This window comes from the organism of the source record quoted next, unplaced genomic scaffold, assembly GCF_019419815.1.
Source record: "Pyrus x bretschneideri cultivar Hongxiangsu unplaced genomic scaffold, Pyrus_bretschneideri_v1 Contig15, whole genome shotgun sequence".
Classification (NCBI taxonomy): Eukaryota; Viridiplantae; Streptophyta; class Magnoliopsida; order Rosales; family Rosaceae; genus Pyrus; species Pyrus x bretschneideri.
This window is the reverse complement of record NW_025999446.1, coordinates 3587417-3656725: the sequence shown is the minus strand read 5'-3', so window position 1 is coordinate 3656725 and position 69309 is coordinate 3587417. Positions and strand designations below refer to the sequence as shown.

General features: G+C 37.1%; 9 protein-coding genes and 1 non-coding gene across 15 annotated transcripts; 5 read left to right on the top strand and 5 right to left on the bottom strand.

Moving 5' to 3' along the window:
- Positions 1-9568: 9568 nt before the first annotated feature.
- On the bottom strand, positions 9569-13684 carry LOC103964525. Its single transcript, XM_009377461.3, has 3 exons — positions 12631-13684; positions 12039-12474; positions 9569-11770 (listed from the first exon to the last, which is right to left on the bottom strand). The coding sequence occupies exons 1-3, from the start codon at positions 13357-13359 to the stop codon at positions 11634-11636; spliced, it is 1302 nt and encodes a 433-aa protein (XP_009375736.2). The 5' UTR covers positions 13360-13684; the 3' UTR covers positions 9569-11633.
- A 969-nt stretch (positions 13685-14653) lies between these two features.
- LOC103964524 (trihelix transcription factor ASR3) lies at positions 14654-16945 on the bottom strand. Its single transcript, XM_009377460.3, has 2 exons — positions 16282-16945; positions 14654-15242 (listed from the first exon to the last, which is right to left on the bottom strand). Exons 1-2 carry the CDS (start codon positions 16778-16780, stop codon positions 14764-14766), a joined length of 978 nt encoding a protein of 325 aa, XP_009375735.2. The 5' UTR covers positions 16781-16945; the 3' UTR covers positions 14654-14763.
- Positions 16946-31270: 14325 nt separating this feature from the next.
- LOC103964523 (gamma-glutamylcyclotransferase 2-1) lies at positions 31271-33823 on the top strand. Its single transcript, XM_009377458.3, is given in 10 exon segments — positions 31271-31509; positions 31882-32005; positions 32125-32201; positions 32301-32357; positions 32542-32598; positions 32723-32769; positions 32912-32983; positions 33083-33162; positions 33316-33402; positions 33405-33823. Coding segments are annotated over 9 exon segments (675 nt in total). The 5' UTR covers positions 31271-31509; positions 31882-31896; the 3' UTR covers positions 33494-33823.
- Positions 33824-35239: 1416 nt separating this feature from the next.
- Positions 35240-37574, top strand: LOC103964522 (proteasome subunit beta type-6). Its single transcript, XM_009377457.3, has 8 exons — positions 35240-35401; positions 35500-35576; positions 35676-35731; positions 35827-35899; positions 36012-36123; positions 36624-36697; positions 37022-37096; positions 37222-37574. The coding sequence occupies exons 1-8, from the start codon at positions 35290-35292 to the stop codon at positions 37351-37353; spliced, it is 711 nt and encodes a 236-aa protein (XP_009375732.2). The 5' UTR covers positions 35240-35289; the 3' UTR covers positions 37354-37574.
- A 550-nt stretch (positions 37575-38124) lies between these two features.
- LOC103964521 (AIG2-like protein D) lies at positions 38125-39771 on the top strand. The gene is given in 6 exon segments (XM_009377455.3): positions 38125-38194; positions 38197-38296; positions 38409-38481; positions 38595-38687; positions 39115-39198; positions 39434-39771. Coding segments are annotated over 6 exon segments (549 nt in total). The 5' UTR covers positions 38125-38139; the 3' UTR covers positions 39578-39771.
- A 230-nt stretch (positions 39772-40001) lies between these two features.
- On the bottom strand, positions 40002-48165 carry LOC103964520 (L-arabinokinase). 6 transcript variants are annotated; one of them, XM_009377454.3, is made up of 29 exons: positions 48002-48165; positions 47796-47903; positions 47090-47158; positions 46844-46927; positions 46640-46716; positions 46411-46477; positions 46157-46214; positions 45972-46039; positions 45823-45885; positions 45663-45716; positions 45466-45568; positions 45277-45386; positions 44729-44848; positions 44586-44642; positions 44215-44375; positions 43966-44128; positions 43591-43674; positions 43246-43371; positions 42873-43003; positions 42718-42799; positions 42429-42516; positions 42293-42336; positions 42115-42210; positions 41941-42017; positions 41622-41822; positions 41174-41339; positions 40998-41069; positions 40438-40641; positions 40002-40324 (listed from the first exon to the last, which is right to left on the bottom strand). In XM_009377454.3, the coding sequence occupies exons 1-29, from the start codon at positions 48107-48109 to the stop codon at positions 40199-40201; spliced, it is 2967 nt and encodes a 988-aa protein (XP_009375729.2). In that variant the 5' UTR covers positions 48110-48165; the 3' UTR covers positions 40002-40198. The 6 variants fall into 6 exon arrangements, 4 of the variants coding, with proteins under 4 accessions (XP_009375729.2, XP_009375727.2, XP_009375728.2 ...); XM_009377452.3 differs by having other exon boundaries at positions 44209-44375; positions 48002-48164; XM_009377453.3 differs by having other exon boundaries at positions 43252-43371; positions 44209-44375; positions 48002-48164.
- Positions 48166-49897: 1732 nt separating this feature from the next.
- On the top strand, positions 49898-50022 carry LOC125475631. Its single transcript, XR_007256951.1, has one exon. It is a non-coding gene; the product is annotated as a small nucleolar RNA snoR77 (small nucleolar RNA).
- A 167-nt stretch (positions 50023-50189) lies between these two features.
- On the bottom strand, positions 50190-51825 carry LOC103964516. The gene is made up of 3 exons (XM_009377448.3): positions 51616-51825; positions 51156-51399; positions 50190-50756 (listed from the first exon to the last, which is right to left on the bottom strand). The coding sequence occupies exons 1-3, from the start codon at positions 51685-51687 to the stop codon at positions 50407-50409; spliced, it is 666 nt and encodes a 221-aa protein (XP_009375723.2). The 5' UTR covers positions 51688-51825; the 3' UTR covers positions 50190-50406.
- An 830-nt stretch (positions 51826-52655) lies between these two features.
- Positions 52656-53818, top strand: LOC103964517. Its single transcript, XM_009377449.3, has 3 exons — positions 52656-52909; positions 53003-53135; positions 53509-53818. The coding sequence occupies exons 1-3, from the start codon at positions 52769-52771 to the stop codon at positions 53571-53573; spliced, it is 339 nt and encodes a 112-aa protein (XP_009375724.2). The 5' UTR covers positions 52656-52768; the 3' UTR covers positions 53574-53818.
- Positions 53819-56665: 2847 nt separating this feature from the next.
- LOC103964518 (auxin-responsive protein SAUR50-like) lies at positions 56666-57498 on the bottom strand. Its single transcript, XM_009377451.3, has one exon. It carries the CDS (start codon positions 57334-57336, stop codon positions 56827-56829), a length of 510 nt encoding a protein of 169 aa, XP_009375726.2. The 5' UTR covers positions 57337-57498; the 3' UTR covers positions 56666-56826.
- Between the last annotated feature and the right edge of the window lie 11811 nt (positions 57499-69309).

The window sequence follows — 69309 nt, the reverse complement described above, 5'->3', positions numbered from 1 at the left end:
TGGAATAAAATCTCGACGGGCCGGAGATGATTTCTGGGCAATCTTCAGAGTGTGCATGATAGAGGTGATCGATCACCTCTATTAAAGGAGAGGCGTTCACCGATTCAGAAATGAAGAGACACCACTCTTCAAAACCGGATTTCCCGGCGTAAAGATCGCCAGCTCTTCAGACGCAATCCAGGCTTTTCAGAAAGCGTGTGCCACTTTGTCAAAAGCTCCCGGCTTTTCAGAAGACGCGTGGAAGGCGAGAAATCAGCTGCACACTTTAGCCGACAAACGTGCGTGACAAACCCGAAAGCTCCCGGCTTTCCAGAAAGCGAGTGCAACTTTGTCAAAAGCTCCCGGCTTTTCAGAAGACGCGTGCCACTTTGTCAAAAGCTCCCGGCTTTTCAGAAGACGCGTGGAAGACATTGCCGCATCCGCACTGCCATTTGCCATTACAATTCCTATATACATCAACATTCATGGCAAGGCATACACCCACAAACGCATAACTTTCCTTCTAGGCCGAAAATGTAAGCTGCAACCAACCCGCACAAACATGCTCAGTTTTCTCCTTCTCTTGAGAACACATTTTCAACCATGGATGTATCCCCCAAAAAAGATACCAAATGCCTGGAATACAAAGGAGGCAAGAGGAAACGGTGGATCGAAGCATGTAGATTCATTCGCTGCCTCTTCGAAAGCAAAGGTATCTCATATCATCAAGGGCGAAAGCAAAGGTATCTCATATCATGCTCTTTCCCTGTCTTTTCCTTTGTCCTTGATATTACTTGCATGGCAAAGTGAAAGAAGCAATCAGCCGGCACTTGGAGTCTACCTGGACTCTATTCCCTGGTTGCTTACCTAGCGTTGCTCTTGAGTAGTCATCTTCAACGGTTGATACACTTCCAGAGAAGGGACCACTTCTGCAAAGGGGAGCAAGTAAGGCAAAGGAAAAAGATACATTGAAGCATGAGGAGACAAGCATATGCTGAGCTATCCTCTAACCCTCTTCAATACGAATTGGAGAGATTAAACAAAGAAACAGATAAAAGGAGTAAGCTCAGACCTTCGGGGGAGACCAAAAGAATCCTGCTGCCCAGTTCAAGAGTAGCACAAAGGAAAATCAACGATCGGAGGAAACCAAAAGAATCTCCAGCTCAGTTCAAGAGTAACCTATGGAAAAACTCACGATGAAGCCTCACTGCAATCACCAAGGAGAAGATGGAATTTACACTCCATAACCAGATTTGCATCCCTAAACTCGGAACCTCCTCACTCCCAGAGATAGTCAGCTGCTTTCAGGACGGTCCGATGAGTTGGCCGTTCAAGAGTCCCTGGCTCTTAGTGTTCAGTGCGCAGGCTCTGTGTCCAACATGAACATGCTTTGTTAGATACATTATTTTTTTTTTTCCGCACTTGTAATTCTCGAAAATAAATGAACATGCTTTGTTTTATTCAATGCATTGGGTTGCCTCCCAAGTAGCGCTTTCTTTTACGTCTTACAGCCGGACGAAGAACCCAATCACTCCAGGATATGTTCACGAATCGGATGAGAACTCCGAGTCATAAACTAGTACCTAAAACAAGAAACAAAACAAGATTAAGAATCTGGAATAAAATAAAATCAAACGAAAATAAAACAATCCAAGGAATAAAATAAAATCAAAACTGGTAAAACTTTCCAGCCAGATGGAATTAAATAATTTGCAGAAAGTTGCACAAAACTGGTAAAACTGGTAAAAATGTCACTCTTCTAATGTTCTGATCCTCTACCTGTATATCAAAAAATAAAATATTAAAAAATTAATATCATTTTGTCTTAAGCCAAAAACGAGAAATTAATTATAAATAATTGATATATTAAAGAAAGTTAATCAAATGTAACTTATTAATTAAGCTTTGTATGAAAGAGGAGATAAGTGTTTTTGGGTAATTAATTACCTTTAATCGTTGTAAAGCAGATGGTGATTGGGCTAGAAAATAAACTACCATGGCCATCAAGAGAGAGGTGGTTTCATAGCCACCCAATGGAGAATCCAAGACAAAACTCGCTTTCTCATCTTCAGATATGGTATCAACTTCCAGAAGTATCTCAAGGAAATCACTTCTTTTAGTACAATAATTAGTGCTCCCATCTGCATTTCTTCTTCTTTCCTCTATGATTGCTTTCACAGTTGAAGATATCCTCTTTCTAGCCTGTAAAGAGAAATAATAATTCTCACACTACATGCCTAGCTGCTTTTTTGTAATAAACAAGAAGAGAGCCCATACACGTAGCTGGTTTTGTATTAAAAAGATATAGAGACTTTTATTTTGGAGGAAAATGTTCTCTTGTTAGACTATTTAACAATATATATAAACATACTTACAATCATTAATTATGTTGATTTTTATTTAAATTTATGATTCTGATTCACAGTTTGGCAAAATAAACATTGTTTTGCAAAACAAGTTCGCGTAAAACATTATTCGTATATTAGGTACCTTAACAGCTCTAGCATATGGAGTTCCAGGAATATAGAGAGGAAGAGAATGAGCCCTCTCATGAAAGTCAGGAAATCTTCAAGAATTTGTGTAGTCTGTGGCTCATCTGGGGTTAAACCTAGCACTTGCTTCACTATTACATTAAATGTGAACTGCATGCATGTGGAACCAAAAATAATTAATATTTGTGTAATTAAACCATATGATCAACATAAAAGAAAGAGAGAAAAATATATACCAATCCATGATAATATATAACTCAAAAATACCTTTCTGGCTTCCTCACAGAAGATGACTTGTGATATATTTTTTTTAGATATAAAAATTACTGAAAATGTGACTTTCTTCATTTCAAATTCAATTTTTTTTAGATAAACCCCACAGTAATATATTTTTCTAACAAAAACCCACAATAATATCTTTTACATATATATCATTCAATGAACTAATTCGATCCTGTATGAATACAATGAACTAATTCGATCGTCAATTTAAAATATTTACATAAGTGGATACCACAAAATCTTATGTTATACTTAATGAAAATATAAAAAAACTTCAAGTGTTAGTGAATCTAATGTTTTGGTGGGGAACGCATTGTACGAAATTAGTTTCAACGATCTAACCGTCAAACTTGTTTGTATATACTTCGAGATCGTGTACGCCAAAAATTGTAAAAAACAAAGATGCAGAGATCAAGTAACGGGACAAACCTTTTCGACGGCTATAAACAAAAAAGCACAATTTAACGGTTATTTTAACTCCGATTTTGATGATTTTTTAAAGCTACACTCCTTGATCCTGTATGAATACAATGAACTAATTTGATCGTCAATTTAAAATATTTACATAAGTGGATACCACAAAATCTTATGTTATACTTAATGAAAGTATAAAAAAAACTCCTATTGTTAGTGAATCTAATGTTTTGATGGGAAACGCATTGTACGAAATTAGTTTCAACGATCTAACCGTCAAACTTGTTTGTATATACTTCGAGATCGTGTACGCCAAAAATCGTAAAAAACAAAGATGCAGAGATCAAGTAACGGGAAAAACCTTTTCGACGGCTATAAATGAAAAAGCACAATTTAACGGTTATATTAACTCCGATTTTGATGATTTTTTAAAGCTACACTCCTTGATCCTATATGAATACAATGAACAAAGTCGATCGTCAATTTAAAATATTTACACAAGTGGATACCACAAAATCTTATGTTATACTCAATGAAAGTATAAATAAATTCCAATTGTTAGTGTATCTAATGTTTTGATCAGATACGCATTGTACAGAAATAGTTTCAACAATCTAACCGTCAAACTTGTTTGTATATGCTTCGAGATCGTGTATGCCAAAAATCCCAAAAAACAAAGATGCAGAGGTCAAGCAATGGGACAAACCTTTTCGACGGTTATAAACGAAAAAGCACAATTTAACGGTTATTTTAACTCCGATTTTGATGATTTTTTAAAGCTACACTCCTTGATCCTATATGAATACAATGAACAAAGTCGATCGTCAATTTAAAATATTTACACAAGTGAATACCACAAAATCTTATGTTATACTCAATGAAAGTATAAATAAACTCCAATTGTTAGTGAATCTAATGTTTTGATCAGATATGCATTGTACGAAACTAGTTTCAATAATCCAACCGTCAAACTTGTTTGTATATGCTTCGAGATCGTGTACGCCAAAAATCACAAAAAACAAACATGCAGAAATTAGGTAAGGGGACAAACCTTTTTGATGGCTATAAATGAAAAATCATGATTTAACGGTTATTTTAACTCCGATTTTGATGATTTTTTACAACTACACTCTTTAACCCTATATAAATATAATGAACTAATTCGATCATCAATTTAAAACATTTACACAAGTGGATACCACAAAGAAAAAGGCAATGCAAGAACACCAAAGAAAAAAAAAAAAAAAAAAAAGACTTTGCACGACGTTCATGCCCTGCATCGTGCAAAACGGCTTTGCGCGACGCAGGTGGGCATACGTCGTGCAAAACAGCTTTGCGCGACGCCAGTCTTCGTCACTCAAAGATGTTTTGCGCGACGCATATAATCCTACGTCGCGCAAAGCTGTTTTGCGCGACACATAAGGACCTACGTCGCGCAAAGTCAACGAAAAACGCGGTAAACCTTCTTGGTTTGGCGCCAAAAGTTTGGCGACGAATGACGGCGTCGCGCAAAGCAGTTTTGCGCGACATATGCCCACCTGCGTCGCGCAAAGCTGTTTTGCACAACTCTTTATTCGTCGCGCAAAGTACGTTTGCGCGACGTTTTGTGTTATACGTCGCGCAAACGGACTTTGCGCTACAAAATTTTCTTCGTCGCGCAAGATGCCGTCGTGCAAACATGTTTTTCTACTAGTGAATTGTTTCCTGCATAATATATTTTTCAGAAAGTAACTACGCAGTACACATCCAAAAACTAATGAAAATCTCAATTGACAAAGTTTTGATAATTTTTTCAACATTAAAAGGAAAAGTAATAGTAAAACAAGCACTAACTGTAGCAGGTTATTAATCTGCTTACCCACAAAAACGCTTGCATCGAAATTGCTTAGGCTTGCCGGTATAGGACCCTCGAGCCGATTGTATGACACATTCATAGTCTTCCATGCATTTGGATTTTGTGGAAAATTTGGTAGTTTCCCACTGAATTGGTTTCCCCGAATATCCATTTCCACAATCTTTGTCAATGCAGCCAGCGAGTTTGGTATTTTACCCATGAATTCATTCCCAACCAGATAAATTTTCTTCAAGGAATTCAGGCCAACAAAAAAATTATCTGGGATTTCACCATTGAATTGATTGTACGACAAGTAAACTGATGTAAGTGAAATAAGTTTGTTCACACTAGGGATAGGACCTTCAAAGCTATTGTTCATGAAGCTTACGGTTTTCAGGGCAGACAAATCCATAAGTGTGTCTATATCGATTATCCCCCGGAGACCCATGTTTGTTAAAGCCAACCCGAACACATTGCCGTCGCCATCACAAAGCAAACCTGCCCAGAGGTTGTGCGCACCTGCAGGGAGGTGTGGCGTTTGTCCAGTTGTCCAAAGCACTGTCGTTGGATAGAAACGACTTGAACTTGAGGAGGGTGGCTGGCTCGGTCGGATCTGAAGACGAAGCAACGTATGATAGGACTAAGAAAATTAGCATGAAAAGCCAGTGATGGTGATCATATGATGCTTTGTGAATATGTGCCATCATAAAAATTAGGTTTTTTTCGTTTGGAAGCTAGGGTTTGATAAAAGAAGAAGAAGAATGGAGGGATGGAAAATATGGGATTAGGTTAAGTGGATTTGATGACAGTAATAGAGTAGGGGAAGATGTAAAGGTAGAAATTAAAGATTTGGGGGTGCAAGAATGACAAGGTTCATTGTTCCCTATGAGGGATTATGAGCTGGGTTGAAAGCCAGCATTAATATTTTAATTAAAAGATTTGGATTTGATTTTCTTGGCAATACTAAACGGGTTAGTTTATTATTTGTCTTTAGCTTTGTGTGTGCTGTTGTTGAGTTTCTGTTTTGTTCTTGTTAATGGTGTTGGGGAAGTGTTTCATTGTAGGCTCAGCCGATCGGATTAGCAACGAGATCACTTTCACTAATTACTTCATTCCTTTAATTGTAATTTTGACCATTGTATTAGCCATCGACCGGAGTATTTTTTATTGTGTGACCAAATCATCATCCCGATTTAACATGGATTCTCACTAATTATTTGCGAAAATTTTAGTTCTTGTTCCTGGTATTGAACATAATTGATTTAAAGATTTGGATTGAAAGATAAAATATTAAATTTTAATATTAGTTAAAAAAATTTAATCATGATAACTGTTTATCACCAATTCAATGATTGTTTGCGTAACATTTTTCCGTTTCGATAATTATTTGTCATTCCTTTGTCAGTTTAGGACTATTATGGCTGTAATTAGTATAGGGCTGTTATGGTTGTGATATTTGTATAAATGTTGTACTGCTACACGTTTGGTGATTAAGAAACAATCATTTTCTACACGATATCAGAGTTGAGATAAAGATGATCTATATCCCATTCTCCCGTCTTTGTTTCCCTCTTCTGGTTTTAAACAACCTCTAGCCTCCATTGTTGTTCCATCTCTCTCTGGCATCGTCATTTTGGCCATCTATCTGATCACGTTCTACGCAAATTAGTTTCTCAACATGGGGCTCGTCTTTCTTTATCTTCCGATAAATGTAGCCAGTGTGCACTAGCTAAGTCAATTAGTCTTCCTTTTTTTGTCTCATGATCATAGTGCAAGTACTCCATTTGAATTAATACATTCCAATGTTTGGATGTCACCTATTCTGTCTATTTCTGGTTTTGCTATTACGTACGTTTTACTAATGGTTTTAGTGGTTACACTTGGATCTTTCCATTGCGACAAAAATATTAAATTTTCTCTCATTTCTCTCAATTTGTTGCTTATGTGGAAACCCTATTTTCCTTATCTCTTAAACAATTCTAAAGTGACGGGGGCAAAGAATTTGATAATTTGATGTTCAAGCAATTTTGTAACGCTAAGGGCATTTTACATCATTACTCTTGCCTACATACACCTCAACAAAATGACCTTGCTGAACACAAACACCGTCATATAGCTGATATAGGTCGCACTCTCCTCCTCACAGCTCAAGTCCCGCTCAATTTATGGCCTGAAGCCCTTTCTACCGCTGTTCATTTAATCAATCACCTTCCAACTTCTGTCATCCAATGGGTTTCTCCATTATTCAAATTATATGGCAAACATCCTGATTATTCCCTTCTCCGGACCTTTGGCTGTGCTTGATTTCCATACCTTGGATATTGTACAATTAATGAATTACAACCTCGTTCTTTAGCTTGTATTTTTGTAGGGTACAATGATCACTACCGAGGCTACCGGTGTCTCCATAATCCCTTTGGTCGACTCTACGCATCTCGTCATGTTGTGTCTCATAGGTACCATTTGGTACGTGGGACGGGACGGAACGCAGTGGAACGAGGCATTCCGTCCTATGTTTGGTGCGCGAAAAACAGTGGAACGCCCTGTTTCAGGGGACGAAATTTGGCTAAATTTTCGTTCCACCTCCACCCTTGGAACGACTTGTTCCGCATACATGGAACACAAAATTATGAAATTTTAAGACAAAAATGTTCTGAATTTTATGGGATAAACAGTTATCATGGGATTTCATTTTCTTTGTTTAAGTTCTGAATGTTTAAACCCTAAAATGTTTAAGCATATATGTAATATGTGTTCAAATATGAACAACTTTAAAAAAATAATAATAATAAAAAGTAAAATAAAACTGTCCCATTCCGTTCCGCACATAAACATTGTACCAAACAACAGACGAAACAGAGGTAAGTTGGTCATTTAATCGTTTGGTTTCGTGTTGTCATGCACTTACCAAACATAGAACGGAACAACCGTTCTGTTCTGTCCTGCGCATACCAAACATAACACAAAACATTCATCCCGTTCCGTACTGTCCCGTCCCGTATACTAAACGGTACCATAAGGACTCATTTCCGTGTGATGATGCTGCTTTTGCTACGCCCACCAGAATTTGCATTCGTTCTCGTTGGGTTTCCACGCCTTCACTCACACAGTGGACCTGCCCCACCACTTATAGTCACCAGCCCAAGTTTGGATCTCCATCCGAGTACTCCCATGTCCCCCACATCAGTTGTAACCGCTCCTCCCCACACCACTGCTCCTGCAGCCGAGTCCAATCTAGGAGCCGCACAAGCTGTTGCTGCCGAGATTGTTCCAGGCGCTGACCTTGCTGCTGCACCACCCACTCCAGAATCTACTTTTGTTGTCACTTATCCCCTTGTTGTCACCGAATCGGTTTTTGTGGCCGAGCCTACTCCTTCCTCCATCTCTAGTCGCACCAGTCCAATTCGTACGCGTTCTCGGTCTGGCATCTTCAAACCAAACCCCAAATATCAGTTAAACTTATATGTTCGCTATCTGATTCCTCTAGCTCTCATGGCCACAGTTGACACTGAAATGGAACCCATATGTTACACATAGGCGTCTAAATCTCCAAATTGGCAACAGGCCATGCTTGAAGAGTTCAATGCTCTTCTTCAACAGGGCACTTGGTCTCTTGTTCCTCCTTCTCCTCGACATAACACACTGGGATGCAATGGGTTTTCAAGGTAAAAAGGAGGTCTGATGGCTCCGTTAAAAGATACAAAGCACGTTTTGTTGCTAAAGGATTTCATCAACAACCTGGGGTTGATTATTTTGATACGTTCAGTCCTGTCGTCAAGCTGACCACTATTCAAATAGTTTTGAGTATTGTTGTTTCTTGTAGCTGGGTAATTCATCAGCTTGATGTAAAGAACGCAGTCTTGTACAGTTATCCTCAGGAGAAGTCTGTATGTGGCAGCCCCCTGGTTTCGCTGACTCGCTTCGTCCCAATCATGGTCGTTAGCTTCATAAGGCGATTTATGGTCTGAACAAGCCCCCCCCCCCCACCCCAGCGCGCACGCGCGGGGGGGTTCCGGTTCAGTTCCTTTCTTGTTCGTGTAGGTTTCTTACAAAGTCGATTTGATTCGTCAATATTTGTGTATCAGGATGGTGCTAATATAATGATTTTACTACTTTATGTTGATGACATTGTGCTTACGAGTAGTAATCCATCTCATATTTCAGCTTTTATCAACTCTCTTGTGTGGATTTGAAGTTAAAGATTTGGGACCTCTCAATTATTTTCTTGGCATTGAAGTGGCTCAGTTATCTGATTCTGTTTGCCTTACTCAAAATGAATATATTGTTGATCTCCTCAAGAAAAGTAATCATCTGGAATGCAAGCCGGTTTCGACTCCCATGGCCTCACGAACTTCTGCTTCACGCACTGATAAAAACAAAACACTATAAAGAGAATATTCATTGGAGGGAGGTATAAATGGGCCAAACAACAATTTTAGGAAAAAGATCTTTTAGATCTCTTTCCTTTTTTCTTTTTTTTTTTTTTTTCAATTCCCTAATATCGTAATCTTTTTTACTATAGATCGTATATACCTTTATTTATACCTTATTTATCTTCCCTAAGTGGATTACCTTGAGTCGCGCATACATTGCGTCAGGCTAAGACTATGTAACTAGTCAATGATGACCTTCCATGGATTCGCCTATATAAGCCGCAGCTAAGGTTGCAAAAATAAGAGCTTGAATACCGCTTGTAAATAATCCAAGGAACATGACAGGTATAGGAACTACTGAAGGTACTAAAGAAACAAGAACAACCACTACTAATTCATCAGCTAAAATATTTCCGAAAAGTCGAAAACTAAGCGATAAGGGTTTTGTGAAATCTTCTAAGATGTTAATGGGTAAAAGGATTGGAATACATCTCTTGCTGATCCTACGTCGTATCGTCAACTTGTGGGTGCTCTTCAATAACTCACAATTACTCGCCCCGACATAGCCTATGTGAATGTTTCTCAATTTATGAGTTCTCCCAGTGATACACACTTTGAGGTTGTGAAACACATTGTCCATTATCTAAAAGGCACCCTTGGTCAAGGTTTATTAATTACTTCGTCGCTTCACTTAGTCTTCCATTTTCATAGCTTACTCGGATGCTGATTGGGCAGGATGTCCACACACACGTTGATCAACTACCGGATACTGTATTTTTTTTTTTTTTTTTTTTTTTTTTTGCCCAATCTCATCTCCTGGAGTGCTAAGAGTTTCTCGATCCAGTATTGAGACTGAATATCGTGCTCTCACGTATGCTTGTGCTGATACTGTTTGGATTCAAGGTCTTTTACATGAACTTCAGTTCCCTCTCTCTCGGCCAATTGTCCTTAATTGTGACTATCTTACTGCCACTTACATGGCGGTCAATTCCGTTTTCATTCTTGAACCAAACGCATTGGAACCGATTATCATTTTGTTCAAGAACGAGTTGCAAATGGCAGTCATCGAGTCCAATTTATTCCTTTTACCCACCAACTCGCGGATGTTTTTACCAAAGGACTTCCCTCAGATCGATTTCATCGTCTAATTTTCAAACTTGTCTTCTCACCGACGTTAAGTTTGCGGGGGAGCGTTAGAGAGTTACAACCTTTATCACCAATGCAATGACTGTTTGTGTAATGGTTTTCCGTTTCGATTATTATTTGTCATTCCTATGTCATTAGTTCAGGATTATTATGGCTGTAATCAGTATAGGGCTGTTATGGTTGTAATATTTGTATAAATGTTGTACTGCTGCACGTTTGGTGATTAAGAAAGAATCATCTTCTACAATAACTAGTAATTCACCCTAAAGTTGGGCAAAGATTACTATCAAGTAATGATTTTTCACTCATATGCTGTGAAAGTCTGATATGGTACATTTTAAAACTATGATACATTTTATAATAAATATGGGTATATTATAGTTAAAAAAAAAAAAAAAAAGTCAAAAGTTTACATAAAATAGTGCTACTAAACTCAACTTTTCAGAAGGTTTGACTTTCGGGTACAATTTTCTATATATAATGCATCAAATTTGGTATCTATTGTATGCCAATTGTTGCAACTCTAAGGAGCTCTGTCAACTTCTGTTAACAAATTGTCACGTACATGGTACATGAAAGGGTTAGCCTGATGGATTTCGTACAAGAAATCAACCTAAGTGACAGATGTCCTCTACCTGGAACAATTGGCAAATTACATGAAACTACAGGGACGAAGTCCCGTAAGAGAAACTTTGTGTAAACTACATGGAAAAAACGTTTTTTAGTCCTTGTATTATAGCTTTTGCTGTTAGCTAGTTGCTCGTTTATTTTTTGGAGGATGAGTAGTAAGTTCATTGTTGGCTCAGCCGAGTTCATGAACATGTATATATGTACTCGGATACGTTTGGTTGTAGCATTTGATTTTTTGCCTCACCAATGCTTCTCTCTACATCTTCCTCCTGTGTGTTTTCGATATCGACAACCCTCATGTATATATTAATGTTCAATTAACTAGTATTTGTCCCATTTCATGAGGAAAATTTTGAAGATTTCAATATAATCGTCCTGTCTGTCTTTGAGCTCATCTGATTGGCACTGCTCTTCCACCTCCAGCATTGTTAACGTTGACATGTTGGTGTTGGAAGCTTCATTCGGCAAACCTCCAAGTTGTTCTTAAGACAAAACAACCACTTTGCTGAGCACCCACAGCACCAGAGAGAACTCAAATGCAAATAGTGTGTGAAGCAACCCCCGATCAAGCGCAAACCCATACAGCGTGATCCCTCCGTTGTTGTGACTCAAATACGCCACTGCACACACAAACGTACACCAAACTATACATAAGCATCCATATCACCATGTATCAGGTGAACTCGTGTGTTTTCACATGTTAAAGACACACGACTTTGCCTGATACGTGGGGTTAATTAACTTGAAAGTGACCACATATTCGGAGTTCATCATATGCCTTTGTCTTTTATTTAGTAAGTAGGTCTTGAATTTTCCTGGTTATCCTACAAAAATAACTGTACTACTATCAAGTTAAGGAATATAAACTTAGAAAGCAAGCATACTCACCCAGAGCTTGCCTGGTTTGAAATGAGGAAGGCTTCTGCGGAGGAACTGAAGTGGAAATGTCTGATGAATGTTCAGAGTCACTCTCTCCACAGCGTCCATTTGCCTCTGAGCTAATCTGCTGGCTTTTCCACTGCTGGTCTGATCCGGCAGACGGACAAGTCAAGAGCATGTGCCATCTTGTTGCAATTGCTACAACTCCTTGAGCTCTATGAGTAATTCTTGCTGCCTCCATTAGGCAACAAAACAAGCCACTAAGCTCGACTGCAGAACAAACCACAAGATCACCAGAGTTGAGGAAAGTCTTCTCCGTCTTGGATGCCAAAACGAGCAACAAGGCCCCGAATTGACTCACCGTGATGATAAACATGCATCCGATGATAAAGAAGCGGTACCTGTGGCTCGTGACCTTCAATTGCTTTCTTATCCTTACATGTTCCTGAAATTATATGAATTTTTTTATCAAATGTATACACAAAATATTGTGCGTTATTGATATTTAGTAATATTGTGAAAGTATTAATTAAATACCACAATGTGCCAGGTACTGTATAATGGTAAATATAGGGAATTTTATCGAAATTTCAAAGTATACCTGGAATATGATACTGGATTCGTATTCACGCCCCTCAAACAACTTGCAAAGCCTTTTGAATCGAAGTATTTGTAGCTCGCAAGTCAACCGGAACATAACACAAACCAGCAAGAACACCCCAGTCCTATAAACCCAAGAAGCCAAAACCAAAACAAGCATAATTGAGTTGACTGGGACGCTTGAGCTTATATGAGGCAGTGAGATATGGACAGTGGAGAAGAATATGATCTTGTGGGCAAGCTCAATGAAAAAGGACGGCAGTAGTATGCAAGCTAGGTACTTGAAGGCCTTATCGAGCTCACGAGTGTATCCGCGACGAACAAAGCCAGAGTCTTCTGTAAGACCGTCGAGGAAGAGGAGTTGCCTCAGTCCATATTTTCGGAAGAAGCCAGAAAGAGTAATGAACCCAATGGCGGCTAAGCTGGACTCGGGAAGTTGGACTAGCTTGTTGAATGAGATGGGGTCCCCAGATGGGAGTTTGAGAGAGAGGGAGGTGAGGATTGGGACTAGGGCTGTTAAGAAGATGAAGGTGAAGTAAGACAGGAATTTTCCGAAGCATGAGGAGTGGTCAAGTGCCCACCATTTTAGGCTGACTTTGAAGCTGCAGAGTTCATCTGAGGATTGGAGAAGTAAGGGAGCTGTGTTAGGTTCGTTTGAATTGTTGTTCGGGTGGCCGGGAGATGAAATTTGAGGGTGGCTGGTGCAGTGGACATTCATTTGATTGTTCATGGATTGGTTCTGTTAGTGCTGGAGAGTAAATGAATTAATGGAAGCAACAATGTTGGAAGGTTGAGAAAGATTTTGCTTGGCATTTGGGCAAGAGTAAGATGGTGTTTGTAACAAGGAGAGGGCCCTTTGTAATTGCAAGGTAGATGAAGCAATTCACATATACATACATTTCATGCTAATTTCCGCTTTTGGAAGATCAAAATTTTCTATTGCCAACTCACTTGAATGCCACTTGGACCACTCGTTCGCAGACACGCGCGACTGTTTCAAAAGTCTTAGTAGTGAGAGTGAACCTTTCAACATAAGAGTGGACATCAAACCAGACGATTCAATTCAAGATATAATGACCAGTTTAGTTGAGGTTGGACCATCAAAATAGAAACGATCCAAAACCCGAAGAAAACGAAAGTTGGAAAGTTGGAAAAGGAAAGGCAAAAGAGCTTGCCTTTTCTCGTGAGAGTCTCTCTACCACCCTGGCTTTCTTCACCTAGGGGTTTCAAGTGGAGTGAAGAGTACAGATGCTCCAGAGAGATTTTAGTAGCATTTTTATTTTCCATGTCATTTCATATTCATGTGTTGACATGTTATATATATATATATATATATATATTTGGTTCACTGAGAAACAAAACAATGTCATACATACATACTGACATATACATAGGGAGATTGAGCCACGCGCAAGCACTAACCGGATTCAAACTTAAGTGGCAGTTTGATTCGGTTTTGATAACCAAAGAGTTAAGGATCCCAAGAACCGAACCAAACCAAGTCCGAAATCTAGTGAGAGGTGTCCTTGCAACCCGCCACCCTAGCCTTTTTAATTTTCAATGTCATTTCATATTCGTTTCTTCAGTTGGCAATCACGGGTCCAAAGCCAGATACAAGTAATAGTTATTGCTTTCTAATGGTCTCAAACTTCCACACGTGAAGCTCCTGAGGAAGAAGCAAAATGAAGGGCAAGTCCTAAAACATTTGTGATAGCCCATGGTCATACAGCACTACTACAAATTGGTATTGTTGCCTAGAGGATTGTTCTCGACAGTCATCCACACGCGTACAAAGTGTATGATGGCGGTCGTCAACTGTTGATGTATTCAAAGCCTACAATGAGATCTATATGCATCAAAGGCTGACAATAACCGCGGGTAATCACCTGAGATTAATAATGTATCTAGGATGACAACTTGCCCTTGCCCTTTTGAAGAGAAAAAGTGGACTATAATGCGAAAAAGCCCGGGAACTACTCTCATTCATGGCTAAACTGGTGTTCCACACGCAAACAGCACAGTAATGAAGCTAACTCCAACGTTGCATCTACCATTAAAGACAAACTTTAACACCAAACTCTTAACATTTAAATATTCACATTCAGTTCAAAAGAAATTAAAAGTTAGGGAAAAACTATTCACATTCCTGGACAAGATGACGGAGCTGGTCGAGAGTCCTCACAATATCGCCAAGGCATGCAATGACCCGGTCCCCTTGGCACCTAACAAAATCAGTTTGGAGGTCCCCGGTGCTCTTCACGCCAGCAGCCTCATGATCAGGTTTCTCAGTAACGATAGCACGGATTAGTTCTGCACTTTCATGCAATTTCATAGCCGCAATTTTCTCTTGTTCTTCAATGCTGATTGCCTCCTCTTTTCTTTGACTATTTGTAAGTTTTTTCTTCACCCAGCTCTTCTGAGGCTGTTCTTCTGCCAGGCTCTTCGTAGGAATTGCTTTTAAACCGCTTCCCACAGGTTTTTCTTCTGCATGGGTTTCTTGAGGTTTTTCTTGAGCATGAGTTTCGCGAGGCTTTTCTCTCTTGCAGCTTCTCAATGAATTTTCTTTAGGACAGCTTTTCTGAGGTATTGATCGACGCTTTCTCCTCTTGGACTCTTGCATACAAGGCAATTAAAAGAAAAGAGCTGGTGAGAATTACTTACGCAAACAACCTGATTGTTAGCATTTTCACAACTTCAAGCACAAAAACAGTTAAACAATAACTACTTAATCATTTACTCACCCATTACTCAAAAGTTCAAGCGATTTATGCAGTTGTCCTATAAAAACTATCTAAGGAACTTTTCAGATTGCAAATTCAACCACCTTAAACTTTTAACGACATCACCCATTAACGTCTAGAAATAATACCAGGAGCAGCAGACTCAATTAATCAAGAATTTATTGAAACTTGAAATGGTATACACACTGTTATAGAGTAATCAATCTCACAAACAACAGAACTATTAAGTGGGTATGCACATGTCGTATGTCTCAACCAACCCTTGTTAATAAAACATTCATGCACATCAGCATTCCAACCTTATGAATCATGATTTAAGTATCAATTCGATTTTGGTGCGTAAATACACTGTTTAAGGAGTGAACTTACCCCTTCACCTACAAAATCATAGGCAAACAAAAAATAAATAAACTTTCCCGTTTTGTTTACTACTTAGATTTAACATATCTTGCATTTAACAACCAAGATTATGTTCTTCTCCAGATTTCAAAGCCCATAATCTCTTAATCATTTGTACGTTATTTTTTATTTAAGCGATATTGGGGGTGAGGGATTCAAACACAAGACATCGGGTGGAAGAGTAATAGTTCTTAACCACTTGAGCTACAAGCCCCTGCATATTGCATCTATCCGTTAGTAAGCGATTTGTGAGCGGGCAAAATAACACCATTCTATACAAAGGGCGCTCGATTGGACCCTCCCGTCATTAATAATTTTCCAAAGTAATGAGCTGATATAGAAGGCATACTTCACAATGTAAACATTCATTCGCAACCAATGATGCCAACACAAAATCTTCGGCACAAAATTAAACGAAAATGCGAAACCAAACACACAATTGCATTGTAATCATGCAATGCAGTATTACATATCAACACAGATTTCCATTTGGGGCTTGTGAACAAGCATACCTGGCTCGGAATCAAGTTCCTTCTCCGGCTCAGCCCCCGCCTCATCTTCGGGATCACTATCCGGATCTGTATCCGATTGGTTCCCCCTCACCCTTACAAGCTTATCAATCCCACTAAACAGCTCCTGATCAAAATTCTCCGGCAACCCATTCCGCTTCCTCCTCTCAATTCCCAAAACCCAGTACGAATCCGAAGCTCGGCACTTCGCCTCCCACTGCTTGATCCCCTTGTACTCGCCGAACAAAGCGTCCCACTTCCGGCGATACTGGTCCAATGTTCGCGACACGCCCAGGGCAAAGCAGTTCTGAGCTATGATCTTCCATTTCTGAAACGACGACAGCGCTTTCAGGCAGTCGGCCTCGACGGCGGCGACCTCGTTCACGAGGATGAGCTCGTCCGTCGGATTCCAGTCCGGGGCTACTTGGGAACGCGTGCTGCGCCGGTTGCCGGATGAACGGTGAGATCGGTCGAGCTGGGACGGGGTTTGTTCGGGTTTCATTTTCGAATTCTGCCTTCAAAATGTCATTTTTTCGGAAATTGGGCGGCGGTGAGTGTCGAATCGACTTACCCAGGAGTCCTTCCGGAGCGATCGGTGGCTCTGTTTAAAACCCTTAACCACACTGGTGTGGAGTTCATCTAAAGATTTTTCTTTTTTTTTCCAGTTTGGATTACCTTTTTTTTTTTAAAAAAAAAAAAATGGATTAACTTCAGGAGTCTCGTTACATTAGTCAAACGGTTGAGATTAAAATATGAAAAACACATTTATTTACAGAATTGTTATTGACATTCCAAAAATCTTATTTTGTACTTCAAATTTTTTATAATTGGAAAGAAAAATAAACAAGAATGTAGAATGAGATTTTTTAAATGCTAATAATAGATCCCTTTATTTATTCTTTGTGTTTAATATTCAATTTAAAGACGAGTGACCGGATATTTCCCCACCATTCGGTGATGAGTTGAACATTTCTGTTAAGTTCAATACGTGTTGAGTTCGTCTTTCTAATGTAAACCGACCAAGCTGTTGGAGTACGGAGGTATTGTGCAAGGTTTTTTTTTTTTTTTTTGGAAACTAGTATTGTGCAAGGTTTAGCTGTGGAGTAAACTATTATGATTGTTAAATTCATTCGACGAATCAGATTATAGAAAGTGAAAATCTACAAATGGGTTGAAAGTGACGTTGAAAATCCAAACACATTTCTTTTCACCTCTTTTTCTCCACCTGATTGTCTTTTGTTTCAGTACCTAGAGTTCAACACTAGCGTCGTACTTCTCTCCTCTCTCAAAATCCAATTCCTTTTTCTCCCATTTCTATAGATCTCTCTCATCTCCGGCTTCCATGTATCCATCTTGATTATGGCCGGACTTCATCGCAAATTTTGAAATGTTGGTGAAGTTGTTGGAGATCAAGAGCTCGATGCTGGTGAATATGACAAAACAACCGTCAGTTTAACATTAAAAACAGTCATTATGCACTTTTCTTTTTATATTTTTCACTTTGAACGTGCATGATCACATTTGTAAAGTGTTGATATCAATTTTTTTCTCTAAATAAAACGTTTTATACGTGTTTCTAATTGGTAACTTAACTACGACAAATGTAAAACGAGAGAGTCTCAATCAATGGCACTTGAATGTAATTGTAATGCTCTTCAATGATTTAGAATCTCATTTAATTAATTAATTAATTAAACGTGTGAAACGAGATAAAAATGAAACAATCGGCTGATAAAAGTTGACTTCCTGAATGGGTGGCCCTTGTGAGGATGAAAAGGCTGGCCGCCTAAATAGTAAATCCATTGGTCATGGTTAACATTTTAATTTTAATCAATTCATTGCTGTCCTTAGGCTGTCTTCAAGGGACAAGGATTGTCTGTGCTCCTACTTCGGGTGTCCTTTCATGCTTTTTTGTTTTATATGATCACGGTTAAGTCACGTTAATATTTTATATTATTTTTTTATAGAGATAATAAGACAAAAATAAATAGTAATATAAAATGTTAACGTGACTTAACCATAACCATACAAACAGGAGGACACAGAAGGGCAACGGAAGTGGGAAGGCAAACAATCTTTGTCCATCTTCAAGGGGATGGGAAAGGGAACTCAAAATTTGAGGGGTAGATTATCTCCTCTCTTATTCATGTATCCTTCTATCTTTTCATCTCATACTTTTCATTTTGTCTTTTGTTCTCTATAAAAAAAAAAAAAAAAAAATTATAAGATATTGAAGTGACTTAATCGTGATTGTTCAAATAGAAGGAGAGGGGATGGGAGGGAAAAAAGGGGGAGAGAATCCTACACCAAAAATTGAGCCCAAAACATCTCCAAGGAAGTACTTTGGGTTGGAAAAAAATGGAATTTTGTGTTTGTAGGTCGGAATTTGGGTCTGTTATCCCCCCCCTCTCCCTCCCTGATGGATGAGGGAAGGTAGTGACCAGACAAGGTCGGGGCTCGTGCATTGGATGCAATATAGCAGACAGATTGTTTGCAGGTGAGCGAACGACAAACATCTCTTCTGCCACCCAAATAATAGCCACGTTGGCATCAAATGGCTGACACGTGCTCCTGAGTTTTGATCCGATATGGCGTGCCTAGCAACATCAGATTCCAACGGTTATTTAATGTTTTTTACCGTTGCAATCCAACTGTCACTTTTAAATTTTTTTCAACGGTTATAAATACTCATCCATTTGACAATAAAAAAATCTACCAGCTCAAATAAAAATCCAACGGTCAAAATAATATTATTAATCAAGGTTCTAAAAGACGTTAGGTGTTAGTTGGGCAGCGGGCTGGGGCCTAGCGCCTAAGCAGCCAGGCGAGGCCAAGGCGAGCGCCTAGGCGGATTTAATTAAATCTATTATATGTCGTGTAAATAAGTGTCTATTTATATTTAAAATATATATAATTTCATCATAAACTACAAAATAGAATGACATATATTATGAGCTATTGGATGTCACATCCTGACCCGGGCCTCCACCACATCCCGAGCTCGATTCCATCGTAACATGATATTGTCCGCTTTGGGCCCCGACTACTCCCCATGGGAAGTTGCTCGTGAGATCCCAGAAACAAAATCTTGAGGGCGTGGTCGGGGCCCAAAGCGAACAATATCGTGCTACGGTGGAGTCAGGCCCGGGATGTGGTGGGGGCCTGTGGCCAGTCATGCCTCAATCTAGGTTGGGGTGTGTCATTGGAACATAATGAAAACATGGAAAACAAGCATATAATGTGTGTTCATTTAAGTATTTAACAAGTCTCTTACAATTTATTGAAAAAAATAAAATGCAAAATGAAAGTTATCTATTTTTTGTCTAATTGAGTCACAACCTAGGCGGATCTTGGCAGGCTAAGCGGGTGCCTCAGTAGGTCTAGGTGTTCTTTCTTCATTTTCAAATATCTAGGCATTAATTGAGACAGTGACTAGCCACCTAGTGCCCAGGCGGCGCTAGGTGGAGATTTTTAGAACAGTGTTATTAATTAATCCCAATTAGATCTAACACCAAAACTCTATAAATACTCGTCCATTTGTTCATCATATGAATCCCACTCGAAAATACACCAACATTTTTTTTTTCAAAGTTTGAATCTTTTTTATATCAAAATGTTTGTAAAAATAAACAAGAATCATACAAAAACTAATTCCAAAATTATTAGAAAAAAAAAATTCAATGAAATAAAAAAATTTAACAAGTTATAAAGTTGATGGTGAGAATTATAGGTCTCTTACCGTTGGAGAAAAAAAAAACTAATTAACCTCATATATATAGATGACTAGTTGAAAATGCAGAGCTAAATTTTGGGGTTTTCCAACCTTGGGTTGGAGATAGCCTTAGAGCATCTCCAATAACAAATATTAAATTTTTGTTACTTAGCTACCGAGTAGTGTCAAAAAACTAAATTAGCAAGTGAATTTTTTTTTTTTTTTTTTTTTAACAATTTAGCTAGTGAATTTAACTTATCATTCCCAGCGGCTCTCTATATTTTAACAAATACTATAGTATTTTATTATTTAAGAATCCAACACCGTTAATTTTTTATAGCCAAGGGTCTGATGTTTCCATTTTTGTATCTCTATTGTGTATTCTTACTATTATTTTGACATTTGTTCTGTACTTAACTGAGAGATAACTTTTTCATTTGCTATTTAAGAATTTAAAAAAAAAAAAAAAGTCCAGAGTATGATGAAAAATGGTAACAAAGGTATCTTTTAGTTAAGTTATTGGACATTTGAAGCTCTCTTTAAATTTTTAAATTCTCTCGTGAAGTACTCTTTCTCACCTTTCCCTCTCCCTTTTCTCTTCCATAATCAACCCAATAGTTGACAACCATAAACTTCAGAAGCTGACTTGCAGAAATCGAAGAAACCCCATCACTCAATGTCGAAGTATATCATCGCTCCGTCGATCGGTCTGTCACTCCGCTTTGTGTCAATCCATATTTGAGGACCTAGATGCTTTCCCACTCAGAAGTTGAAGAATCTCATCGCTCTGTTGTTGCTCCTCAGATACTAGATCTTGACGCATCCGCCAGCCAACGACCAATCTACAATATTGTTACTTTCGAAGGAGACATATCAATAGGAAGTGCATAGAAGAAAAATAATTTCTCTCTCCTACGTCATTAAATCTAGCGAGAAACTGTTCATTGCGTTATTTGGACTTGGACTTGACACTTCTGAGTTTTGCTTTGTTTCATCTTGAAATAGCCAAAAGGTCCTCTCTTAGTTAGTTTGTTGGAAATGCTCTTATATTATTACAAGATTTTAGTTAAAAATGGTTTGTTAGATTGACCTAACATCTCAGTTTTAGATTGATAATAAAAATAAAAAATGTTGTCTTTGACTTTAAAGACCGCGCATCAATATGATTTTTCCGTCTTGTTGATGATTGATATGGCACCCATGATATCCCACACCTCCAATAATATGTTGCCACATGTAGTTAGGTCAATATCATGATTTGATGATATGTATAGAAAAATAGATATTAATTCTTGAAAAAGATTTAGTTTAGGATAATACCGTATGCAATATTAACAATTCAATTAAGTCTATGGGCAAATAGCCACGTCAGCCCACATTATTCCACATTAGGTTGTCACTTATTTCTTTGTTGGTTTCTGTTTTATTTTTCCAATTATACCCTTTTGTGAATGTTTGTAACTAAGACCCTTTTTTTTACTTTTTTTATTTTTAAAAATCATAGGACGTCATTTATTATAGCTCTTTTTGAGGATGTATAATATATATGATACTATGCAATAGTTTTTTTTTTTTTTTTTTAATTCTCATTCCAATTTCAAACTGATTTTAGTTCATATTCTAGAAATTAGTAATTCATTTTCTAAAATTAAGATGGCTATGTATATAGTATATTGTAATGCCATCACTTGTTTTTTACCATGGAACTTAAGGTACGAATATTTAGGTGCATTCGACTAAATACTATTATTTAGGTGCATTCATATAGGTACTATGATTTAGCTGCATTTGTGTACCGCATTCATGTAGGTACTACAATTTAGGTGCATTCATGTAGGTACTATGATGTAGGTGCATTCAAATAGATACTATGATTACATATTTCAGTGCAGTCGACTAGATACTGTGATTTAGGTTACTACTACGTTTAACATTTAGGCCGACGAACACAAATTGGTCGTGTAAAGCATATTTCCATTGCAAAAACGTCTACGCGATGAAAACTTCATCGTGCAGAATCCATCGCACAAAGATCGTGAAGAAAGACTTTGCATGACGAATAAACACATTAGTCGTGGAGAAGAAGGCGCGACGGTTTCACCTTCGTCACACCAAATTTTTAGGAACAAATATATTCGTCGCACAAAATGCCAGGATACATACATGGGATGACTAATTTTTGTCTCTAAAAACTTTGCACGATGACATGTTATTCTTGCACGACGAAAACGAATTCGTCGCAAAAAATTATGCAAGACAAAGGTATTCGTCGTGCAAAAAAAAAATATTTTTTTTAATTTATTTTTTCTTTATGGTTTTAATTTTGTAATAAAATAATAAAATTAAATTTCTATTAAAAATGTAATGAAGAGAAACATAAATTATTTAAAATAAAAATAAAATGTATGTACAAGGAAAAAGTTTAAAAAGTAAGGGAGTAAAAAACTAAGAAAAAAGTAAGGTGGAATAATTTACGAGGTCATCATTCGCAGGTGGCTAGAAAGCTTGGGGCAAGAAGGCCTCAAGGTTGAGGACAAGCTTAGAGGTCGAAGGGGTAGAGTTCTGGGCATGCTCGAATTGGAGGGGCTCAAACATTGACGGGGTACAAATATCAAAGAGATGAATGCTTGACTTATTAAGGGTTTTTACAATCAGTAACATCTGGCTTTTATACGAGGCGAGCTCGATCCTAAGGCCGGCTACCTCTGCTATCAAAGTTGTCACATCGCCCTTTGACTGCGAGGATGAAGAGGCTCTAGGTTCCCACCATTGAGCATTCCCCATCCCCCTACAATACCTCATTGGCCTCATCCTAAAAGTCTGATCTAAGATGTCTATAAGGATCTGAAACCCTGCATCCTTGGGGGGATCCACGAACTCGATTGAAGTCTTACGAGAAAGCTGGGAGGTTTACTCCTGACGAACCAATCGCCTCTTCTCCATCATCGTCACCTGTGTAATATAGCATGAAATATTAATAATAACATTGAAATAATAATCATGATACTTGAATGTGTAAGATAGTAATTACAATTGAAGAATACTTACATGAAGGGACTCGACCAACTCATCCCTAGGTCGAACATAAATGTCTGCAAAGACATTGATCTTCGAGAATTTTGAACCCCCCTGAATAGAACAAGATAAGAAAAATGTTAGTACAAAAAAAAAATACTACTAACATATTAAAAATTGAATATGAAAATCTTTACTATTACTTGTCGTCGTGCCTTCATCCTATATGAAAAGGGCTTCAAACCCGAATGGTGAAAAATAGTCTTCTTCTCCCGATTGATCTTGTTGGCTCTTGCCTTTTTCTGTTATACACAAAATGAACGTATTAGTTGTAATTTAAATGAAATATAAAAAAAATCGATAAACATTAATAAGAAACATATAATACTTTTAGACCTAATAAAAAATAAAAATAAAAAAAAAAAACATACCACAGCCGGGCTCCTAAAAATGACTGCAGAGTCACATCCAATTTTCTTCCCGGTCCTCAAACTCCTTCGGGTAACTCTCCTCAAGAGCGACCTACGGAAATGTCTAAAAATATTGGTGCAGGTCGCCTTTCCACTGCCTGTACTGTTCAGTGAAAAGCTTGTTGATGTACGCCAACATATTGTCGTTGATGTCGTCGAATTTGTAGTTCATTTGCAATGTAACAAATTAATTACATACATTAATTAATATAAATATATAACATTTAAAGGAAAAAAGTAATAAAAAGTCAGGATACTTGCTGACAAATAATTGCACACCTTCGTCCTCACCTCATCTAGCATCGCCTTCCAAGACTTCCATCTCATAGGGCAATATGTATGAACGACGTGACCAATGTCGTGGGCCAATGCGCTATACTGCTCTACCGTTGGTGCAGCCCGATGCCAATTGTGATACGTCCGTTGGTCACCCGAGTGACCTTCACTGTCTTCAACTGGCGATAAGGTCCCCGAGTAATTTTTTTTTTTTTTAACTGAAAAAAATATAAAAAAAAAAGTTAAACAAACACTACAAATTATACCAAAATTTCAGCATAACCCCCCCTAAAGTTATAACATTTCCCAAACCTTGGACATTGTAATGAATAATAGCATACCTATCAGGAAACTTTACAGACAATCAAAAGTTTAAAAACTCTTTTTTGTCATTCGGTTTCATGGACAAAAAATACAAGATCCCTTATGGCTTTATCACTATCCCTATTCATTCCCATTCGTTCCAAATCAAGACGAGTTTTGATCGTGTCCTTTGTCTTGCCCTCGATATCTAGAATGGTGCCCACCAATTTGTCAAATACATTTTTCTCAACATGCATAACGTCGTGGTTGTGTCTCAATTTTAGTTTCGACTAATACGAGAGCTCAAAAAACATAGACTTGTGCGTCCATTTCATATGTGTAGAAGGTCTTGTCCTAATCACTAGTTTCCCGAATAAAGCAAAATCCAAACTGTTAAGCTGTTCCAAAATCTAATCACCAGACCATTCTTTAGGTCTAAGGCGAGACTCTATTTTCCCACCAAACTCTTTATCATTTTCCCTCCACTCCTAGTCTCATGGCAACCATCTCCAATGACCAAGGTAATAAATTTTTCCGGCGTGTCAACCAGATGTTACATCATCCTTGTATACAGGGCATGCCATATAACCCCTAGTACTCCACCCAGAAACCATTGCATATGCAGGAAAATTATTCACAATCCACATAACTGCTGCTCGCAAAGTGAACATCTTCCCAGTATACTGATCGTATGTGCGCACACCATTTGTCTATAAATCCTTTAGCTCATCAACCAACGACCTTAAGTAAACATCGAGACCTACCAGGATCATCAGTTATCAAAAGAGTCATCATCATGTATTATTTTTTCATGCATTTCCAAGGTGGCAAATTACATGGAAATACGAAAATCGGCCAAATGCTGTGGTGTTGGTTTAGAACCCCGAACAAATTGAATCTGTCAGTGGCAAGTCCCAATCTAACATTACAAGGATCGGCAACAAACTTGGGAAACGTTCGATCGAACTCTTTCCATGCCTCCTCATCTACATGATAACTAATCACATCCAAAATTCCCACAACCAAAACCTAATCCTTCAACCATAAACTACGCGCCATAACTGTGCATTCCCAAACTGTCCAAATAATGGGACGATTCAAGAATCAATTGGACCGTAGTCATGCTTTCGCATCCATGCGCGAAATCCAACTAATCCTTGAACGGGGAAACTAAGTTTTACTAAAAAAAAACAAGTACGAAGTTAATTACAATTAACTCCATACATCACAACACATATTTATATGTCATGTACAAATTTAACAACATAATATAAATATAATTTCACAACATAATTTAATTAATTATATATTTTTTTAAAATAAAATGAAGAAAATACCTTCAAAATCGTTCTCCACCAATCGCTAATCACACACAATATCCCTATAGACAACGAATTTCATGGCATTAATATGAATTTACATTAATATTTTTACCCTAACAAAATAAAAACACTTACCAGACACACCAAGATAGCTCGATCAACCTAGAGAAGAAGATGGAAGGAGAATTAGATGATGAAATTGAGAGAAAATGGAAGTGACAGATGCCAGATTGAAGAAAAACAAATGGGGAGGAGGTGCAGAGGTGGATTCTGCAATTTTACAACAGTTTCTGCCTCTACAGCTGAATCGAGATTATAAAGATTACTTTTGCACTAATGATTTTGTGTGACGAATATGGTGTTCGTCGCGCAAGTCTACATATTTTTTTATTTTTTTCATTTACATTATAATTTATTAATGTAAACAAGTTGCATGACAAATACTCTGTTGGTTGTGCAACATGCATATTTAAAAATAAAAAATTAAATCATTTTATCTGTTTTCTTTTTAACTAATGTAAATTTTTATTTTAATCTAAATAAAAAACTCAAACCTAATTAAACATTACCAAAATAATTAATAAAACTAATTTATTATCCCAAATAAATATTATAACTAATGTAAATATTAATAGTCATCTATATAACATAAATTTATTAATTAAAGTCAAATATAACGTCCAAATAAACCTTATTTCATAAAAAAATTAAAAAAATTAAAAAAAACCAAATAAACTTCAATCCTCCTCCTCCGGGGCATCAAGAACTCCCCCACGCTCCGCATCCCACAACACATCAAACTTCCACTACCAGAAATGCATCTTGAATAGGTCGTCCATATACTTTTGATGCTTCTCATCGGTTTCATCTAGGGGTGGTTCGGTATGGGATCCCATACCGAAACCCTTGTCCCGATTCCCAAACCGAAATTTTCGGGAATCCCAAATTCAATACCAATCCCAAACCAAATTTTCGGGAATCCCAATTTTTGGGAATCCCGAAATAATTTCGGGATTTTGGGACAAATCGGGAATCCCGAAATGCTTTTGAGCTTTTGGACTAAAATTTGACATATTATGCTTTTGGGCCCAAACTGCCAATTTGTTATTTCTACTAATTTGCCCATTGCCCACTGCTCACTGCACAAATTTGACATAGTTTCATAAATTAAGTTTCAATCTACCCACTGCCTATTTGTGCACAAAGTTTCAATAATAACAAAGTTTCAATCTGCCCACTACACATGCATCATGCATGCAATAAAAATAAATTAGGTACCAAACCCAAAAGCAAAAATAATAGTTACAAGCCAATGTTTTAAAATAAATAAAGTAACAAACTCAAAAGCAAAAATAATAGTTATAAGCCAAACTGGGTGGTGATTCTGATGAAGGAAGGCTGGTGTTACAGCGGCTGCGCTTCAAGCTCTTGATGGAACGGAAGTGAAAATTGAAATGGGGGATCTAACCTAAAAACAAATGAAGGGCACAGATTAAATCTAAAACAATGAATGGTTGAAATTCTCTTATAATTAAAAAATAATATATATATATATATAATATTTATTTCGGTTCGGTATGGGAATACCGAAAAAATGGAGATGCAATACCGAATCCCGTACCGAAAATTTCGGTTTGGTTCGGGATGACATACCGAAAATTTCGGGAATTTTGGTTTGGGATCGAAATTTTTTCGGTTTGGTTTGGGATTTTTGGGATTTTTTTCCAGCCCTAGTTTCATCAACATTCCAATAAACATATATTAATGTCAATAACAATAAATTAGTAATTTAAAAAATACTACTTTTTAACAAAAATAATTATATATTCTTTAATACAAACTTACCGATAACGCCCCCACCATGGACTTCTTCAACTCCTCAGGCACCATTTTCCAAGACTCAAACTCAGCAAAACATTGGCTCCACACCAAACCCCTAATAAGAAACCTAAGTTCAGTGTACGCATCAACCTTACTTTTGTCTTCAAAGTAGGGCACTCGTTTACGATGGTACATCTCTATTCGCAACACACCTTTCCTTATATCTTTTTCTACCACAAAATTTTATAAGTATTAAATAATTTCATCCATATCAAATATTAAAACAACTAATTCAACAGTAAATTTCTTTTTTACCTTTCCCTTCACGAGAGCCTTCTTTAACGCAACTTTTCGTTGAATCAGAAACTGAATCGGCCATTGCCTTTGAAACAAAACTTTTGAAAACTAGGGCTCTTAAAGTGTTTATATAGAACCCATAACACTTTGCACGACGAAGTGGTTTGTCACGCAAAATGCATTATAAATGGGAGCGGTTGAAAGGTATCTGACTGTTTCAGTGAAACTTTGCGTTGAAAATTTTCGTCGTGTAAACATTTGGCAGCAAAAAAAATTTTCCCTTTTTTTTCTTGCGCGACAACCACATGTGTTCGTCATGCGAAGTATTCTTATGCGATGAATGTTTTCGTTTCAGAAAGTTTTTTTTTTCTATCCTACCATTTTTGCACGATGAATTTATTTTTTCATCGCGCAAGTGCCACTTAGGCGATGAAATTTTTTTTCATCGCTCAAGCTGCTTTTTCTACTAGTGAGTGCATTGTAGTAGGTACCATAGTTTAGGTGCATTTGACTTGGTACTATGATTTATGTGCATTCGACTATGTACTATGATTTAAGCACATTAATTAGGACATGATTTTAGTGCATTTGATTATGTATAATATATGATTTGGGTATTTTTATTTCCTCTATGCTTTGGATGATGATAATGAATAATTTAAATTAGGTATTTGTTTAATTCTTGCAACGTATCACTAAGAGTTTTTTGGACGTCTAGATGAGGTATGTTAATCAATTGAGAAAGTTAAACAATAATCAATCCCAAACTATATGGGGCAAAATTAAGCCAAATATTTGATATGGGCATTATGGAAACAAAAAAAGGCATTAGATCTTAATGAATATATAATCTAACATAAGGTTTTAATTGAATTTCAATCTTTATCAAGGATTAAAATGGAGAACCCCCTAATATTTAACCGTATTCTTTAGACTTACATTATACAATGACTTGAAAATCATACACACAAATTTAAAATTACATTTATCCCAATTTGTAGACTGACAAGTACGTGTGTGTGTGTGTGTTGTTGAGTACAAGCAAACCAATCGCGCCCAAACTACTCCCAAGACAAAAAGAACATGCGCTACTTGTTTATTCTTCATTAGCAATAAGACTCGATAAATACTCGTGCATTCAAAAACTCATATACGTACACTTTATATGCATGCACAACTCATGAGTCTGACATGCAAAGTATGCTTGCGCGCAATCACAGATTCACCCGCATTTTTCATGCAAAACTCAATAGTTCTAACTATTACTCAACAGCAAGTCACAAATATGAATGAGTACAACGATCTATCATCCCATATTTTTAAGAGATTTTTTAGTGTGACTGTTACATGAGATGATACATCACATGTTCCTATAGAAATTGTGGGTTATGTGTGTTAAAAAGAACTTAAAATTAAAATTTTCCACCATTTGCATAAAAACATGTGGTGTACAATTCATGTTCCCGTCACAATTAAAAATTTCTTCATATCTTCGACGTTAATATCAAAATTTACAGTCAAATCTTAATACTTTATTTATCAAACGTTAATTTCAAAAGTTACAGTTAAATTCTGATACTTTATTTATCAGACAATAATCAAATTAAGATAAATCAAAAGATAAATACATAGTAGATAGACAGATAGAAACCTTCGAAAACTTTCCAACCGAGAAGCACATTTTCTTCCCTTGAACGGAAGCCTCTCAAAGATCGTTGGCTCAGCAGCCACTTCAATCATCACACCACATCTTATCGTCTCACCATTCCTTGTTGGAATCCTACACATGAAAAGCAGCAAACTCAACTTGGAATTTGGAATATTGACGCAACGGAAGGTCCAACGTCCAAGTGACAAAGGAATCAGAATCCCTACTGTACTTCGGATTCGGGAATCCCCTTCCTCGCCTAACCCCACCCCACCCCACCATCTCGATAGAGCTGTAGGGTTCTCTTTAGGCGCCGAATTAGCGTCCAGGTTCATTGAACCAAATAAGTTGTTTTGTCTAGTTGATGACTTCTGTGACACGATTTCCCGGGCAATTGGACCGGCAATTAAAGCCGTAATTCCACCGTAATTCCACAACGCGGAAAACGATAACAGCTGTGTAAAGCTGTCCCGGTTCAATGAACCTGACTAGTTGCTTTTCGGTTTTACGTTGCACCAAACTGGCAATAAATCATGGTTAGTTATGTGGACAAACGTCATGGTTATGTATGTGGACATACGACGTGGTTGGATGAGATGGACATGTATGGTATGGAATATGGATGCAAATTTTGAACAATTACCTAATTTTTGGCAATAAAAAGTGTAATTAATGATTTGTTTATTTCGAGATACAAAAATAAAAAGAAATTGTGCTTTTAAGTATAATAATTGGAAAAGAAAACATACTGATTTGGTAATCTTTTATTTTTATTTCAAAAAATGTGAATATAAAGATATAGAAGATAAAATAAGATAGCGAATGGATTGCAAAAGATTCTTAGAATTTTATATGATGTGGTAGCAAAATTTGGAGAGTTTGATCCCGAGATGATAACTGGTGATATGCTTAATACATGCAAGTTGGAAGATATAAAGATAAGATAATGAATGGACTACAAAAGATTCTTGTAATTTCATATGATGTTGTGGTAGCAAAACTTACACGATTGATTTTCCATTTACATATATAAAAATGAGTTTAAAGTATTCATCCCATAAAGATAGCTTAATATTTTTAATAATAACAATGAACTAGGCATTTGCATGACTAATTTTGAACTTTCTTTTGAGGTTAACTTTGGACTTCGTTACCTAAATATAAGTTGTGAAATGAATAGAAAATTATTGAAAGAAGTCACAACCATTTCAATAAAAAAATAAAGAGCGCAACCTTTTTTCTTAGAGAATTATACCCTTTCAAACCGTCCTTAGTTAGCCATTCTAGACCTTCTATAGCCATTATGGACTTTTTAATCAGTCAACATGTTTGATTCCAACCTTCAATTAAAATATTGACATTTAGAAACTTGGACTTTGTCCTAACCCTTTTAGTCACTTGCTTTTTTTTTTTCACCTTACCCTATTATTTTAATTAGATTTTTATTTTACAAAGTTGTTTGCTACTCACGTATTCTATTTTTATCTTTCACATATTTTTATTTAATATTATCTGTTGATATATCTTAATTTATTCAATTTAGTGTCTAAAAATAAAAAAATGTGTACGAGGCTAGAAGAATGCGTAAAATCATTATTTATTGCCATAACAAACAACCTTATGCTTGTTTGTAAATGTTTTTAAAATTACTGAAAGCACATGAAAATATTTTTGGAACCAATCCTTAGTAAAAACGCAAATGAATCAAGTTTTTTTAGAAGAAACACATAACTGGTGCTTCTTAGAGCAATCACTTCAAGTTCTTTTAGAACCCAAAAATATTTTCTCAGAAAGCGTTTTTAGTCATTTCAAAAGCATTTTAAATGCTTCCTGCAAGAAGCACATATCTAGTGCTTCTTTCAAAAAATGTTTGACTAAAAAAACAACAGTATAAGTAAATAAATAAATAACAAAGAAGAAAAAAAAAAAAACAGTAGTTGCATGGATGAGATGATGTGATGGATGCACATGATACAAAATCGATACCACAAACATCAACGACAACTCTAGCTCACGTGGCAAATCACGCACTCCACACTCACGCGGGTTTTCTGCTTCATAAATACGGAGGGCTCTCGTCTCCCTCCTCCCTCATCGAGCGAAACCCAGAAGAGAGAGAGAGAGACGCGGCGAAGAGAGAGAGAGACAGAGAGAGAAACAAAAGCCCCAAATCCAGAAGCTAAACCCTAAACGCGGCGTTTAGCTTCCATTCTCTTTTCGTTTCTCTCTTTCCTGCCACCGCAATTTCAAACGACCACCGTCGATTTCTTCTCGCTTTCTCGATCGATCGAATCAGTTCGCCCCAGGAGTTTCTCCAAACACTTCATCTCGGCTTTTTTTCTCGGGAAAATTTCTTCAATCTTCGTTGTAAGCTCTCGATTCCTCTGTAAATCTTGAATTTCATTTTGGTTGGATGACAATGCTGGTGATTTTCAATTTCTGTTTGGTTGCTGGGAAAATGGGAAAAAGGGGAACATTGGAAAAGTTCGAACTTGATGTTTCACTTTTGGGAAAATTCCCAAATATGGAGAAAATCAATTCCTCTAGCTCATTTTCAATGATTTATGCATTTATCCGCATTTTCAACGATTTATGCATTTATCAAGTCAACTTTTTTCTGAAAAAGAAAATAAAGTTTGAAGCTTTTTAATTTTAGTATTATTAATTTTATAAAGCGAGGCATCATTGGGCTTTGCTGTATCAGAGCTTTGGATTTTTACACCAATGTAGTTTTTGCAGTCGTCAAACGCAGCCATGGTATTCTGGATCTTTGGATATGGTTCACTTGTGTGGAACCCCGGATTCGAGTACGACGAGAAGGTGATAGGTTACATCAAGGACTACCGGCGTGTATTTGATCTTGGTATGTCTCTCTAATCTCTGTTGTTGAGGAAGAAATTGGATATGTTGTTCTACTTTTCGATCCGTTACTTGTCATTTGACTGTCACTGATTGTGGTCATATTGTTTTTCTATTCTGAAGCCTGCATAGATCACAGAGGTACCCCTGAGCACCCTGCTCGGACTTGCACTTTGGAGTACCAAGAAGGAGCTATTTGCGTAAGTAACCATCTAATTGAACATTCAATTATTTTTGAGCTTTTGTTGTATGGTTGGTTCAATTAGTGTTTCGTTCTGACATTCGATCTCGTCCAACAGTGGGGTGCTGTGTATTCTGTACGCGGAGGGCCGGAAAGGGAGAAACTGGCAATGGAGGTATGCTTCTTCAAAAGTAAATTTGTCATCGTGGTGGCATATTGTCGGTTAATTGTGTTGGTTACACTTGCTAGAGTAGGAAAAAAGTATGGCCTGAGATAGAATTGGCATTTTTAGTTGGCGTTTTGGTTTATGAAACATGCTATCTAATAGCCATACTTATACATTTCCTTTTCATTTGCAGTACTTGGAAAGGAGAGAATGCGAGTATGATTCAAAGGCTCTCGTCGACTTTTATAAGGTAAGAGTAGTTTGAATATTACTCCCACCTTCATGCCCGGACTAGCCAGTTTAATTTATATTTGGGATTTTAGGTATTGTTTTGTACTGCTTGTCATAAAATGTGCTTTCTGTGTACGCTACAGGAAGGGGAGTTCTCTCAGTCGGAGCCATTTTTGACAGGAGTTATTGTGTAAGTCATTTGGTTGTCGATCTCTCATTTCCCGCTTGACATATCATTCATCTTATGTAAAATTGCTCTATTATAATGTAAGAGAGGGAAATACTGTGGACGTGCAAAGTATCCCTAACCGAACTTGTTCATGATATTGCAGTTTCACGTCGACTCCAGACAAAGAATCGAACAAGTATTATCTGGGTCCTGCTCCACTGGAGAACATGGCAAGGTATTGCAGATTTCATTTCTTCTTCCTTTGATGTTGATTGTTGTAACAATGTTTCCAAAATAGTTTTTACAGCTTCTGATAAGTTTTTTCCCCTTTCAGGCAAATTGCAACTGCTTTTGGGCCCTGCGGAAACAATAGAGACTATCTCTTTCTGTTGGAGAAGGCTTTGTTCGATATAGGTGAGCAAACTCATCGTTCGAATTCCTTGTTATGAATCAAGGTTATATGCATGAGGTCCATGACCGAATTTGTCCTAGTTCGTTCATTAATTACGTTTAGATGCTTGTTTCTTCAAGAAACACGATTGATTAACGAATTGCTGACATGAACAGGCCATGAAGAGGACTATGTGATAGAGCTAGCAAATGAGGTGAGGAAGGTTCTTGGAATAGCCGGTAAAGGATTTCCGATGGAGAAGAAATTGCCGGGCCAACCAACCTTCCGCTCAAGTCCAACATCCCGGCCCTCCAACTGCATCCTCTCCCGGAAGCCATCGCCATGGACTCGTAACCTCTGAACACAGATGGAAGCTACAGAGTGCTAACCCCGTTATATCGATCTCCCTAGTTTAAGTTTAAGATTCTTTTGGCTTATTATTCCGGACTTTTTTTTTTTCTTAGTTTCTTATTTTGGTTAAGCATATTTTTCAGAGGCCTTAGAAAAGTTTAGGTTTGAGTGCGGCAAAATTCATGGTTCGGAATATGTTCCAGGATTATTACGAGGATAAACTAACCGCTGTTCTTTTCCCTATTTTTTACTCCTTACCCTTTCAAACTATGTGGGATGTAACAGTTACTTAATGAAAGGAATGATACAATGATGGTGGTGCTTTATTTCCAATTCCCAGCTTAAATACGCATTTTCGTTTATTTTACAATGTTATGTCTCTGCTTCTCAGCAATCTCACCAACAGTTTCCTTCCCGTCTAAATCTTCAATCCGCAACGTGATCGAGGATGTACGTACATACATTTCGTTTTTTAGATCGAAACAATGTGGAGTTGGACCTTACTTTCGTAGTTCAAGCTTCATGTGCGCAAGTGCAACACCAAACCCCTGCCAAGAAACGTAACCACACATCACAACATTCAAGTGGGAAGTCCAACTGGTGCCAATTTGCAGTTCCGATGGGTTCCGGTTGACGACACATCGGATACCAGTACAGCGCTTGAAGCTTCCGGCGTCCTTCCTACTATTATTTTGTGAAATCGATTCTCATCGTACGAGTCAGCAACTGGTTTTGCCGCCTTATGATTTCCGCCTTCCTTGTTTTCACTTGAATACGACCTGGAAACAGAGTCAACCGTATATTCATCGATTTCTTCCTTAGTTTCGACACGCCTAAACCACCATAGTCCAGGAAGAAAAAGGTTACCGTTTCCGCTCGCACTCCACCCCTATACTATGAGGAGCAAGATTTGTATGAGCAACTAATACATGCATGTATGCATACATAAGAGAGAGACGAGTTATCCAGGCCTAGAATCTCAGTGAGTTTGGGGGAGTGATTCAGATGCAATTCTCTCATTCTCAGACATCTCCGAAAAATCTGGCATTCTTTCCACGGCAATGCACCCATTGCCTCTTAGGTTTAAAAACTCCTAAAGAAGATATGGCCACAACATCCCTTCGGAATTGTGTCATTAAATGGCGCAAATACATAGATGCGACCTGTAGCTTATTTCTCCATTATTCACCAGACACGTAGAGAGGAAGTGACATTTACACAACTATTTGCACAATTTCTCGAGTTGGCACTAACGAGCGCATCGATAGAGTGTTGGAAAAGCATTTTACTCAAGAGGTCTGATTGTATTTATGTCCTTTCATAGACTCCTGTTCTTGTAGATGTTGATGTGTGGAAAGACCTGTCTCTGGAACTCTGTGCCAGAAAGTTGTCAGTCTACCAACTGGCTTGAGTGGTCAGAAAGTACTTTTAGTTCTGCACTCGTCTTTTCTTGTCGATAGACAATCCAGGGCTATGAGTGAATGACTGTCGTTTTTCGTTCTCGTATTGGCTCTCTGTCATTTTTCAACTATTTTTATATTTGCAAAACGAAAAAGTGTTTTACAAAACGTTAGCAAACGGGCCCTAAAAAATTTTACATCCTTGGAGATAATAAAGGTAGAGAGACTCGATGAAGATTTTGAAGCCCAAATGTAACAATCTCTTGGGCCGAATGACCCAAAATCCCAGAATATTGAAAATCCAAAGAACTTGAGCAGTAAGTCAGCTTAACAACAACCCCTCCACTCTATCTCCCTGCAAATTCAATTTCCTCTGAAAAACCCAACCTTTGATTCGTTATGGCTTCTTCCGACGTGGATCTCAACGCCCCTCACTCCATGGGTACCACCATCATCGGCGTCACCTACGATGGAGGCGTCGTCCTTGGCGCCGACTCTCGTACCAGCACCGGTAAATCTCCTCATTCTCTCGCTCTCTCTCCTCCACCAAAACCCTAAGTTGATTTTTCACTTTCAACACTTACCCAAATTGCCTTTTGATTCTTGCAGGAGTATACGTGGCCAATCGCGCCTCCGACAAAATCACCCAGCTCACCGACAATGTCTACGTCTGCCGCTCTGGATCGGTACCCATCTCGTCAAATTTCCCTCCTTCTGTTCAATTTCCTACAATTTCTTAAAAAAAATCCGATTATTCCAACGTTTTACCCTTTTGGGATTCGCAGGCTGCCGATTCCCAGGTTGTTTCCGATTACGTTCGTTACTTCCTTCATCAGCACACGTCAGTGTTTCCTTCGTTTTTTTCCTGCAATCTTTTACTTTTTTAAAAAAGATTCTCCTTTGATTTTTGTTTCTGATGGGTTTGTGCTTGCACAGAATTCAGCTTGGACAACCTGCGACCGTCAAAGTTTGTGCAAACCTCGTCAGGCTGCTGTCCTATGGTAACAAGGTTGGGTTTTTGTTTGCTATTGTAGTTTCTTGTTTGTTGGTATTGTGGTGTGAGATTTCGTTTGTAGTTTTGTGGTGTTTGTGTTTTTACCATGATGTTTTGAACTTGGTAGAATATGTTGGAAACTGGACTGATTGTTGGCGGGTGGGACAAGTACGAAGGCGGTAAGATTTATGGGATTCCTCTTGGTGGCACACTGCTAGAGCTGCCCTTTGCCATTGGAGGTATGCTATGCTAGAGTATTTCTTACTTCATGGTCGAATTTCTGTTTCCCGCTTGTGATTGGGTAATGACGTGCGCTTTATATGTTTCTGTATGTTTTGTGGGATGTAAATTTGCTGCTTATACCAAAGAAAGTCATCGGATTTGTTTGGTTGAAATAGGATTTTTAGTAACGTATGACTTGGTTTCAAGTTTTACTTTATGGACAATATCAAGTTGGGTTTAGTAATGTATGCAATCAATTGGTAATGCTGGATGTGCCTCAAGTACGTGCCAAGAATTCATCTTAGGGTTAATGACTATAACTGGAGGGACCAACGACTTATATTTTCTGGCTCCAAAAAGGGTTATGTTCAGATATCATACTCCTATTATCCTACATCATTGCGATTGGTTTCCACATCCTGTTTTGGAAGTTTTAAATGTGATTTTGCCTTCTGAAAAGGTTCAGTTTGATAGTTTTGCCCACGAGTTTGGCTTAACATAATATTTTGCTTTGTAGGATCTGGCTCCAGTTACTTGTATGGATTTTTCGATCAAGCATGGAAAGAAGGAATGACCAAGGACGAAGCTGAGGTATTTATCTCTTAATGTTTGTACTTGAAAATTTTAGTAATTAGAACATACTGGTCATGAAAAGTTCTAAGTTTACATGGCACTTGACCTGGTCACTATTTTGCATCAATAATTAACTTAAATGCCACAATATCGCAAGCAAGCTTTGACCCTTGGAAAGGAAATCAGTACTAAAACTTTCGTTTTAGTGCTCCAACATATATAATATGTAGCTGGTGATGATATCAAGCAGGCATTTGCTGTGACAAATAACAGATTGCTATTGTTATGTAAAGTTTGACTTTGAGCATTATTGTTAACAAATCTTTGGTGGCATCGTTGCAGCAATTGGTGGTCAAGGCTGTTTCTCTCGCCATTGCACGAGATGGTGCCAGTGGGGGTGTTGTCCGTACTGTAGTTGTAAGTTCTTTTTTCCCTCAACTGTATTTGTGACTGAGCAATCGTAACTTCATTTTTGTTCCAACATACAAGACCATAGATTGGCTAAGTCCCTTACTTTCCTTATCGTTTGTGCGGTTTTGCAGATAAATTCTGAGGGAGTGACAAGAAACTACTATCCTGGCGACAAACTTCCACTGTGGCATGAGGAGTTGGAGCCTCAGAACTCATTGTTGGACATATTGAACACTGCTAGTCCCGAGCCAATGAACATATGATGATGTTGCTGCGAACTGACACGAGTCCGGCAACTTTCTATTAGTTTCTTTGAACTAAATGACTCTTGTTTACGGAGAGGAATATTGTGTTCGGCTCCATCTTGGAAAAGTTGCTCATCTTTTGTGATTTAGTTGTATGTTGGTTCAACTTGGACAGATTTTAAGAAAAAACATGAAGTACTTGGAGCTAGAAATGCTTACACCGTAACTATTGTAGCTCATGCATTGTGTCGTCTTCTTTGTGTTATTTTCCGCCATTACCTTATTCTCATCGAAAGTACAAACCTTGTTTCTCCTGTTTTTATGAAACAACTTCAATTGACAATGGAATACGCAGTATAAATCCCCTGTAACATGCCTGTATTGGAAACGTGAAAGTGTCACACTAGTGTGTTATGTTATCATCAATCGATTTATAGCTCAAGTGGGTAATAGCATTTAGTTGTTGCACTATGAGTTTACAGGACTCGGATCTTAAAGAAGTTTTACCAAGGAATGTAACATGCGTAAAACATAATTTCATTGTATAAATTCGGAAAGGCATGTAAAAATTCAATAAAATTGATGAATATTTGAGAGGTCGTTTTTGGCGAATCGGGTAGAGACACGGCCTAGAAAAATTGACCACCAAATTGCAAGTCGTCGCTCAAAAAAAATAAAAATCGTCGTCACTCAAAAAAATTAAAAAATAAAAATACACGTCGTATGGTTCCAACTCGGAATGAATTCCACACAAAAGATATTCCAATAGAGAGAGAGAGAGAGGAGAGAGTCGCAGAGAGAGAGATGAGTGGTGGTGCGATGAGCTCAGTGGTGGCGAACGGTGGTGGTCAGTCGCATAGCCTCACAAGGTGTTCGTGTACGGCAGCCTCATGGCGGAGGATGTCTGCCGAGTCCTCTTAAATCGTGTCCCTCAATCCTCCCCTGCCATTCTCAATGGCTAGTCAGTCTCGCTCTCTCTCTCAACTTAATTATCTGTTTTTATTGTTAATTATATAAAAAAAATTGCAAAAGAATTGAAATTTGTGAATGATTAGGTAATTATTAATGATCAGTGATAGGTATAGCATCAAAGGAAGAGTTTATCCGGCGATTCTTCCGGTCGAGAATAAAAAAGTTGCTGGCAAGGCAAGTTCTAATTCTTAATCAAGTTTATTAGATGACATAATAATTAGTCACGTAAATTGTGAATTATTTTTTATTAAATAAGAATAATAATGAATCAAGTTTTGTTTAAGCAGGTGTTATTGGAAATAACAGATCCTGAATTGCATATTTTAGATGAATTTGAGGATGTGGAGTATGAGAGGAGCTCTGTTGAGGTCTCCTTGATGGTATTCCCTTTCACTCACTTGCACTTTATAATTCTAATCACCCACCGTTTTCACCTCCAGTTGTATCGTCTTTCCGCATATTAGACTAGTTTAGAATACCGCGTTAATCAGAAGAAAAAAAAATACCATTTACTTACATATTAGTATGCTGTGGAAATGTCAAATTGAAGACAATGTTTGGGAAAGGCTTAAGCTTTGGCTATACGCTATCAATTGGTGTCCTGGGTAGGATTGGGAAGCTCTAAAAATTTGCAATTTTGATGCATTTTATGCGACGGAAGCAAGCCATTTTTCGTCAGTTCTCACCAAATTTGGGAAATATCTTGGTGTGATCTTTGGTGCCTTTGTTAAGAAACGTTGTTGTACGCCTTTTTTCTCAAGAAGTTTGTGGATTTAATGGGAGGGTGGCAATTTTTCTCTTCTGCAGGATAGTTCTGAGAGTTTGCTAGCTCAGGCTTATGTTTGGAGCAACAAAAATGATCCAAACCTGTATGGAGATTGGAATTTTGAGGTAAACTCTTTTACCTTTCGCTCTTCTACTTCTTAGGAGAATCAAAAACAAAATTAAGTAAACAAAACGGAAGAAGACTCCTATGTGTTTGAGTATCGATAATATGGATGCGTATAGTTTTTTCGTTAAGTAGAAGACTAGAAGTTAGCTCTCTACCAACATTGTTTATTGTTAGAATACCTAATTCTCTTGTGTCTGACTTTCTTGGTTGCTTTGATCCCTTTAAAATGGGAAGGAATGGAAACAATTACACATGAAAGATTTCCTCAAGATGACTTCCGGTTTTATGGAAGGGCTGGAGCTGCCTGAAGCAAAGCCGAGGGTTGCAACATACGAGTCCTTCTTTCAGCAGGATCGCGAGAATCCACCAGTGTCATAATTCTAGGTTCAGTTTGTAGATACTGATCCGTATAAACCGTATCTGTCATTCTATGATCCGTATTCAGCGTATTTCGTAATAATTGAAGCAACTTTCTGTAGTTGTTTGAAGCATTTACCAAGGACAAGTATTTGTTACCAGCATCTACAAGTTTTATGGAGTTATGATTAATTGTTAAGTTTCTTTTGGCTCAAGGTTTGGATGATATTGGAAGTATTCAACTTTTTTCCTTGCCTGATCGGAATTATATGTTTCCAAAGCAATGTTGCACCAAACTTATACGAATTGCTGGTTGGAAACAAAAGAAAAAAAATTTCATATCCGTGCTTTTAATATACAACAATATTTTAAAAGGCGAAGTCAAGACGTTTTATAGGCAACCCCGCTTGGGCGAAAGCATTGAGGTGTGAAGTGAAGCCTCACGAGACTTTAAAAATTATTAGTATATATAATATAATCAACATTAGAGTCGAAATCAAATGTTCTATAATATTATTTGGGCTTGGAATAAATAATATTGTTATACTGCCAATTCGTCTACAGAGAGTTGTACCAAATGTGATCCTTGAATAGAAGGCTTAAGTTTAAGCCAAATTACTAGACATTTTATACTCCAATACATTACTCATTTGGATCGAGGGAGACGCGGCGGCGTATTCTTAGATACCCGAATTTTCCGGCACCGGGCGACGAGCCCTCGAAAATAAATGGCAGATACCCTGTTGCATCTTTGTACCTCTGCTGAATCTGCATAGATCAAAATCAACAGCACCCCAGTAATCCACAGGAATAAAAAGGGAAAATCTAGTAGCTACTGCAGTAACGTTTAAGACAAAATACTTTTTTCCTGATAGAATTACCTCCAAAATTTGTTGGCTGCTCTGCAGAGAATTCCTTCCGACTACACAAACCGTTCCGCCAGAACCTCCGCCTGTAATCTTGGCTCCGTATAATGTCCCGTCGTCGGATTTAGATGATTTAGCATTTTGCATCGCTTGTACCAACCGTACAAGCCGGTTTGTTCCGTCGGAGCCAAGTCCGCAAGCACTATAGCTGTAGTGGCACTGTAAAAGAAGATTATGTTCAGGTACTGGCTAGCCAACAAATAGCCCGAGATTTGTTCGTGACATGGAACCAATGCGTAAAATGTTTCTGAACCTATATGAAAATAATCATATCATGATTCAAATTTTAGGGGTGCGCATCTCCTTCTTTCTTTATTTCACGAGTGTGTGCTGGGATCGTTGTCCGGTTAATCTACCAAGACTACTGTCAATAGAAATGATGTTTCAACTCAATTCCCGTACTAAAACTCAGACTGAATACATTTATTCTATTTTCTCTTTTCTGTGTTTGTGAAGTGGAGTTTGAATTTCACGTTTTCTTCAACGATCATGCAAATTCAGAAATTTGTACATACCTGATACAGTAATTCTCCAAGAGCTGTAAGCTGATCATCTGAATTTGCAGATGTTAGCAGTGCTTTGAATGTCTTCAAGTCAAGTAAATACCAAAATAACTTAGATGATCGAATCATAGTCCATAATAAGAATAACAAGAAACACAAGCATCGTCATATAAAATTCCGGCACTAACCTTAACCCGGAAATTTTCATATATAGGATGTCTAGCAGGTGATCTTACTACGTAGTTACATTTTGGATCAATTACTGTAACTGGATCGTTGTGATCATCATACTTCTCAAGAAAAGTTTCACCAAGTATAGTCTCAGGAAGCACCTTAACATAAAGAGCCTCATATCTGAAGTTCAAGTTACGAAAACATATTGATAAACTATTATAGGATTAATACAGGAGGATTGTTATTAGCACTCCTAAAATCTCATTGGCACTCCAAACTTTCTATAATTAGAAAGAAAAATACACTTGTGAGGAGTGTAGAATAAGATTTTTGAAGTGCTAATAACAGTTCCCTTAATACAGACGTAAAAGTATTTAGCTGAAAACGTCGCCTTTGTCTTTTGGCCGGTAAGTGCACCTTAATTATTAACAAGTTACTTAAAAGTCCCATAGAAAACATTACCTGTGAGGTGACAGGTTGCACAAGTAATTTAATGAGGCTTCAGCTTCAAGTAGTTCAAAACCATCATCCTCCAACTCATCACCGTTTGTCCCATTTGCAGTTGATGATGACCGGGACAAAATCATAGAAGCTGCACACTTTATCATCTTCCGACCCATAAAGGCACCTATTCGAACAGATCCATAATCTGCACCTCCGACACTATCCAAGAAGTAAAATCGCAAGGCTTAAGTACAATTCCTTATTTGAGGATTCTTAAGGCCATTTAAAAGCTTATGATTTTGTTAATATGTAAGACGATAGGCCGTTGATCTTCTACCTGTGTCTTATTCCTGAATCAATTCCCCAAAATCTGACATGGCCAGGAATTTCTACAAGTCCAAGAACCTCAGCAGGCTGTAGGGAGAACAAAACAAAAAAAACACTTGACACAGTTTTTTGATACATAAAATGCAGCAGCAGAGTTGTTTTCTGCAACATCAACAGCGGATACCTGGCACACCATTGCAAGAAGCTTGTTTGCTTCACCACATGCAGATGTCATCTGGTCCATGACACCGCATGGGGCTCCAACAATATGATTCTCCACCTAACATACACTTAGAAAAATCAACATTAATGTAATTTCAAAAGGAAAGCAGTAGTATGCTGACTACTGTTGAGGGGGTAACCTTTTGGCAAAGCAAAGCAAGATCTCTGGGACTGATGCTTAATCCTACAAAATAAAGGGGTCGGTTTTAGACATTTTCTCATATTTTGAAAGTACAAATAGACGGCTAAAAAGCCTAAGTTGAATAATGGAAGTACCATGGGCAGCAGCTATGGCAGACATGGTAGCGACTTCCACAGAAGCAGAAGAAGAGACACCTTTGCCTTCTGGGACGGAGGAGGAAACCTGTATGTTATTGCAAGCAGCGAAGTCAAGATTATGGTCATAGTAAACGACAATCAGCTAATTTAAGCAACCGAAGAGTAAACTATACATATCAACTGAACAGCGCATAATAAAGTATAGAACAGCGAAGCACTATAATACAAAGTTTTGAGCTAGTTGATAGGACTAAATCAACATGTTAAACGAAATGCCAACTCATACCAGCAAACTGATGCTATCCTCAAAACGTACACCTAGTTCTGTCATTAAAACCAGAATGACACCTGCAACATATGCTGCCCACCTAAAATTGAAACCATGTCAGTAGTTCACAAAGTTACAGATACAGACAAATTAAAGATGGAAGATTGACCCACTTTTGGGATGGATCTTGTGAAAAGTATTTCTTTGCATTCTCATATGACATTGGCTTATCTCCATCCATAAAATCAGATAGATCCATGTCAAACGTTGGGCTACGGTTGCTTAACTCTGAACCATATGAGACCTGATACAACCAATTATGAAAATGGTAACGATAATTATTTTTATTTCTATTTCTGAGAGAAGGTATTTCCACACAGCCTTCCTTCATTAGGCTGTCGGGATAACTTTGAAAAATAGCAACCAAAGTTTATATCATGCCAATAGGAGAAACTATATCTACATTCTAACCCTTCCTCACTACCCCAAAGATGAAGACAACCCCGCTTCCAACACTTAAACGACATATTGACTCTTAATGCTTACACTTACAATTTGCAGGACAGGCGTCGGGTTTTGTCCCTGCTGCCGGGCCAGGGCATGTTTCCAGAGCCTATGTTTACTTGGATGATTCCGTTGAACAGCAACATGGCAGGCTTCTTTTATGGGCATCTGTGAGAGAGAACATCAGAAGAAACCATCAGGAGGAGAGACAAGGTTTTTGTCCCATGAGTCCTGTTTTTATACTAGGCTTCTGTTTCAACAATAGGTGTACACAGAAGTGTATGTGTCTGTGCACCAGTGAGTGTGCATACATGATACACTGTGCCCAGTGGCAATAGTACGCTTTGCAGACAGAATAACTAATATCCATGAAATACAGAGACAAACCTGCAAGACTAGGCTTCCTGAATAGTCAGCAATCCCTCCCATTACGTCTAACCGTCCAGGTGCTCTAGCTACAAAAATTTCTTCCTGTGTCCCAAAAATCAAATACAATTACTCAGTAAAATCATTGGAAAAACAGTTCAGCTTCTGAAACTATGAATACATCTATAATTCTTCCTAAGCCAAACTCCTAAACAACACAGGCAAGGTGTTTAGTTAATCTTAAATTGCCAATACAAATGCATATCTAACAAGTTATGACTTGTGATGTAACTATTCATGTATCAATTTATATGTCATCTACATCAACCATTTGGAATTGTTGAAAAACTTGAAAACCTAAGACAGGCTATGAGATTGAGTTGAACTAAGTGAGACCTCCCAGTTGAAGAGTCCAGCTGCAGCCTTGCGCTCCCGGCGCTTCTCAGTAGTTTTTTCAGAGTCATAAACAGAATCTAGTTCCGCCAGGCTCTTCAAAAAAGTCGTCGTATCTGAAAGACCATGAAGATCTCCATGAAGAATCTCAAAATCTTCAGTGCATCTAAAAGTAGATTTGCAGTGATGTTAGAATAAGTATCCAATTAATTCTTAACAACAGTAGTAATAGAAGATACAACTCACGAGTACATTAGGGAGCCATTTTCGCTCATTCCACAAGTAGGTGATCCAATTCCAAGTTCACTTTCAGCATTTGCATACCATTCAGGAATTGCCATATCTCGTCCAGGTGCCCTTTGAAGTTGATACCCAAGAATTATGGCATCACGCAATCTTCTTGCCCCACTTAGCTACATGTTAGTGAGAGAAAAGTGGGATTTTTATATGACTGAAATATAGTAGATTTTGCACAGTTTGGCTTATCAGTTTCCACACCCTGTGAAATTGTATCTGACTAGTGCTAACAAACTATTTGGCATTGAAGTTCTATGAAATCTACAAGTCGATTTAAAAAAATTAAAAATAAAAAAAATAAAAATTCGCAGTTAAAGTTCAATTACCTTATCTGAAGCGTAGTTTTTCCCAATAGCCGTCTCTTGCAGGATGTGAGCTGCCACCTATAATTTTCAAATTGTACATTACCACACAGATGCGAAATGCAAGTGTATAACTAATCATAGGATTCTATAAACAAAGAAGGTACCTCACCACCATTGATGCCGCCTTCATAGCATGGTTTCAAACTGATTGCACGCTCAAGGTAAGGTTTCCAATGACCAGTGAGCAAGTCCCTCCTAATCATCTCAACGCCACCTTGATAATACTGTTATAAGAAATTATTTTAAACCCAACTAGAATCAGATTCTTGACAAGAATATAGGAGAGAAAGGAGAAGAAGTTGAAGAAAAATAACAAATGGTAAACACGTATCAGATTTTTAATCATGTTTGCTATCGGAAAATCAGGATCATCTTTGGGTCACAGACTTCAACAAAATAAAAATGTCTTAATATGTTCTTTAATAATTGACACTAATTTTTTGAGTCAAAAGTAGATAGAAGAGAAAAATATGTTGACTACAGAAGTGGAGGGGAAGAGAGGGGCTGGAGAAGTTATCACATATGCGTTGTGAAACGACATGTGTAGTGTCTGTACATCATTGCTAGTAAATTTCAAGGAGGTACGAGAGGAAGATGATACTGTTTAACCAAACAAAATAAAAATTATTATAACAAAGTGGACAGTTCGTACCTCAAGCATATTTCTCAAGAAAGGTTCTTCATTGAAATAATCTCTGCGTACAAAGACAAATGGTAACTTGTATGAAAGAGCTTCACTCACAGTGCCATATCCAATTTTTCCTGAAATAAAATGAACCGAAAAAATTTCAATCTCTATCCATTCAACATAAGCTTCCCGCCAACATAGTTTCAAACCTACCAAGCATACAGTCAGATGCTGCCATAAAATCAGGTGTATAAGCATCTTTTGCCAGTTTTATGAAATTTGGTGGAAGTTCCTGGGTGTCAGAACCACCACAAACCTGAACCAAAAAACAAAAATACCTTTTTCACTATGAAGATCGTCATTAAGCACTTTCAGACAAGCAAAAACGTGGAACAATGCAATGAAAATACCAGGCACAGCCATCCAGGAGGCAAAAACTCTTCCTTCAACTTCCAGCCTGCTGGCTGTAGATAGAGAAAAAAAATATAGGTACAATTATCAATAGTGGTATTTTAATAAACATTTGAAGCGGTGTTTCTTTAGAATCAAAGACTAAAATATCAATGTTACCTGTCCACCAAAGTTGAGGATGACTAGTTTTACATCGTCTCCAATTCCAAGCCCCTCCCTCACCTATAACCAGGAAAATAATGAACAACTGATCCAATCAATCAAATCAAGCGATGAAAGTGATTTGCTAAGGATCTTTAAACCAAAACCTCTTTGCGGGATCTGCGAAACCTCCTCACAACTAGAGGTACATCAACTGCATCACGGAAAGCAGGCACTGCAAAGTCATAAAAAATGATATCAGACAAATTAGTAAACAATCCCCTGAACCAAAGAGAGAAAAATAATATTTAAAGACAAGGAAGTCACTGTCCAGGGATAGAAAGCAACATACTTGGGCAGTATCCTGGGAGGCGGATGAGGAACTCGCAGTGAGAATAATCTTCTGCTATCTATATTCAACACAGAGAAAATTTTACCACAGCAAACATCAAGAACCCATAAGAACTTGTTATCAGTATGTTTCACATACTACATTATAGAGACACAGACTGGACCATATCAAATGGAGAGAGCGGAAGAGATGCAATGAGCAAATTACTACATCTTTTAAGGTAAATAATTCCGTCTGAAGCACAGGAAGGTCACCTGCCAAACGATTGAACGATGATTACTTCCAGCAGCCATGACATATTCTGCATAGATGAAGTCCCAACTGTATAGAGAAAGGATGAGCATAGAGTTACAAAGAGTTGAAATAGTTGGACAACTCAAAATCATCAAAACTCATAACTTGACATATTACTTCAAGATATGTATTTACATTTAAAAATTATGAGAGGTTGAGTAAAAAAGAATGCTAACGATAACAATATACCTAAAGTTAGTGACACAAACAGAGCGAATTCCAGCATCAGCGGCTGCACGGCATGCAACAGGAACAACATCTGAGACCTGTTCTTGTACAGGCAGAACAAACTATCAGAGCCAAGATCTTCACACAAAGTATAAACACAGAAGTTCCCTTCGATTCAATCTCAACTGAATCGCAATAAAACAACAGAAGCAGCAATTTAAGTACCACTAGGTCAGCCTTGATGGAGGTTAGCCACTCCACTTCCGTTTTCAAGATTGAAGCCCGAGGCGCCACAGCTGTCTCAGAATACTAACACAGCGAAGAAAATGGAAAGTAAACACCAAGAAGTTAAAAAATAGTCCAATATTTAGTAACAATCCGAAAACCAAAAATGAAAAGCAACACAACTTCATTGCCGAAATAAAAAAAATATATAATCAACAAAAACAAAAAATAAAAATTAATCGTTACCTTAGCTAAGGAAGCAAGACGATCGACTGTTAAAGCATCTGCTTGCACAGCTCCACAGTCCAGAAGAACCTAATATCCACATCATTCCATAAATTACCAAAATTTCAACTTTACTAATTTCAAGCTAAAATTATGAAAAATCATAGAAATTATCATAATTTTGTTTACCATTAATGATAAACATTACTAAAATTACTGCTACAGTAATAATTTCAAGCTAAAAAAATAAAAAACAGACATAATTCTACAAATTTAAGATTTGAAAAAATTGTAAAAAGGGTCATCAACTTTAACTCAATTGAAGTAATGATCTCTGAACTAAAAAGTCATGATTATTTATCCATTAACTCATCAACATGTGCAATATGGTCATTTCGTCAACTCTGTCAGAATTCCATCTGAGTTATTATGATGGAAGGACCATTACTATAATTTGATTAAAGTCGAGAACCATTACTTCAATTAGGTTAAAATTAAGAACTATTTCTCCAATTGAACTAAAATTAAGGCACTGCTACTACAATTTTTCTCATTTAAGGAAAATTCTAATTTTGACGTAAGTTTTAGGTTTCGACAAGTTAAATGATCAATAATCACGAATTTTTAATCAAAAGATCATTGTTATAATTTTCTCTTATAATTTTGATGAAGAATTATCATCGGCAGACATGCAAATTGCGAGACTGTAAAACAGTAAAAGTCTTACCTTGCGGATGAAGAGGCGAGGCGATTGTATCTCGGAAGTGAAGACGAAGTCAGGAGCTCCGGTGACGACGTGGACATCGTGGCCGGCGAGAATCAGGTGCCGCGCAACCTACACTCACAGCATGCGGCGCTGATCAGCAGCCAACGGATAATCGACATTCAAACTTGAACCAAAAAAAAAAATTGATCGGCGTGAGAAAAGTTGACCTCGACGACTCGGGTGGCGTGGCCGAAGCCGTGACCGGTGACGTAGTAGGCAAAAACCAGGTGGTTCCTGGACGCCGACACTCCTTCGCCCTCTTCGTCAATCCTCATTCTCTCTCTCCTCTTCTCCTTCTCTCTCTAAAAAATAGCAGTTGGTGTCTGGCGAAGGAGAAGAGAATCCCAATTATAGAGGAGGAGGAAGAACTGTGTGATTGATTGCAGCGCCGAGTATTTGGAAGTTGTTTGGGTAATGACGTAATTAGGAATAGGATAAGACGATCGAGACGGTGACGTTTCAGGATTAGGAATGGATTGAGAGCGGGATGTTGCCGTTTTAATGTTTATCCTCTTCCGCACGTCAGCTTTGCGGCTAGGTTGGGTAAGACACGTCAATGCCACGTCAGTTGAACAGACTCTGATCTTCGCCATTCCCAATGTAAGATAATCCGAAACAGTTCCATATTCCGAAGAATCTGGACACACTGGTTTGTTCGAATTTACTTTTTCAGAATTATTTTTCCAAATTGAGGCCCAATTTGTTGGGAGGGAATCTCAAGCAACCATCCATGATCGGAGTGGTGTGTATATTAAACGAGAGAAATAATTTATATGACATGGATACATATTATAACAGTTGTTTATTGTGTTCGTGTGTTGTTATTTTAACAATTTGCATTGTGGCCACTTAAATAATATCGTTTGTTGCAAGGGGTTGAAGTAGTAGCTTCACGCAGAGCATCTTCAGTTTGGTTGCAGGTGGAAATTGCACGCCTTTTTCTAATAGTCTCAGTTCTGATTGCTGGTGGAAATCACGGGCTCACGAGTAGCATTTTGGATGATGGTGTGGGGGTTGCGATTTGTGAGGTTCGATCTAAATGCAGGTGGAAGTCATGAGTTGTGAACGTCGGGGTTGATCATCGTGGGTCGGCCGCAATGCGGGTTGGTGACCGGGTGGGTCACAGTTAAAGATCGTCGGTCATAGTTGTGGTTGCGATGTTTAAGCTTATGCTATTCTAAAGCAAGCAATAGATAAAAAGCACAACCTATCCAATAGCCTAACCAATCCGAAATACCAAATCATATCTTGTCTAGTCCACCAAACGTGCCAAAAAGGAATTAGATGGCATGGACTATATTGATGCTAGGTTAAATTTCAGAGATGACATTGACCGATTTTAAAAATAAGAGACCAAAATAAAGAATTTGATTAATATCATGGACCATTTGCGTAAAAACCTCAACAAAAGGAAATAAAATCAGTCTTCAAGTACATGTTTGCCCTTTGTTCCATGTTGTGGGTTTTTTACTTCATCAAAACGGTTGTGGGTCAAGCTCATTTGTCTTTCGTAAAATTCGAGTCCAGCCCAGGAAAAATGGAGGAGAAATTGGTTTGGGCCAATGTACAAATTTGTAATTTCAAATCCCCGCGGGTCTCCTCCTCCTGTGTGTATATATATCGGTCACTCGTTTAACCCTACAATTCCCTCAGCCTACACAACCTAGGGTTTATGGTTTTCGACTTGCGCCGAATTGCCGATTGCAATTCGATTCTTTCTTTCCGTTTTTTTATTTTTTTATGCTTTAGGGTTAGGGTTTCTGGGTTTACGTTTTCCAGATTGGATATTGTGAAATTTGAATTAAGGCGAATCGAATTTTGATTTTTATGGGGCTGGAGTTTGGCTCTTTGGCTTATTTACAACAGTGCCATAGAGATGAATGCAGCTTCCCTACATCAACCTCTCAACCTTTTTACCCAATTTCACCACGTCTTTCTTGCATTCTGGCGAGCATTCTGGCGATTTTTTTCTGATGAGGTTGATACATATATTATCTTGAATTTAATTTGTATCATTTATTTTTGAATTTAAAGATTTTGGTATTGGATTCGAGTGGTAATTCAGGCAGCCCCCTTGCGATGACGATAGCTTGGGAGGCGTTTAACTGCTCGTATATTGATTTGCTTTTGCTCTTCAGATTTGCTGAGATTCCATCTTTGAAGCTGGTCTAGTAGGCATCAGTACATTCCTTAAACTTGTTTTCTAAGTTCTCCAACATCTCGGGTTTTTCCATGGGAAGCGATTTTCACACTCTCGTTTTTTCCTTCAGCGCTCATTCTTTGGATTTATTAGGAGAATTGAGGGCATAAACAAGGAGAGTTGTGTAGAAATTGACAAAATTGAGCTACACTATATGATTTATGTGAAATTCAATTAATTCGAAAGTTACGGAACAAAACAAATTTCTAAACTGCGGATCACCCGCAACTAAGCAAGGATGGAACTCGGAGTTTCCATGGTAAATTTATAAAATTTCCCCAGAAGTGGCAGATGTCATTCAGTTTGAACAAAATACTAGACTGGGATTAGGTGTCTGGTAAGAACTGGGACTTACGATGTACAACTTGTTAGTTACCAAGTGACGGGAGTATAATTGTTCAGGAGGAGTTGTGGCTCCATCCAATGTAGCTGCTGTTGCTGAGGCCAGTTTTGTACCCCACTAGATCCTTCCATCATCGTTCCACTGAACCCAGACGCTTCCGCCCCATTGAATCTGTTATCATCTGTGTCCATCATTTCAACTTCCATGGGCTCCGACTGACTTGCAATCTGTGTCACATCTCGTGAAGCTGGTGGGAAGTTGGGTGCAACCCAGGGAACAACAGCCATACACCCATTTGAAACATCTTTGTTTTCCTCTTCGGACCCACGATCCTCTACCGGCTTCGGTGACTTTGAATATCCCCACGAATAAATATGATCTGCCAGAAACAATTCGGTTAGTAAAAGGCACGACTAACAGACCAGTTTCATGTAAAGGTCAGACAGATACTAAAAGTATTCATTCATTCTAAACCGAAAACAAGCCACCATTTTCAAATTTATCTGAATCGAAATATGAGAACTTCGATCTACGATTACATCAAAACAGAATTAAACAAAACATAGCTGCCACCGAGTCATCTCCATCAAAAGATCACAAGCACATTTAATCACTTTTCAATTCATTCGTCCTACGACGAATGCTTCTGGGCAGCCCAAAAACCATTCAAAGTTGAAATAATAACTTGAAATTAGATTATATGATCACAATGATTTGCTACATATCCAAATCAAAGTTGTTAAACAGTAATAACAATACATAGATCCAGGAGCCTTACCTCTTAAACCCGGAATCAAGTCCGAATTCACAATGACAGAGAAATCCCGCGAATCGGGTGCTTTGAAAAACCGCGTATTCGTGGGGTTATAGAGCACAAGAGCTTTCTCATCCCCAGAAGGCAAAGGTTCCGTTGGCAAATCATCTGTTTGCATCACAACACTGGTTTCTGGTGTCGGCATTTCTTCAAACACCTGAGCTGCACTACTTTGGTCTTCATTTATCGTCGCAAATAACCCACCATCCTTCAAAATTTCCACAACAAAAACCGAAAAACTACATTACAAAAATTTAGCAATTTCTCAAACAGAAAGTGGGTAACACAGAGTCCGCAACCATAACGTCAAATTTTAGTAACGAATTGTTGAGAATTGCAAAAGGCGAGGAAAGAAACCCTAAAGTGCTGGGAGATTGGGAACTGAAACGAAAACAAAGAGAAATTGGGAGCGGAGAGAGCGTACCAATCTCCTGGATTTTGAGAAAGGAGAGAAGTCGTCGTCGTCGTCTAATTCTACAAAGTCTTTGCGCTTCATCTCTGCAAATTCAAAAACCCTAATTTGAATCTCTCTCTCGCCTTGAGCTTCCCGTGTTTCGCACCGTCTGCTTCTTCGTTTTGGGTTTATTTATTTGGTCTTGGTTATGGTGGGTGGTTTCTTCTGGGTGCTTCTTCAACCTTCTTCCAATATCGTTCTTCACTAATAAGAACACTTCCCGCCCATAACAAACGGAGAAGGCCCAGATCGATGCCTCCAATGCTAGCCCAATGTATTGGCAAGGCCCAAATTGGAATTGTTAAACAATTTGACTTACTACTTTCAACAGATCCTTTAAGAGAAGGGCCTTCATTTTATTTAAAAAATGAGGATTAGTTATGGAACTTACTTCATATCGAACTTCAACGATCTTAATGGTCTATTTTGGTAAGTCTCGATTCATAGATCATCGTTGAAAATTTCAATTCAATCCGAAACTATTTGTCTATTTAATTATCACGATGAAATTTTAATATTTTTCTTAGACCAAAGCGCTCGTCAATTTCTTAAAACTCAATTAGATGTCTCAAACATTTCCGATTTGACTAATATTTTGCAAGATGAATTTTGAGATCCACAACTAGTCCCCATTTTTATAGTAAAAAATGGGATCCCTTCTCTCAAAGGTCTCCCTACTCTCAAACCAAAAACAATATTCAAATTTATTTTCATAAGATAAATATGAAGCTTATTAATATTCAAATAATGAAGGAGAAATATTTCTTTCGATCTATCTTTTTATAGAAAAAATTCTTGTTTACGACTTTCGTATACACTAAGACACTTATAAGAAATGAAATCACTTAGACACGCGATCGTTCCACCCGTTGTGAGTGCATTGTGGTATCTAAGGTAGTGTATCCGTCTCCTGTTATGTTCCAAATGTTTTTTAGTATATTAGAGCAGTTTACAATTATGTTACAAAACAATTTAAATTTTGTTTGCATTGGGGGAGTGGCAATCTTGTAATTTTGGTAGACACGTAAGACTACACCTCTGCTATTCGGATAACGAGAAGAATAGCAGCGCGCCACTTAACTTTCCCCTGTCTGTACAAAATCTCACCACCAATCCAATCCCAATGGCGGCGACGATGACGTCCTTCGCCCCCTGGAACCTCACTTCTCTACGTACTTCTCCCTCCACTCCGCCAACGACAAGTCGTTTCTTCAAGCCCGCTAATTGCTCACCCATCATCCAACAACAGCAACAACAAGAAGAGGTAAGCCACTGAAAGTCTTAAACTGCAAGTCGTTTTCCTGCAACTGCAGACTTTTCGAACACTCCGACTGATTCGGTTCCAGTTTTTTCCAAGGCTGACGTAGGCAATTCTGTGCGAGGATTGCAACGGGAGAGGGTGGCTGCTCTGCGACTTTTGCAAAGGGCAGAAAACGAACGTGAAATCCGAGACCAGGCGAATCTACCGGCGATGCCCATCTTGCAGAGCTGTGAGTTTTCAACTCCTCACAAAACCCAATAATTTGTTGTTAGATGTTTGATTTTTATGGAGATTAAGTAAAATATTTGCTTTTTGGTGCTTAATTTTTAGGGCTTTTCACTTACCCCTAAAAAAAAAGAGTACACTTTAGAAGTACATTTTAGAAGAACACTTCAAACGCCATAGTCTAGAAAAAAAATCCAACTAACTTGAAAAAGAAGAAAGGGTTTTGCAACTAAGAATCATTAAGATGATATGTGGATACATGAAGGTGTTTTTCTCTAATTCAATTCTGTAAGTGTTTTTGTATAAAACTTAGAGTTGTCAGTTTTTTTTTTTTTTTTTTTAATTTCTAATGACCCATATTTTCATTGGGGGTGCAGATTGGTCAGGTGTTGTGTTCAAAGTGCAAGGTTTTCAAATGTGTCACATTCCCAAATTACAGTGATGGTGAGGAGGTGTCTTTTTAAGCCTCCAATTTCTTGTATCAAACACGCACCTGAAGTCTCGAGTTCAATTTTCTTCTTTGCTCGCTAATATATAAATGTGATATGAGTGATTGATTCCTCCAACTTTGAGTTTGAACAGCTTATGTTCATTATTCAGGTTCTCATTTTTTTTCCTTGTGTGTAGTTTTGTTTGAGAGGAAGCAATATTACAATTTACAAGTGAAAATTAGAAAACCATTTTCCAGGTTTTTCTTGTCCATATAAATTGAGAACATTCCTACCATCCACCACTGAAAAATTAAATACCTGAATGCCTAAGTAGGCTTGAGTTCACAATACTTTTAGGCTTATTGCGCAGTGCCACTTTTAAGAAATAATCTGTTAAGTTTTAAGGTAGTAGAAATTGAGGAAAATGTAAGATCTCACATCGTCTAGGAGAGAGGAGCTGATGTGCCTTATATGTACATGTCAACCTCCCTATAGTGAGATGCGTTTTGGGTGGAAGCCCAGGAACAAATTCATGAAAGTGTGACCCAAAGTAGACAATATCTTACCATGCGGATTGGAATGTGACAGAAAATGTATGTAATAAGAGGACTAAACAATGTATTAATTTATTCTTGTAGAACCACTCAAGATAGCAATCAGATTAAAGTTAGTTTTCCTCCAAGATAATTAACCATGTAAAGATGAATGGATTATATATGGATAAAATGTTGGACTGTAAGCTTTGCTACTGAGGATTGAAGAAGAAGGGTTTGATCCTTCTGCAAGTTTTCCATTTCTGTTCTTAAGTTGTAACTGAACGGCTGTGATTAGAATTAGCTAACATGCTAGATGAATGCCATCTGGCATATCAAATAGAAATTTAAGTGAGTCATGTACATTGCACGCGTCACGCGTGCTATTTAAGCTGAGTGAGTAGGACTGCAACGGCTACCATGCCATGCACCCGCACTCCTCTTGTGTGATGTGATTCATTATGTGAATCAAGGAGTTGGAGCAACGACTCCATCTTCTTCCTCTCGCTCTTCTCCATTTTTCTGCCATTGAATTTATTCAAAAAAGTTAAAGGATATTAATATCACAAAGCCAAGTGCTTATTCGATACCTAATATTATATCGAATAACTCAGTTCAAAGAATATGGGATCGAGGCATATGGGAAGGTAGAGGTAATTTTTCATTTTTAGGGATTATAAGAGATCAGACTTTAAGATTTCTTCCCTTTTACTTCAACATGCCTAAAATAATGTAAATTATTTAATTTAATTTTAAGCACCCAACGAGTCCTAACTAAACAATCTACTTTGTGCAATTTTCAGTGAGACTAGCAACAGTACTACCTCTGTTCAGTGACACACATATATTACTAATGCTTTAAATATATTTTCCTAAGTTGCAAGTACCAGGACTATATAATCTCTGAGGACTATTAATATATAATCACTTGGTGATTGGTTAAATTCTGGTTCCATGTACCAATGTCAAATGGGTGTTTGTTGTATCTCCATGGAATGGAACTTGTAGGAAATATTAGTATTTGGCATAGTAATTTATATGACATAAATATACTTTTATCGTTACATTTTGCATTAATAATATAAAATTATATAAATAAAAATTTACACATATTTTCGTATCATTGACATGATACGATAGCAATGTGCACTTGACATAAAAGTCTTTCTTCGTGGTTCGGATTCTGGGTTTTCTAAGACATTATTGGAACTTAGAATTCTAGCCGCAGGTTTTCATGAAATGCTGGAGAGATTTTTTTAGTGTGATTGGTATACGAAGTAGTACATCACGTGTTATTATACAAATGATAGGATATGTGTGTAAAAAAGTTAATAACTTAAAAAATAAAATTTCACACCATTTGCATAAAAATACGTAGTGTACCATTCATATTCCCGTCATAATAAAAAATTTCTTAAAATACTGACCCTAGAGCCAACAACTATGAAACTGAAGCCGCATTTCACGTGATTTATTTAGGCTTTTGAGACTTGCAAATTGGACAAAAGGGACTTACCCACTACAGACATCATGTGATCCTCTCCGTTTTACAAGATCTTACTGTGGATTTTTTTACATTTCCTTTGCTTGATTAGTAACCAATGACACATGGTTTTGCTTCCTCAAGTTTGAAACAGAAGAATGCATGTGATGGTCAGTGAACAAACTGTGGAAATAAAATCTGTCAAAGTGAGATTTTCGGTGTTTATTACTTGATGTAAGTGCAAATGCCTGCAATATAGTATTGTATTTATGCTTCAAAAGTCCTTAAACTAGTCACTTTGTTTCTGACTTTCTGCATCAGAGACATAGGATACCATACCTTGCAGATTATTAAAATGCTACGGCCAACCACCCATGTACGTGTATGGTTGATTTTGGCGGTTTGGTTTGTGAGTTTCATGAACATGAATCATTAATTAGAAACATTATATACATGCGTATACAATTGACGAAAGTACTGAAAATCTAAAGGCTCTTATAATAGGGCAACACTTTTGGTGTTAATAGTACTTAATAGTACTACGGGCATTTTCAAAGTTCATGAAACTGTCATGGCAGACATGGTTAAACATTTTCATTGGGGTCACCAGGAGAAATGTTGACCAAGCCTCTTTTTCTTTTGAATGAAGCTCTCTCTTTTTTCAACATATTTCATTTTTTTAATCGGATACCTTTTGATTTCTAAATCTAATGGATGATGTTATTTCTTGCAAACATTGGCCAGCTGCTTATGTCGTTAATTGACTTTGTCATCTGATTTAGTGGAGAACTTTTGGAAATTTTAGGGTTTTGAAACCTCATCAGTTTTTCAAATCTTGATTGACATAGCTTTCTAACAACTCTTACTTTTTCATTTTTACTTTTTATGTTGGGATTTTATCGTACTTTAGTATATGCATTTTCTGATATCAAGATCTTAGATTATTGACTATGACTGCTTGGATGGGGTGTCCGGACGAGCGATTAGTGTCATATTATCTTACTAATTCATTAACGCTACACCTATGTATATAATCTGTAAGTATATTACTATATGCAGTTCTGCGACCAAAATAGTAGATTAGATGTCTCAGAAAATCAGATGTTGAATTGGAATTGGATGCCTGACAAAATGCATCAGAGGATAATTTACATAACTCAACTTCAAATCTCTTTCACCTCCTTCTCATCTGAAAGATAAGATCTTGAGGAGTGAAAGAAAAGGTAGGAAAAATAAAGGTTCAAAACCCTATCTGCACATTGGGCTTTCTGGGTGGTGAGAAAAGTTGAGCTGGTCTTCAGATGATGAGCAGCCTCCCATAGTATTGAAGATCATGTCCTTGTCTTCCTCCACCATCTTCAGAATACCTTCAAACACAGAAACCTCACATGGAATCCTCAGAACGCCGGTCTGCTGAAACCCGAACTCCTCCTCCGCCTCCCTCAACAGAATGTGGAAAGCCGACCGACCTAAGTAGTCAGTTGGGATGACAAACCTCTTGAGCTCTTCCCCAACACAGACAGCAAGGTAGCCTTTGGGGACAGCAGCATTGTTTGATGCGTCAAATGAAGTCGTTGTTTTTTCAGACAGAGAAAGTGTCCTCTTCAAAAACTTGATGCTCTTGCTGCTGCTAGTTGCAGTGGTGGCGGCGGTGGTGCCGGAGATTGCATTTGATGAGTTAGCAATCTTTCTCCACTTCTTGAGAATCTGTCGGAGCCTGACAATGTCTCTGATCTTGTTAGATTTCTTTGAATCCATGGTGGTGTTCGTTGTTACTGAACCAAACTGTCAATGTAGATGGCTAGCTTTTTGTGAAAGTGCTTTGTGAAATTGCTTCCTTTTTGTCCATTTGAGAAGGCCCGTGCTTTCAATTTATAGTGGTTGAGGACCTTAAGATTAATATTTAATGTACATTTTTCTCTATAAACTAATTCGATATATATATATATATATATATTATATATAAAGTTATGTAACAAACCTATCAAAAGGTTGACAGTTTCGTATATACAAAGAAGCTTTAGGGTCTCGGGACTGATTGAGATGGGCTATTCTCGTTACGTGCAATTATGTATGCACCAATAGGAATACTATTCAAACTCTCTCGTGAGCAAGTTCAAGTTGATTTACATATGTAATATTTGTAATCGTTCATATTTGTAATACCATAATTTAAACTCTGCCTCATCATAAAATCAGCCAATTTGTTCTAAAAATATGTATGGTTTTTTATTAAAATTATACTCTAAAACATAAATTTGCCAATCCGTCCACTCGTATTGTAACATATAAAGTAATTTGTTATACACGTGAAAGTATTTGAATACTATAAAGTAATTTTGCCTTTGAAAAGAGTTTGAATAGCACTCCTATATTTTATGCATCAGTTAAATACGTGAAAACTGATTTCTGTCATTGTCTCCGATTGTAGCTTTTAGGGTTTACATTTTCGCACCAATACATGTTTGAGTTTTAAAATTAGGTATATATGTATATGAACTCAACTGAATACGAGGAGTAAAATAGCAATTTATCAGAGTGTGAGAAACGAGCATGACTAATACCAACACTCACGGGAACTCGTAATATTAAACTTACTTTTTTGGCCAAGATATTTTTACTTCTTTAATTCTTAGGATTTTACAGTTGCGGTGGTCTCAAATTAAGTTATATTGCAGACGTCAAGACTTGAAGATCAGCTCATGTGATTATTTTTATTAATTATTTTCTTATGTTCAAGGAAAATGAAAGGCATAATGGCATGATCTGTGATCTGAAGCGAAGGTAGTTAAGTTAAGTACTCCACTTTTTTCAAATGAATGATGAAAAAGGTAACGAGTCTAAACCTAAAAGATGCTCAATTATTCGTTCCTGCTTCCTTTTTAAATTTCTTTTTCTCGTTACTGACAAAGAAGGAGAATTCGACTCAAAACACTTGAGACCTCTTTGAAATATAACTACTCTAAACATGTGGTCTTTTTTTTTTTTTCAATAAATGATATTATCTACACTAATGATGAGGGGGTGGGTTTAGCCTCACAATGGACTACCAATAATGTGGTTCAAATTCGCTTTTACCAAGAATCAAACTTAAGATCTCTCATTTATAAATAAAGAGAAATCTCACTAGACTATAATACTAAGTGACTACCTATGACATAATTAAGTACGTGCTTACTATTATTTTGAGTGTTGAAAAAAGAAGTATAACACTAGACAAACGGCTGGTTAGCATTTGAATATTCCTAGCTATTTTCTTCTTACGTAGTGTGCGTGAGCTTAGTTAACTTTGCGTAATTCACATGTTGAAGCAAAGGAGCGTGATCATTGAGAGGTACAAACATATATTATAGTAGGACAAATGTATATTATAGAAAGATTAACCACGTACATATCATTATTGGAAAATAATATTGCAAGTATAACGTGATCCGCACTACTAATCTACAATTTAAGAGGTTTTTTTTTTTCCCTTTAAATTTGTCCTACGGTATTTGTCATATCCCGGCCCGAGGCTGATCACTTCCCGGGCTTGCTTCACCACCGTAGCACGATATTGTCCGCTTTGGGCTTACCATTCCCTCACGGTTTTGTTTTTGGGAACTCACGAGCAACTTCCCAGTGGGTCACCCATCATGGGATTGCTCTAGCCCCCTTCTCGCTTAACTTCGGAGTTCCTACGGAACCCGAAGCCAGTGAGCTCCCAAAAGGCCTCGTGCTAGGTAGGGATGTGAATATACATTTAAGGATTACTCCCCTGGGTGATGTGGGATGTTACAGTATTCAAACACTTTGCTTAGGTCGAGAACAACTTGCTTCGACCTCAAATGATTGTCGAGCCTAGAGGGGATTTTAAGGGGGAGTGAAAGGTGCAATTGCATAGAGTCTTAAATTTGAAGGGGTCCCTAAATTTTTGTAATCGAACATCATATAATAATGTTCTATATTTAAAAAATTGCTTTTGTTAGCATTTTAAAACCTCGTTGTGCACTCCTTATAAGAGTTTTTTTTTTTTCTTTTTTAATATAAAAACTTGGAGTATAATGAGATATTTTGAGTATCAATAATAACACCCTAAAAACGACAATTTGTTAATCTTATTATATAACAACGTTATATATTCAAGTGAAACTTTAAAGTTAGAGTTTTGAAGTTTTTTTCTTCATGTTTGGTTGTTTAAGATAAAATAGCTTTTGATTATTTAATGAAGGTTATGTTGGTAACTCTTTTTACTTATCATTAAGGACATATGTAAACATGCAATCAGTGAGTACTTAAGTTTGTTTTGAATTTTTTTTTTTTTTGAACAAACTATATTATACTATGGGGATGGTGGAGTAAGTTAAGTCTCACAATGTGCTAAAAATAATATGGTTCAAATACGCATTTGGCGAGAATTGAACCTATGACCTTTCACTTACAAGTGAAGAGGAATACCACTAGACTGTTGTCCTAAGACTTTTCATTTACAAGTGAAAAGGAATACCACTAGACTGTAGTACTAAGTAGCCTTGTTTTGATTTAATTGAATGTTTTCTAGTATCAATACATTGTCATTCTTTTTCTTAAAAAAACTTAAAACTATCTTAAGTAGGGCCCCTTTTACAAATTTCGCACAAGGCTCCTAAATCTCAGAGACGGCCCTAGTCGAACCATCTCTCTTACCTTGAGTGTTATATTTGTTTGTTGTTTATATAAATATGTGTGTGTGTGTGTGTGCGTGTGTGTGTGTGTGTGTGCACGCGCGCGTGTGTTAGGAGTTGTTTGGTAACCTTCTTTGATCCACTGTTTGTTTTTTATACTAAAGAGTATTACAAAATTAGCTATATTCATCTTCTTTTTTTTTTTTTTATATTTTTATTAAACAAAAAATTAGATCGAAGAAGAGTAACAAACACACTTGTACTTACCCTGAGTTCTTATACGAGTAATTAAGGAGCCGTTTGATACCATTTTGATTTTAGTTTTTGTTTTCACCTTTTTGAAATCTGAAAATTGAAAAACTTGTTTAATAACTACTTTCAGTTTTAAAAAAAAATGAAAATTGAAACTGCTTTCTAGAGTTTTAAAAATTTGGCAGTGAGTTTTCAGTTTTCATTTTTTATGAAGACTGAAAGTAGTCACATAACAAGATTTCATTTTTTTTTTTAAAGTGAAAACTAAAAACAAAAAATTAATAACTAAAAATAAAATGTTTATGAAACGACTCCTACAAAATTCAAGAAGGGATCATAAGAACAAAAAACCAGTACTACTTAGCGAAACTCATAACATTGGCCACTATTACCATCACACCAAAAAGTTTCTCGCAAAACATAATCTAAATTATCTTCCTAATTAACATTTTCAGTGCATGACAAAGTTGATTTGGCGTGGTCAACCTTGTGCCTTCCAAGTTTGGCAGACCTACTTATTTCCTCTCTTGTATTCTTTCTCATAGTTCAACAGCCAGCTTAGGGTTAGTACTCAAAACAATATGGTGATGAATTAAACAAATAAGAACTCACCAATTTCTCACGATTTAATTCAATAAAGATTCGTCTGTTATCTCTTTTCTTTTATGTTATTCAACTTTAGAGAGAATGCATAATATAAAGCCCTCCTCAAATCATACAAATCCAGGAATAATAGCATCCAATGATTAATAAGACATCTGATAATTTTTCCACCACGCGCACAATTTAATTAATTTATAAAACTTCTTGACCTTTCTTAGAGAGCTTTGCATTATATTCCAATTAACCCAGCTAGGTAGTTAATTAACTAGCTGGCTTGATCCATAATTTATTTCTAATTAGCTGGCTACAATATTCTAGAACCCCAGAATGTACCTGCATCTGCAAATTAGCATAATATAATCCCCTTTTCTCATAACATAATGACTTTGATTTTTATATATAATTTATTTTCATACTGCACCAAGAATGTAAACCCTTTAAAATAATAAGATCCCACTCCCCATCAACTTTCAGAATTTGCGTTTACACTTTAGATTTTTATTGTTATATTGACAATGGACAAGCAATTTAATCAAATAATTAACTTAGGGCTTTAGCAATCATTAACTGTAGCTTCCATTTTTGATTCAGAAGTCTGTTTCAATCAATGCATCCAATTTCCAGGCACATGAGGCTCGTCTTTTTGCTCCCACTCGTATGGACCGCGCTTTATCCTTCTCATTAATTAATCCAAGCACATCATTTTATTTTTATACTTTTTTCACCAATCTAATTGTTTCACTTATATATTGGCTGGTTCAGCTTAATTGTGCCACTGTACGAAAAACCAACCTTGGAGAGCTCGTGTGCCCTGCTCATGGTCATCCCTCTGTACTTTCGCTTGTTCTTCTAACCTTCTGGGAACTTGGTTCTTCAACGACACTGGCAATCAATGTGGATCTTTGCTAATAAATGTCTGATGAAGGAAAATAGGCTTGTAATTTAAGTGCTTATCATCCAACATGTAGTTCTCTGCACTCTTGGGGGGCGTTTGTTGCGCCGGACTATCTCGGACTGGATTAGCTTCAAGGACTAAGCTGGACTGACTTAGACTAGACTAAACTGGACTAACTTAGTGAAGCGTTTGGTGTAGTATTGGACTAAGAAGCTGGATAATAACAAATTCTAATATTATTTTATTTAATATATAAATTATTAATATTTTATTATGATCTTATCTTTTTCTCCATCTTTTCCTACCATTTCCGTCCCACTCTTTTCCTCTTCTCTCATCGTCCCACCCTTTCCCTCTTTTTTCCCTCTCAGACCTCTCAATTCATGTCTCTTTCTCATTCCTGGTCAAACTCCTTATTGATTCCAGTCTCTATTTCTCTGTCCTCCCTCCCTTTCTAGCTATGCGTTGTTCGAACGAAACCTCACGGCTCCAATTTTCCCGATGAGTTGCAGGTTTCCCGATGTGTTTTTTGGCCAACCCTCGTTAAATTGGATGAAGTTAGCACCGCCAAAAAATTCATCACCATCCCTGGACCGAGATCTTAGCTTTGCATGCTCGAATCTGTCATGGATTTGAAGAAGCCCAAACAGGCCGAGACTTCCAGGCCATTTTCTGGCCACATTCGACCACATTTTGGCATCGATTCAAGTAAAATCGTAATCTTGTCACTCCCAGCTTCAATTTGATATATTTTATATGAAAGTTGGTTGTGAAATGGATCTGAAAGAGAGTCGGAAAGTTAATGATTGATCTAGGTGACCGGAGATGACGAGGAGTATGTCGGGAGTGATCGTTGAGCATGACAAGGACGAGAAATAGAGGATAGTCTTAGCTAGTCCCATGGTTATTGGGGGGTCTCACTAAGACCTCTTAGTGAAGGGTTTTGTCCATGCTAGTCCCCTTTAGTCTCATTAATGTTAGTCCCAGCATGGAACAAACACAGTATTGGACTAATAGCTAGTCCAGTCCAGTCCAGTCCGACTTAGTGAGGGCAAACAAACGCCCCCTTGAGGTCTTAAATTTGATTCTCCATCAACATATATGCACAGTAAAAGAGGGTTTGAAGTTCGTTGAAAGTATGACAACTTTAAGTGTTTGATCAATTTTTATATAACAAAAAACGGAAATCTCCCCTGAGAATAGCTAGCACCCTGCGAATGGGAGGTGATATGATTTTTACCATCCGCGCAAAAAGGGTTAAAAACACTTAAAATACTTGCAAAATAAACAAGGTTATTATAGTATAATTAGCTCAAGCAATGTCGTAGATTAACGCGAAATCAATTCTCAACTAATTAATTAGAGCAAAGTTTTTGAAAAGGGTGATTTAATAACCTAAATTAAGAAAAACGAATTTAATTAAAAAGGTTAACTAAAATCTGCAGTTTTAAAGAAGGAAAAAGGAACAATTTTTAGAATTCAAAGTGAGAAAGTGTTAGGATTACGACGTCATCCTAACAACCTTATGTAGTTCTTCTAATTACTTATGAATTAGACATGCATATTTTGAATGTTAGGTTTTCCTAGAGTATATCCTACTTGGAATTTCCAACATAGAACGTATATCTAACATGTAACCCGTTCGTAGTGTCCAGAACTCGAGCTGGAAAGGCTACGAAACCAACTAACCACCATGTTCCATGCCAGAACTCTACCGTTTGATGCGAGAATCACTGCTGATTAGGCAGAACTGACTCGGTTACTAAGCAAAACCTCAGATGGAACAACTATTACTTTTTATAGGATAATAACTAACTTTACTTTATTTAGAACAAAAATTAAAAATTAACTTAGTTGAAAAGCAAGTGTTCCAATCTCACTCCCCCACAAATCATGTTGATGTGAATGTGCAAATTATCAAATTATAATTCATGAACTAGTGTCTAAATAACGATAAATAGAAAAGACTCTACTATGAGATTATCTAACGTTTAAATTAATCTATGAATATTAACTTAAAAAGAATGAAAATTTTTTTAACTTGACACAAAAATTAAAATCCTAAAATTTTATTTCTCATCCCCAAACTTATTTCACACTTTGTCAAGGTGTGGAAAATAAATAAAAGAAAGGAAACAAATATATGAAATCCTAAAATAAAACGTAAAACTACTATCAAAGAGAAAGAAAATAACCTAAGAAAAAGAAAAATAGAAATAAAAAAAAAACAATAAAAGAAAATATAAAATAACAAAGAACTGAAACCCTATTGTCACCTCATTCAAAACCTTGAAACCCTTCCCGGTCACTCTGTAGCCTCGAGCCCAGAGCCAAACGGCTCTTTATCTCACCATTTCAACACAGCCTCGTTTCCCTCATTTCTGATTATATAGGAATTCTAGGCCTGTCTCTCTCTAGAAACTCTGGAAAACCTAGCCGCGCCTCCTTATTTTCTTAGCAACGATATTCATATTTTATTTTTATACTTAGCATTTGATGTAAACAATCAAATTATTTAAATTAATTTGTAAAATCAAAAGAAAAAAAAAAAAAATCATATACCACAATTATTATTTAATTAATTAGTATTTCTTCATCATTAATTTATTAAATAATAAATTAAATTTAAAAATCTGATTAATTCAAAACATGCCTCCTTCTACCTTCGGTCCCAGTCTGAAAGTTCATCACCATTGCTGGATCTCTGCTGCGAAACACGAAATCCTCAAAGGTAAATATCTCTCCTTGCTACCGTCGAGTTCCATTTTTTACGAGTTTCATGGAAAAACAAGTGAATTTAACACATGCAACTATTTTTTCTGCGAGGGTTCTCTGATCCGCAACAACAGAGATGCATCAACACCCAATCTTCACAGATCCAGGGGTATTCGTCCAAGACTCCTTCATCTGCAGGTAAAAACTCAGTCACCCCCAAACTTGGGTTCTGATTTCAGTTGCTAAGCTCCATGTTTGTTTCTGTTGTTTTCATGACCAAAAGGCAAACTCTCCTCTAATTATAAAGATCAAAGCCCTAATAAGAAGATGAAGTATGGCCTGAAAACTAAGATAAAACCTTTGTACGGCCCAAAATACAGTTTGGGCTGGAAATAGGATGTAGGTCACAAAATTTTAGTCTTCCAAATTGTTGGTGGAAGATGGCGAGTCTAGTAGGGTAATTTTGTAACTAAACAAGACATTAGAATGATTAGTAGTATGATGAAGGCTATACAAGTAAAATAAGTCGCACAATGTACGTGATTTAATCCTCCTAATAAGGTATTCTACGTACGAGAGATTCTCTCTTGGAATTAAGATATAGTTTTGATGGCATCACTCATTCAATAAATGTTTGCTACGTGTTTAAAATGTAAACCAATTATTCAATAGGTGCTTTCCATATGTAGTGAATTGGCGACAAGCGTCAATGGCTAGTCAAATCATATCGACATAAATACTTAAATCTTCGGTGGAAGATGCTTGTTAGCCCAACAAGTAACAACCATTAGTCTAGTAATCATCTATTTTGTTACAAGAGATTCTAAATTTAAATCTCACGATTACAATTGTAAGATAAAAAAAAAAAAGATTGTCTCCCTCATGCATATTAACCAATATGAAATTTTAAGGCATCAAAGAATCTGAATAACCAACAAAAAGCCATTGTCATAGTCATGATTGATCCCTAAGAACATCTGATGTGGATTTTGGGTAGCTGATCACAAGGCATATCTGGCATATCTTATTAACTTCTTTACATATATGTTCTACTAACCATATCATGCAGGTAACAAATTTTAGTTCGCCAAATTGTTGGTGGATGATGGCGTGTCTAGTAACAAGACATTAGAATAATAGAGCATCCTACGTACGGTGGCGGAATCAAAAGTTCTGTTAAGGAGTGTCAGTTTTAAGTGACTATAAAATTATGATAATTGAGCTTATATATGAAAATTACTTAGAACATGATAATAAGTATCAACCTATCTAGCATTAAAAATGTTCCAAATTGCCAACCTTGATATCGTTATGATTTAATTAATCACATTATAGGAGATGATGCTTTATAACAATGACGAAAAACAATCATACCTATATGCACCTTGGTGCGAATTCGAATAAAAATAATTGGAAATAGTATGAGGACATGAACTTATGTATCATTTATTTGATTAAGAGGCAAAGAATGAAATTATGAAATTAAGTGTTCAACCCTCAACCATGAGTAAATTACATTTGTGAGGAGGGTCAACTATAAATATAAAAGCCAAGCTACATCAATCTCTAGCATATATTAATACGCATATATTAATACAACATTTCGAATTGTGAGAAGGTTCATATGGTCTCCTAAGCTTTAACTAGTTCCACCAGTGCCTACGTATGAGATTCTCTCTTGCAATCAAGATATAATTTTTATGGCGCCATTTTTCCAATAAATGTTTGTTACGTATTTAAAAAGTAAACTAACTATTCAATATGTAAATGCTTGCCACATGTAATGAACTGGCGACAAGTATAAATAGTCAAATCAAATTTTCATGCGTACTTGAATCTTCGGTGGAAGATGCTATTTAGCCTAGCAAGTAATAACCATTAGAGATTCTAAATTTAAATCTCACGGTTGACAATTGTACGATTAAAAAGTTGGTTTATACCACTTATGCATATATAGCCAATATGAAGTTTAAAGGTATCAGAGAATCCGCATAACCAGCAAAATGCTATTGTCATGGTCATGATTGATCCCTTAGAACATCTGCTATGGATTTTAGGTAGCTGATCACAGGCATATCTTATTAACTTCTTTACGTATATATATGTTATGCTAACAAAAACTAAGACAAGTTTACAAGGATTGGTTCAGAATTCAGATATAAAATTATCTTCTGGGTACAAGTTACAACCCTTTCGGAATATAATCCATAAAAATTCTGATAAAACTTCTAGAAATTTAACAACCACACATGAATAAGAATTTTAAGAATCTTCAAGTAGCATATTCTTTTTAAATGGGTACGTCCACGTCTGTCAATCTTATCAAACTTTGAAGCTAAACACTGCTAAATTGGAACTGGGTGTCCAATAACAGAGGTAATTAATGAAACTTAATTACAAAAATAGAGCATGTAATTTCTAACAGACACTGTTCGAATCAGTAAAATACAGAAAAGTCAACCCATGCCAACAAAAACATGATCCCAAGTTAGGTAAATATGTATTGGAGCACTAAATATATTAATGGTTATCTACATGTACAAACTATGGAAATTGAAAGATAACTATGTGAAGAAACTAACAAAAGTCTCTGTGATTAGGTTTCTTTCCAGTGCAGGAGTGCTAGGAACCTGTAGATTTATATGAATGCTTCTTCCCATGTTGTGTATATGCAGTGGTCTTATGTGGATGACAGAAGCCACATAACCAATACTTGTTGGCCACCCCTACTATTTAACGCTCCCCATTACATATTTCATTGATTTGACATCTTTCTGGTCTTCATCAGAAAACGAATTCCATATATAGATGCAATTCATTTCAATTTTTGCTTTTGTAATGTAGGTTGCATAATTTTGGTGCAGCAAGGATTCGGAGGTTTTTATTTTGGTGTCCATGCATGCAGATGATGCTTTTTGAATATCTTTTTATTATCCTAAGTTGATCATGCTCATATCCCACTACTAATGTTTGGACAGCTCCTTGCAAAATAAGAGTGGAAAAAGGACAAACAGACAATCACATTTTGACAAAGTGAGTGAGAGCTTCGTTCACCAAATGGAACAGGACATCCATAAACAATTCAACCTAGCCTTTTCCTTTTAGACCAGCTAATATAATGCAATTGGGAATGTCCTAATCATACTTTAGCACTACTCCTTTTCTCAGCGTATCATTCATGTTTTTCTACACTGTGCAATATCACTATAAGACTTAGTATTTAATATTATTGATCATGCGACTAATTTTTTATTTTATTTTGATTGATTACCAGTGGTAAAAAATGGGCCAACAAGTATTAACATTTAGCAATCCAACAGAAAAAGATCAGTATTAGTGAGGGGTGCAACTTGGGTTAGGGCTAACTCAAACCCGTCCATGTCCAACTCAACTTTAAACTCGAACAAGCGTATTTTTTTTTATAGTTATAACTCATCTAAATCCAATCAATGAAAATTTGAACTCGTTCATTGATTGGATTGAGTTGGGTTGATCATTTGCGCAACCCAACTCAACCCAACCCAACTTGATTAACCAAACCCGATTGGGTTGAGCTGTGCAACATGCTTCTCAATGACCTTTGCACCTTCGTGGAGGATTCACTAATGACTTTCGATGGATTATGATAGAAAAGTGCATGGAGTTGCAGAAAGCAACTATTTTTTTGGTAGCTGCACTTTGATTTTGGCTCGAAGGAAGCTTGTAATCTATGTCCGGTTGGGTACTAGCCTTGTTTTTCTACAAGAGCTTCGAAGGACAAGACTTGAGTTGGGTACTAGCTTTGGTATTTCTTGTATTTTAATTCAAACTTTGCATGAACCCGATTAAAACTTGAAAAAGTTGGGTAATCCGAACCCAACCCACGTAAACCCGAATCCGATTAAACCTGAGTCCGAATGAGCCCGATTAAAACCCAACCCGAACCCAATCCCGAATTGTAAAAGTTGGATTAGGATTGGGTTGACCTTCCAACCCGTCCAAGTTGCACCCCTAGTATTAGTTGTTAGGTTGTTATATATGACCAACGATGATCCTTGATGTGAATTAGCATATGTTAAAAGTAGACCATACGTATCAAAGTTGAACGGAATAGGAGTAGTAGATATATGTCCCCTCTAAATTCCTCCCCTCATACTCCCTCCTCTCTTCCTTTCTTCTTTTATTTTTTTTCTCTATAAAGAAGTTAAAATTAAATGTTAACGTGTCCAAATTCGTTCAAATAAGAGGAAACTAAAAGGGAGAGAAATTTAGAGAAAAAAAAATAAAAATCCTACTCCGAAAAGAAAACGGCTCTCTCTATATAACATTAGTCTATCCCTGAAATTAGTGGGCAGTGCGTGCACAGTTCCTCTCGACTCACGAAGAAGGCGTGCTCTTTCTTCCTTCGTTACTTCACAATTTATCATTTCTTTTCTTTCCTGCGCCTTGTCAGACTCTCACAATCTTATGATGCCCCTCCACTCTTTATGTTAGCCCTGTATTTGGGTCTACATATCATTAACACCCTTCTTATTTTGTGTGGTACAGAAAATTAATTTACAATTTGACGAAAAATCCACTTGAGAATTGTATACACAAATCCGAAAATATCCAGTCTCATCATCAAGCGGTTGAGTTGCCCTA

What these genes read in the sequence shown, in the direction of transcription:
- LOC103964524 (XM_009377460.3), bottom strand. Translation starts at nt 16,780, where the DNA reads ATGAAACCCGAACAAACCCCGTCCCAGCTCGACCGATCTCACCGTTCA. An exon ending in GGAACTTGATTCCGAGCCAG is followed by an intron (nt 15,243 to 16,281) that starts GTATGCTTGTTC and finishes CTTGTATGCAAG; the next exon opens with AGTCCAAGAGGAGAAAGCGT.
- LOC103964522 (XM_009377457.3), top strand. Translation starts at nt 35,290, where the DNA reads ATGGCTTCTTCCGACGTGGATCTCAACGCCCCTCACTCCATGGGTACC. An exon ending in ACGTCTGCCGCTCTGGATCG is followed by an intron (nt 35,577 to 35,675) that starts GTACCCATCTCG and finishes TGGGATTCGCAG; the next exon opens with GCTGCCGATTCCCAGGTTGT. An exon ending in TGACCAAGGACGAAGCTGAG is followed by an intron (nt 36,698 to 37,021) that starts GTATTTATCTCT and finishes GCATCGTTGCAG; the next exon opens with CAATTGGTGGTCAAGGCTGT.
- LOC103964520 (XM_009377452.3), bottom strand. Translation starts at nt 48,109, where the DNA reads ATGAGGATTGACGAAGAGGGCGAAGGAGTGTCGGCGTCCAGGAACCAC. An exon ending in CTGGACTCTTCAACTGGGAG is followed by an intron (nt 43,675 to 43,965) that starts GTCTCACTTAGT and finishes TTTGGGACACAG; the next exon opens with GAAGAAATTTTTGTAGCTAG. An exon ending in ATGAAAATTTCCGGGTTAAG is followed by an intron (nt 41,070 to 41,173) that starts GTTAGTGCCGGA and finishes CTTGACTTGAAG; the next exon opens with ACATTCAAAGCACTGCTAAC.
- LOC103964517 (XM_009377449.3), top strand. Translation starts at nt 52,769, where the DNA reads ATGGCGGCGACGATGACGTCCTTCGCCCCCTGGAACCTCACTTCTCTA. An exon ending in AACAGCAACAACAAGAAGAG is followed by an intron (nt 52,910 to 53,002) that starts GTAAGCCACTGA and finishes GTTTTTTCCAAG; the next exon opens with GCTGACGTAGGCAATTCTGT. An exon ending in GATGCCCATCTTGCAGAGCT is followed by an intron (nt 53,136 to 53,508) that starts GTGAGTTTTCAA and finishes TTGGGGGTGCAG; the next exon opens with ATTGGTCAGGTGTTGTGTTC.
- LOC103964516 (XM_009377448.3), bottom strand. Translation starts at nt 51,687, where the DNA reads ATGAAGCGCAAAGACTTTGTAGAATTAGACGACGACGACGACTTCTCT. An exon ending in TCTCAAAATCCAGGAGATTG is followed by an intron (nt 51,400 to 51,615) that starts GTACGCTCTCTC and finishes GAAATTTTGAAG; the next exon opens with GATGGTGGGTTATTTGCGAC. An exon ending in CTTGATTCCGGGTTTAAGAG is followed by an intron (nt 50,757 to 51,155) that starts GTAAGGCTCCTG and finishes TGTTTCTGGCAG; the next exon opens with ATCATATTTATTCGTGGGGA.
- LOC103964525 (XM_009377461.3), bottom strand. Translation starts at nt 13,359, where the DNA reads ATGAACAATCAAATGAATGTCCACTGCACCAGCCACCCTCAAATTTCA. An exon ending in AATCCAGTATCATATTCCAG is followed by an intron (nt 12,475 to 12,630) that starts GTATACTTTGAA and finishes ATATAATTTCAG; the next exon opens with GAACATGTAAGGATAAGAAA. An exon ending in TCAAACCAGGCAAGCTCTGG is followed by an intron (nt 11,771 to 12,038) that starts GTGAGTATGCTT and finishes TTGTGTGTGCAG; the next exon opens with TGGCGTATTTGAGTCACAAC.
- LOC103964518 (XM_009377451.3), bottom strand. Translation starts at nt 57,336, where the DNA reads ATGGATTCAAAGAAATCTAACAAGATCAGAGACATTGTCAGGCTCCGA.